The sequence below is a fragment of the Diceros bicornis genome, unplaced genomic scaffold (assembly GCF_020826845.1).
Source record: "Diceros bicornis minor isolate mBicDic1 unplaced genomic scaffold, mDicBic1.mat.cur scaffold_567_ctg1, whole genome shotgun sequence".
NCBI lineage: Eukaryota > Metazoa > Chordata > Mammalia > Perissodactyla > Rhinocerotidae > Diceros > Diceros bicornis.
The window spans coordinates 31098-101619 of NW_026691437.1; the positions used below are offsets into that span (position 1 = coordinate 31098).

At 48.6% G+C, this 70522-nt stretch overlaps 1 long non-coding RNA gene and 4 pseudogenes across 1 annotated transcript in view; 1 reads left to right on the forward strand and 4 right to left on the reverse strand.

Moving 5' to 3' along the window:
• Positions 1 to 1262, reverse strand: part of LOC131403210 (uncharacterized protein C2orf78-like) — a 6745-nt pseudogene extending 5483 nt beyond the window's left edge.
• Positions 1263 to 13771: 12509 nt separating this feature from the next.
• On the reverse strand, positions 13772 to 20516 carry LOC131403211 (uncharacterized protein C2orf78-like; annotated as a pseudogene).
• A 12508-nt stretch (positions 20517 to 33024) lies between these two features.
• Positions 33025 to 39770, reverse strand: LOC131403213 (uncharacterized protein C2orf78-like; annotated as a pseudogene).
• Positions 39771 to 52261: 12491 nt separating this feature from the next.
• LOC131403214 (uncharacterized protein C2orf78-like) lies at positions 52262 to 59007 on the reverse strand (annotated as a pseudogene).
• A 2318-nt stretch (positions 59008 to 61325) lies between these two features.
• Positions 61326 to 70522, forward strand: part of LOC131403216 (uncharacterized) — a 9645-nt gene continuing 448 nt past the window's right edge. The window contains exons 1-4 of the long non-coding RNA XR_009219295.1: positions 61326 to 63764; positions 66197 to 66329; positions 68911 to 69038; positions 69658 to 70522. The exon at positions 69658 to 70522 is cut by the window's right edge and continues 448 nt beyond it. This is a non-coding gene — a long non-coding RNA (uncharacterized LOC131403216). The remainder of the gene's footprint in view (positions 63765 to 66196; positions 66330 to 68910; positions 69039 to 69657) is intronic.

Sequence of the window (70522 nt, forward strand, 5' to 3'; positions counted from 1 at the left end):
TGCTTCTGATTCAAGTTAGGGGGTATCAGTTTTTAGCAAAGCTTCAATTTTCTTTTGAATAGGCAAAACATCTACATCGTTTAAAAATGAGAATGGAATCAAAACTGCAAATTCTCCTAGCCCCGGCCTCTGGACAGCCACTTTTATTAGTGTCTCGATGATAGGGAGCGTCATGTCTAAAAACATCTCTAAAATGTTCGTATTCAAAACTGACAAGTGCCATCGGTGTTCAGAGAGGCAGCAGAAACAAACGAACAAGTGAGGGGGACTCTTCTGAGAAGCTGCTTTTCCTAGCGATTCCCTGTTCTGCCCCTACTCTCCGTCCTAGTCTGTGAATGTAAGCGTCTGCTCTGCTCAACTGGGCTTTACCCTGCTCTGAGCAGACTTCAACTGTGTGCTCTTTCTGCTTTGATTTAAGATCGTGGGTTCCCTTCAACATTCCACGCCCAACTCCCTCGTTTTCCCTGCGAGCTCCTCGTCCTTCTGCCTCCCCTTTCTTCCAGTTTCTCCCCCTCTGGGTTCCTGTTGGCCTGTGCTGATGACAGCAGTCCTCAACCTCCTGACCTTTGAATACTTGCCTCCCCTATAGCCCAGTCCTCTCCATCCTCTCTCCCCGTTTTCTCTTTCCAGCTCGTTCAGGTAGAAAACTCCAAAACATGCGAACATTGCTTTTTGAACAGCCCTAAATGTAACATCGTACAGTCGAAGTGGCAGTGGAGGGAGACCATCAGAGGTGAAACCTCTCGGTATACATTGCTAGTTTTCTGCATCACCTAGGATTTCTCTCTGTTGCTGTGGAAACACTCTCCAGAGGTCTCTGATTGCATGCCTAGGTGGGTGCCCTTTAAGACTCAACATCAGAGAAGAAAGGGAGCAGAGGGGACAAGCGCTGTGATATCCTGATGTGACAGATGAGGAGAAAACAGCGTTTGTGAGAGAGCCAAGGACTTGCCCAAAGTCACACAGCTCGCAAGTGTCCAAGTCAAGACGGGAGTTACGTCCCCAGGTTCCTAGTTCACTACTTTCCCCCCATTATTCTCTGCCATTTTTGAATCTGCTAGTCAATATCGGGGCAAAAATACATAATGAAAACCATTTCCTGGTTTCTTTCCTTACCTGACATGGTCAGAGAAGAAGAGGAAGCATCAACTGCAGATCCAGGGGATGAGAGAGATGCTACTAGAGGACGTCTGAGTGGCTGCAGCCAAAGAGCGATGTGTCCAGTACGAAGGCCACTGGTCACACTGGTCACTTGCGAGGATTCAAATTTATTTACAGACAACTCCATGGAAACCCCAAGATTCTACCAGGTGGTGGTAGGTTTAGGGGGAGAATGATGTCACAAAGCAGGTAGGAGATAGCCAATAGGGAGGTCAGATTCCCCCCGAGAAGACGGGATTGGGTGGAGGGGGTGGTGGGAGAGCTCCAACAGCACCTCTGTGGCTGAGGTCTGGGGAGGTGCCATCCCACGAGACAGATGCGATCGTCTTGCTGCCCCGGGCTCTTCCGGCAGGAAATAGCTCAACGTTTCTTACAGATGTTCATTGGTAGAATGAATTCATAGTTGTTTGTCTTCTACACTTCCTACTTTTTCATGTATATTGTCCATTTGTTATTATATGTACAGTTAATTGATATCCTTAGAGAGGAGGGCAAGGGACATCTAGGTGGACCTGTTCCAGTTGTTCTGAAATCTTACGAGTGGATCTAAGTAGTGAACTTACTGCTGCTTTTAAGGAGCAAAGGAAGGGTGAATTCAGGAGCTCTTTGTGTAACTTGGGTCAAGAGTAGGGTGAGGTTTGTTGAGTGCCCCTTGTGGGGAATGATGTGGTTGAAGGCTCTTCTCTTTTAGTTCCTTCTCCTTGAATCCTGCCTTCCTTGGGGTGGGCCGGGCCGGGCCGGGCCGGGCCGGGCCAGGTTGGACTTGCATCTCTCTTCTGCTCTCCTTTTTTGTGTTCTTCGTTGTAGGCGTTGTCTCTGGCACCGGCCTTGATCTTGCATCTTACCCTCCTGGACGTTACTTCCTGTCCACCTCCAGCAGCAGGGGTCTTCTTTTCAGTGCCTGGTGCTTCTCAAAATGGACTCTGCCCATTCGAAGCAAATACCAGAGAGCTAGATGACACAGCTGATTGCAGGCCTTTCCTCTTGCAGCCTTTGGTTGCAATTCTCTTTCCCATCATTTGCTACCTCTGGCTCCTTGGGCCACAGAGGCCTGCTGCCATCTGGCTCTCGTATACGGGAGAGGCATGCGAGGTACTTTGGCCTTTCCTTCTCAGCGAAGCGTATCCAGTGTGGCAGTTACTGTAGCCTCCTCCCTCTCGGGAACAGGCACTGTAGAGTGTCGGGCCTCTGGGATTCTCTGTCGGCCGTGCTCGGGCGCAAGGCCGGGCAAAGTGAAGAGGAAAACAGTTCGAGAAGGAAGAGGAGATTCGTGGAGAGTAGGGAAGAGGCAAGGTGCAAGGTACAGGAAAAGAGAGGTGCCTGTGGAGTTTTCGGTTTCTTGAGAACTACCTTGCCACACGTGGGCCTCCTTTTGTAGTAGCAGAACAGAGAGTTCAATACGTATTTATTAACGTAGCTAGGGGATCCTGCAACTGCCGTGAATTCTGTACACGAAAGAGAATAACCCTCAATATCTTTTTCTCCCTTTGCTTGATGTCATGTGACGTCATTTACGTCGTGCATCGGTATGTTTGTTGAGCGGAGATTGTTTTCAGATTCAGATGCTCTGGTTCTGTCTCCATGTGTCTTTCCTGGTCGCGTTTTTAAGGAATCCAAAATTGGAAGACAGATTGCATGTTGTTCCCCTGACGATTGCGCGTTTTGAAGCATCGTGGGCTAACTTGACCTGATGGGTTTTGTGGAGAAACTTAGAAAGCGGTCGGTGAAAAGGCCCTGTGGTGAGTTACACTGTGCACCCACACCTGAGGAGCAGATGTCTGCAGTCCCCCCGACCTGGCCTGGGTGCCTCTGTATTTGTTCGCCTGGTCGGTATTGTTCTCACTGACCAGTCTTGTGACTGCGAGACAGTGAGTGAGGCCTGAGTGGTCGATGATTCGTATGTGCAGGCAGTGGTTTGGGGAGGAAATCCATGGGTTTCGTCGTTTCCTTGGAGGTAAGTGTTTAGTGTGCCTAGGTGGACCCGTCTGGGGAGTGTTCTTGTGTGAGTGAATTGGAGGTGTGTTCTACAAGTTGGCAAGAGCCCAAGGGAAGGTAGCTCCTCGATGGGACCTCCAAAGATATTTTATTAATCCCCTCGTTTTCCTATTGTGAGACATGAATTTTTTGAGTTATAGTGAGGGATGCTTGTCTGAGAAGAAATTGTGAAGGCTGTTGCAGTGTAGAGGTATGGCTTGAGCTCATAAATGTTCTTCAGGTCTTTTTCCCTAGGCGTCATACCTCAGATAGCCTACTTCCGTGACTTAGTATATAACACGAGGCTAAGAACATAGACTAGATATCTGCAAGCCAGACCGGTCTCTCTTTTCTCTACGTTCCCGTGGAAATCAAGGGAATCCAGAGCTACTGCAGGTTAGGGTGGGTGGTGTAAGATGGGGGGAAGTGTCGGAAGACAAATTCTGGTAGCAGTAAAATAATTGACATATGAAAACATTCAGTTGCAACGTTCAGTTCTATTTAGGCAAAGTCTTAGTTAGGCCTTCCCTGGTTCCCAGCCTCTGTAAGCACGTTCTCTCCATAGGTATAGCCATTGAACTTGAGCTTGCAGGCTCAGCATGATCCTAAGCTCTACAAGAATCTTAACTGTAGGAGGAAGAAGCTAAAGAGCTTTAGTCCAAGGCTCTGGAACTTAGCATCAAGCCCTACCCTGACCTAACGCCTTTTGTTTATAGATAGGGAATTGTCTTCTCCCAGAGACCCACTTCCTGCATTTTGTACCCGTGGGGATAACTGAGACTTGTCTTGCTGGCACATACCCCGTCCACCTAGCCCTGAGGCTCTTCCTTTCTCTCCCCGTTGTCACTTTTGGATTTAATTAAGGACTGGAATCCCTCAAAGCCTACGTGGTACGTGGGGCCCTCCCGGACACTGGTAGGTTTTGTTAGTGTCAACTATGTAGCTCTTGGGTGCTCCAGATATCCCTTGCTCCTGTATCTTGCATTCCAGTGTCCTGCATGCCTATCCAGGCATTCTTTTACCTCACGGTGGACTGACTCCACTCCAAGGGCCTACTCTTTGCTGGTTCCCCCTACTTTCTGGACACCCTGTTATGCCTGGGTCTGGATTTTCTTGTGGCATCTCCCTCTGAGTCTGTTTCCACCCCAAGCTTGAGTCTTTCGGCAAGTCGGAAGCACAGGACCAATAGAGCTTTTTGAGCTTCTGATAGATGTATGTCACATTTCGTATGTTGTCAACGTCTGCAGATGTTTGGACCCTTCCTGCTTGTCGGCCACTTCACGCCTATTGGATAATTTTTTTTTTTTTTTTTTTTTTTACATAGAGTCCAAAGGAATATCTTGTGACTTAGCACCAAGTCTGAATGTGCCTCATTGGAAGTTTGCAAACTGTGCTGTGCTGACTTATGTCCGTACTTTGTCCAAAGAGCAATTCACTAATATGGACCCGTTTTCAATTCTGCGGAGGTTTTCCGAATAGTAAATGTTTGTGGATTTGAACTTGGTTAGACACTGACTGTCCCAGAAATGTTAAAGCGAGTGATCTTTTTACCGCTTCGTTCATTCATTCACTCATTCATTCACTCACTGCAGACCTCGGACCTTTCTGACCCTCAGTTCACCCCGTTGTCAAATGGTTGTGAAGGTTACCGACAGCGTAGGTAAGATACTTTCAGAAATTAGAAACTAAAAACTAAAAATAACAGAAAGCACTCACTGTTCTGATCGCCTACGGTGTAATCTGGAATTGAGTGCCCTGTTCTGCCTTCAGACCTGCTGTAGAACATGCTGTCGTTTGCTGTTCGACTTGTAGCAGAGTTTAGAGTTTTTCTCACAGGTACAGCTCCCTGTGCTTGATTCTGTGTGGAAATCGTAGCTTTGAGCTGCACTCTTCTCTCTCTCGGTTCTCGTTTGGAGTTTTCTAAGAGGTAAATACATGCTGTCAAGCTCTAGCGTGATACCTGTCACAGGATAGGAAGCCAATCCAAGTTTCACTCTAAGTGGGGAGTGTAGGTTGCTACAGTGTGTTTGGAGGGTGATTCGACAGTACTTTTCCAGATTTTCAGTTTGCATATCCTTCTTTCCAGCAGTTCTACTTCTGGGACTTGCGATATAGTTGTCTACATGCATGAGGATGTTTACATTGCAGCCTGTCTGTTAACAGAGGACAAAGAAACTGAACACAACTAAAAGCCCCTGGACAGTGTCCTGGTTATGTAAATTATGGTACTTATAATCACTGGAATACTATGAAGCCATTAACAAGAATAGAACGGACGTATGCCTCAATTGACTGGGAAATGCACTGTCCGAGGTATATTGTAGACTAGGTATAGTACGCTGCTTTTCTGTAAAACAGAGGATATGCATAGAGGTAGAAAGAAGCGTTTGTATACAGTATACGATGTGTGAATGTGAGCTCTTGGAAGATATCTGGAAGAACCACACAAGGAACTGGGGGAGTGGGACTTGACTGTTCCTTCCCGGTCCTGGACTGCTGGAAATCTGCAGGCGATGGCGTACACGCCCCCGTCTGCATGAGCTGTGCTAGCGGCCTGCGGCGAGAGAGGGCGCCGTAGCCAGCAGAGTCCTGTTTCCTAGCGGAGCATCTCAGGCCTCCGGCGCGGTGACGTCCTGGGGACGGGCGGTGGCGCATGCGCGGTTGGAAGGCTGCTGGGCGCCGAGCGGGCTGCTGCGCGGGCGCTTGCGGGCCGGGCTGTTTTTCCGGCAGCGAGGGCGCTGGAGTGGCGGCTTTGGCGCTGTTGGCGTTGGGTGGTGGGCCTGTTGGGGCCCACGTGAGCCGATGGCATCACGCCCGCGGCGGCCGGGGCCAGGGGCGCGTCTTTTCCAGACTTGGCACGTCCAGGAGGCGGGGCGGAAACCACATCCCCGAAAGGTAATACGTCTTGTCCCCTGGGCCTGGCCCTGCCGGCTCTTGGCTCCTGGGCCTGGGCCTCGTCTCCTGTGGGCTCTGCCGGTCACTGTTGCCGCCGCCGCCGCGCGCTTGGCCCGTCGGCCCCTGGCTAGGAGGCATTGACCCTCCGGCTGCGCCGCCCGCTGTAGCTGAGTGGGCCGGTGTGTGATGTTCTGATTTCTCCCCATCCTTTTAAAAGCGAGGCTCTGGCCATCGCTGCCCGGGTAGAGTGCAGAGGGACTGCCGACTGTCAGTGTTGGGGACTCCCCTTGATTGCCCCAGTGGAGTCCCGCTCAGTCCCTCCAGCTGTGTTGTTTTGGCACGGAGCGTGTGAGTAATCAGCGCTAAGTCTGAGTGAGAAAACGCTCCAGCTCCAGCTCCAGCTCCAGCTCCAGCTCCAGCGTCGCAGAACTTGCCGCCAGAAACGTTGGTTATATTGTTTCCAGCAATCACAGAGGGCATCCGTTGCTTCCTAACAGGTCTCGAATGAAATGAGACGTCTTGCTCTACACGTTGAAATGATGCCTTGTGAGACTTTGCTCCTTTGTGCGGTGAAGGCTTTTTTATTCCTTGAGACCTTCCTTTTCCTCCGTCTCCTACCTCGTGAAGTCCCCTTCGTTTTTATCTCCTGAGTATCTTGGAATCTGTCACCTTCTTTCCCTCAAGCATGCTCATACAGAACTTGCCTGACCTTTTGCGTTTCGGGTCGTAACTAGTGTCCGTGTGTCTCCTCTCGTCTCCTTCCAATCCATTCTTCACACAGGAAATCTTTTTAATAGGCAAGTTGGAACGTTGCTCAGAAACATCACTCAGCAAGGTTGTTTTAAGAATGAAAACCCACTCTCGACCCTGGCCTTGAAGAGTCCGCGTGGTGGAGAATCCTCTCCGCTTCTCCAGCCCCATCTTGTGCCCCTCGTGCCCGCACTTTCCATGCTTCAGATACACTGAGTTAACCTCAGTTAATCCTACGTCATCCTAGAGAAGTCAGCTCAAATATTCCTTTTCCCTGGGACTCCTAGCATTAAGTGAAGTTCACAGGCCCTTTTCCATCAAGTGTCCTTTTAAAATTTGAACTGGAACTTCGGCACTGACTGCATTTGATGGCATCAGTTGTGTGAGGACGGAAACTAAACTGCGAAGTGAAAGAATTGAATTGAAACTACTTCAGTCAACGTGTACGTACCGATGACCCCTCAGCGTTCAGGACTGGGCTGGCTTATCAGGGATGCAGAAGTTCCGGCCACGTCTCGTTTCAGTTAGGCCTTGTTTGTGGAGACCTTTGCTCTGTTTTGCTGCCTTGTATGTGTTTTCAAGATGGGGAAACAGGCAGAAGGGGAGTGTAGGTGGTTAGTAGGTGGGGTTGAAGAAGGGGAGCGGCAAAATGCCCACACGGGGACCTGCTGTGTGGTCTGTGATTTCCATTTTCGAGGAGTCTTCTTTCTACGCGGGGAGACAGGCTCACACACAAAAAAATTGGGCTCCCAAGAAGCGTTTGAATAGGTGGCAAGACTGTGTCCCAGTTGGACAGCAGATGCCTGGGACTCGTTTCATTGCTTTCAGAGTTCCTTTGACAAAGGAAAGCAAAAGTTAATTCAGTCTTCTTTCGGAAATCTGCATTCACCCTGTGGAACTCTGGTCCTCAACCCTGTCTCGCTCCATTTTCCCATTTTATAGCAAATAGTTTGTGTGCTGTACCCCTTTACTCTCCTGCAGTGAAATTCGTAGATAGGTGCAACCTGCTTCCGTACGTAATTTTGAGAGCGAAAAGTCAACGTAATGCTCTAACTACAATAGAAAGAAGAAATGAAACAAAGTAGTTTAGAATAAAGTAATATGTATTTACATTTCCGTATGTGAGTATTTGGGCGTGACTTGAGTAACAATAAAGCAATAGGGGGTTACTTGTGCCGTGAACGCAAATACTGCGGACACAGACTGATCTAGGTGGGCTGTGTTGCCTCAGTGGTAGAGTTTCCGTGATAGGGAACGGCACTTAGTAGGTTTCCAAAGAGAACAAAGTACAGGTTGGTCCATGGGGTGATTACTATTCTGGAAAATTCAGTAGACCTGAAAACTGCAAAAACTGCATAAATCAATCAATCCTTTGTGTTTGTTTGTGAAATGGAGTTAGGTGCTAAGGCTTATATGACTGTGAACAGTTTTCTCGCCTATATCGACAGTCTGGTTAGGAGCCCCACGTGAAACAGACAGACACAGAAATAAATGTGTAGAAGGGAGCTTCTTTTCTTCCCTCTCATCTCTGGAAGAAAGGATTGTAATACAGCTTGTGATTTCCAGAAGAGTGGAAACTTCCTTTGAGTCTCATTGTATCTTAGCATCACAGGGCTTGAATCAATGGGAAACGTGAGGATGGGTTTCAAGCACACGTGTCTTCTTTCTTATTTCCTTCTCTCTGACAGAGTTTGGAAGGCAGTCTTGCTCCGGGAGAACTTTCCTTCTCCCTTGAATCTTTTTAGCAAAATCCAAGAACGGAGTGAAGAACTTGGACTGACGATTGTTTGAAGCTACACTCACCGCTGTTGTAAAGCAGAGGTAAATGGAACCCTGAGTTGAAAAGCCCCTTCTTCGTCCTAATAGTGTAATAATCATCGTAACTCAGTAGTCACGGTCCTGTCCTCCTTTCGTGGGTAATAGTGGAAAAAGGGAACCAAGTGGTGTCCTTCCTCACGCATTTCGAATCGCTGCCTCAAAATGAGATTAAAGACGTGAACTGAACTGTAGTATTTGGCAGGAGGCTCCGTATGTGCTTGAGAAATTCCATAAGCTTCCATGTTCTATCTTTTGAAAATAAAGTAAACTTTTAGTAAGAAAAGTAGTGGCCTAAAAGGAAAGAAAGGAATATCCGTTATGTCTTGAGCACTGATGTTGAGCAGTTGTCTGGGCGTGTGTCAACATCTTGGTAAAAGACAGTTCTCTAAGTTTGATGCTTTCTTTTCCTAATAATATCTCTTGATAGAATAGAGGAAGCCGTATGTTCTGTTGGCCCATGTGGCATATCGGTTGGAAAGCATTATCCTTCTTCTGACCAGTTCCACGGCCCTGGGAAACCATAAGACCCAATGTTTGTTAAGATCTGTACAGGCAGACCTCGGAGATATTGCGGGTTCTGTTCCAGACCACCGCGATAAAGCGAGTCACAGGATGTTTTGGGTTTCCCGGTGCATATAAAAGTTACGTTTCCACTAGACTGTAGTCTGGTAAGTGTGCCGTAGCATTATGTCTACAAAAACAGTGTACGTACCTTAATTAAAAAATAGTTTATTGCTCAAAACAGGTGACGGTCCTCTGAGCCTTCGGCGCGTTGTAGTTTTTTTGCTGATGGAGGGTCTTGTAAAAAATGCAAAAAAATCTGCGAGGCACAGTACAAGGAGGTATGCCTGCCTAGCAGCTTCCGGTTAAGACATGCTTTCACGTACACCAACCTAGTTGATCCTCACAAGAATCCTTTGCTGATGCTGTGGTAGTGGTACTCGTGTTTCCTCCTGGGTGCTTACCCTGCACTAAGCTCCGAGGATGGACGATTACAATTAATCATTTTATAGATGGTGAAACTGAGGCGCAGAGAAGGAGGAATTGAAATTTGAACTCACTTATTCCTCTTTTTTTTGATTGTGGTAAAGTACACATAAATGATATTGACCATTTTAACCATTCATGGGTGCACAGTTCAGTGGCATTAAGTGCATTCACGAGGTGGTGCAGCCATCTCCACTGTCTGGAACCAAAATCTTTTCATCGTCTTCAACAAAAGCCCTGTAAGCTTTAGACAATGACAGCGCCATCTCCCTTCCCCCAGCCTCTAGTCGCATCTATTCTACTTCCCGTCTCTCTGAATTTGTCTATTCTAGGTACCTCATATAAGCAGAATCATACAATATTTGTCCTGGTGTGTCTGGCTTATTTCACTGAACATAATGTTTTCAAGGTTCATCCGTGTTGTAGCATGCAGCAAAAAGTCAGTCCTGTTCATGGCTGAATAGCATTCCATCGTGTGCATGTACCACGTTTTATTTATCTGCTCGTCTGTGGCTGGACACTTGGGTTGCTTCCGGCTTTTGCCTGTTGTGACTCATGCTGCTGTGAATATTGTGTACAAATGTTTGTTCAGTTCCCTCCTTTCAGTTCTTTTAGATGTATAGGTAGGAGTGGAGTTGTTGGATCATACGGGAGTTCTATGTTTACCCTTGGCGAAAGCGCCAAAACGTTTTCCAGAGTGTCTTCTTGTTTTTAAACAATTCTCAGAGATTTTAAACATGCAGAAGCAGACACAATGCTGCGTTGTTCATCGTCCGCCCACGAACGCATCCGGCTTTAATGTCTATCAGCTCAGCTGATGGCTGTCGTGATTCTTCTGTACCCTTACCTGTTTCCCCCATTCCATAGCATTTTGAGGCACATCCTAGAAATCGTATAATTTCACCTGTACGTTTTTGGTAGGTATATTGAAAATATAAGACTTTTATTCCTTAAGATTAGTGACATTAAATATCCAGTCAGCCCTCAAATTCGCAGATGTCTCCTACGTGTCATAAACATTGTTTGTAAGGGTTTGAGTTAGATCTGAATTAGGTCCACGCTTTGCATTTGATTGTCAGGTCTCTGAAGGCTTACTTAATCTATAAGTTCTCCCTTCATGTCTGGTCTTGCTTTCTTTTTCTTTTTTTCTCTTGAATTTATCTTTTGAGGACGCCAGGTAGTTTGTCCCATCTGAAGACGACACTACAAATAATACCAGAGTGAACGAATGTAGTGGATGATGCCTTAAGGGAAAGAAGGAAAGGAGGAAATTTTTGAAACTGAGTAAGAGGATAAAAAGACTTCTAGAGAAATGGCAAATATTAAAGATAGGCAAAAAAGCCAGGCCAGTTCTGAAAAGAGTAATTCAAATACATAAAAGATTTTAGTATACCATAAAAGTGACACTTCCAATCGATGGGACAGATTAGTCAGTAAATTGTGCTACTTCCATGTTGGGGTGTAAGTAATTTCTCTGGAAGGATCCCCAGCGTGGCCAGAGTAGATGTCTCTAAGAGGAGGGAAATGGGTGACTGAAAACTCGGGGAAAAGGGTGACTATCCGTGGAATCCCCTTTTGTACCTTTCTCGTGTTGTAGCCTGTGAATCTTGTTACCTCTGCGGTCTGCCTGCCTGAGTTGAAACCCCGGCTCTCGCACTAGCGAGCTCTTCGTCTTGGGCAAATTCTTGACGCTCTCCAAGCCTGTCTCCTCATCTGTGAAATGGGGTGAGTGACTCCTCCTGGTGCTGCCTGGCGCAAAATCAACTCTCAAGACACGTGAATTACCGGTGGCAACACCCCGAATGTCCGTGAACTGAGGAATGGATAAACGAGTGTGGTAGATCCATCAATAGAATGTTATGCAGCCATAAAAAGGAATGAAGGACTGGCACACGCTACCACGTGGGTGAACTTGGATAACGTTATGCTGAGTGAAAGGAGCCAGGCACATAGGTCACATGTTGTACTAGTTCATGTGTATGAAATGTTGAGAAAAGGCAAATCCATAGAGACAGAAGGCAGATGAGTGGTTGCCAGGGGCTGGAGAGAGGAGGGAATGAGGAGCGATTGCCGATGGTTTAGGGGGCTTCTCTTTGGGGTGATGAAAATGCGATGGGTTAGATTAATGGTGGTGGTTGCACAATCTTGTGGATGTACTAAATGCCACTGAAGTTACATTTTCCAAAGGTGAATTTTATGGTATGTGAATCCTATCTCAAAAACTGATTTTAAAAATGTAAATTACCAGTTTTCCCATGGTAACTATATGCTCTCCCCATCTCTCCCCTCCCCACGCCCCGTTCCCTTTGATGCCCCCTCCGCTCTCCCCATTCCCTCCCTCCAGCTGCCCCACAAGGCCTAGCACGGAGCGCCTGTGGACCCCTGGGCGCCTGCGTCCTGCGCCGTTGGAGTGGCGACTCGGTGCACGTGTGTGTCCCCCGCTGTCACCCCGTGGGATGGACGCCTTCCAGCGGATTTTTCTCCTGCGGTTTGGGTGATGGCGATGTTTGGAGAAGGCAGCAACTGGCCGATTGGATGGAGGAGGACCTGGCGGGCCCCTCAAGTCATTATTTATGAAGAGACATATTTCTAACGAAGATATACAGGTGGGCGACAGGCACAGGAAAAGATGCTCAACGTCACTACTTATTAGGAAAATACAAATGAAAAGCACAATGAGATACCCACCTCAGGCCGGTCAGAAGGGCTAGTAGAAAAAGACAAGAATTAACAGGTCTTGGAAGTACGTGGTGCAAAGGGAACCCTAGTACCCTGCTGGTGGGAGTGTAAATTGGTACAGCCGCTGTGGAAAACCGTATGAAGATTTTTCAAAAAGTTAACAATAGAACTACCCCGTATGATCCAGCTATTCCACTTCTGGGTGTTCATCCAAAGCACACAAAAGCGCTAATTCAAAAAGATATATGAACCCCTGTGTTCATCGCAGCGTTATTCAGAACAGCCAAGACTTGGAAACAACCTAAGTGCCCATCGCCCGACAAATAGATAAAGAAGTTGTGGGAGATATACACAAGGGAATATAGTACTTAGCCGTAGAAAAGAGGAAATCTTGCCATTTGCGACAGCAGGGATGGACCTCGGGCGTATTACGCTAAGCGGGATGAGTCAGGTGGAGAAAGACAGATACCGTGTGACTTCACTCGTGTATGTGGAAGGTAAACAAGCAAACACATAGAGACAGAACAGACTGGTGGTTAGCAGAAGGAAAAGGGCGGGAGGAGGGGGAAGGGGGATAAGGGGCAGCTGTGTACGATGACGGATGGCAGTTAGAGCTGTGGCGGGGAACACGACGTAGTCTGTGCAGAAGGCGAACTATAATGATGCACATCGAAGAATAAAATCTAGGCCCCTTCCAGAAGTTGGATGCCGTCCACCAGTAAGCTCCGGATGCTGTGCTCTGAAAGCCGGGTGGGTCCCCAACAGGCGCTAGCCAGTACTGAGGACTGCCCTGGCGTAGAGGCCCCTCGGCTTGAGGCCTTGCTCCTTCGCGTGCAGTGTGAGCTGAGCCCACTGCTGACCCTCAGTGGTGAAGTGGCTCAGTGACCCTGGCCTTGCATGTGGTGGCAAAGGTTACGTGAGGTGGTGCGTTCGCGGGCCTGGTGCGCAGGTGTTGAGGAAATGGTGATTTCTATCCCAGCCCTGTTAGCTGGGTGGGCCTCCTGTTGCAGCACTTCCCTTGGGGAGGCCCCTGTTGTCAGCTGGCCCCAGGGTCGCTCTGAGCCCTGGCCCTTCCTCTGGTGGATTGCCCTATGATTTGTACTCACCGGCCCCAGCCATAATCCCACGTGGCTGAGGCGAGCCAAACCTTTTGGAGAGATCTCCGGAATCTCTTGTTTTCTAAACGACCTATGTGGTGGTGGTGAGACATAAGGCCAGCCTCCCTGAGAGACTTGTCACATTTCTCCTGGTCAACCTAGACTCATCTTCTGCCATCTTCAACTCTATGCCGGTTTTCTTCTTTTAACCCTCACGTCAGACCCTGCTTCTGACTTCTGCCATTTCCCCCACTCCTGCTGCTTTTTGTCAGCTGCTGAAACCCCCCCCCCCCCTTTGGCCTTCCTAGCCCTGGACCCAGTTGCTGCCTCTTTCCTCAGTTCGTATCCCTTTTCCTTCATCCTCCCGTCCAAGTTCACTTCTTTTTTCTCGTGAAGCCTTGGATCCCCACCACCACCAAAGAAGAACCACAGTTGACGGCATCTCCAAACTCAAAAGGCTTCTTTATTACTCATCTATCAATTCTAGTACTTTAACGTATTGATGTCTTAAGTTTTAAAATCTATCAAAGTAAATAGAGACATCTCTACCTATCTATCTATGGAGCAAAGACTGCTACCCAAAGTCGCACCACCAGTCCTAGCAGCCTTATCTTGCGTAGCCGTAGTAGTCAGCAATTTCCATTTCTCTTTCCCTCTCAATGAAATACTGCACTTTCCCCAAAGAGGTGTATTTGGCAGCCTGCTCACGCTCTTGTTGAGCCTGCCTCTTCATGGCCTCCCGCTCTGGCCTCTGTTCGGCTGTGATGGGCTCTGATATCACTGGCCCTGGGATGTCGGGTTTTCTCCATGGAATTCGTTGCGTGCTAAAGTCTTGGAGCAGATAGTGGGGTTGAGGCCTGGGCGGGTCCTGGAGCTTGGTCACAGGAGTGGGAACGGGCTCCCGCTGGAGAGAAGTGCAAGATGCTGTTTTGTGGGGTGCGGGCGTGGCAGCAGCAGACTGAGGGACGCTAGGCCGGGTGGGGTTGGTGGAAATTGGCCGAGCTGGTCTGGCAGGACCCGTCAAAGATGCAGGAGCTGGCTGGGCTGAATTGAGTGCAGTCGGTTGAGCTGAGTGGGTAGAACCAGGCCGGGCAGGGTCAGCCACAGCGGGCCGATGTGAGGCCAGAGCCGGCGGCCTCCGAGGAACAGGTCGAGCTTGAGGCCTGTCCACGGTCAGAAAAGGCAAAGGTACCAACTTGACCTTCCCAGGAGGTGGCAGCTCGGACTGGGATGGAGGTGGGCGCTCTTGTGCGACACTGCCCTCTGGTTCCTGGGCTTTGGCTTGAGTTTCCTCAGGGCCTTGGCCCTCACGTGGGGTATCCAGCCGTGGTTTGATAGCTGGGGCGGGCTGGGGGTCTTTGGGGTGGCTGCAGTTTGCCAGGGCCCGGGAGGAAGAGAGTCCAGTTTTCTTATCAGTCTTCCTGCCCAGAGCATGGAACACCTGCACCGACTCCAGCAAGTGCATGCCTAGGGAGGTTCGAGGCCTTTGGAAGGTCTCTCGGCTCAGCTCGGGTTGATTCCGCTTCCTCTTGGGCAGGGTTGGCTTCTCTTCTGCCTTGACTTTGTTCCCTGGCAGCTCACTCTCTTCAGCTTGCTTGGAGTTGTTTCCTCTGGTCCTCTTGGTCCTTTCCTGCCCACGGCTCTTAGTTTTGCTGCTCCTGCCGGATGCAGCCTTCTGAGGCTTGCTGTTAGAATGGCTGGCCGTGTCCACAGGAGCCCTGTCGCTGTCTGCAGCATTGCAAATAGCCACTTCTCCCCCTGACAGGCACTCCGGGTCCTTGGGCTGGATTCTGGCCTTGGGAGCACCGTCGATAGGCTCAGAGGCCTTACGTTTGTTCTTCCTGGCTTGATCGGAGGCAGCCTTTGTGACACTTGACTTTTCCTGCACCTGGATCCACTCGATGGCTCTGGTGTCTTTGGCTTGGATCACCTGGGGGCTTTTGGATGGATCAAGGTCTTCCAAGGAATTGAAGAGCTGGGGAAGGTGAATATCCCCCACCAGTGTAGCGATGTCTGCAAAGCCACCGCCAGGTTCAGTGCCATCTTCCAGTGTCCCTTGGCCCTCGAGACTCAGGCTGCTCTTTCCCAGATCAGCATTTTCAGAAGCAGGCTGGTCCTCTTGGCCGAGGGGATCGGTGCAGGCCAGGAGCTGGTACGTATCAGGAATTTCTGAAGGGAGTAGTGGAGGATCTTGGTTTTCCGTTGGGATCTGGTAGGCATCCGGAGGCTTTGCAAGCTTAGGTGTAAGCTCCTCCAACTTCTTGGGAGCTGGAGACAGTGCCAGGAGGTTACTGTTGGAACTCTGGTCTGGAGCCCTCATTGAAATGTCCCCAAGCTCAGGTGGTGGGTTCCCCTCCGGTAGCTGGGTCTTTCTGCTACTGCAGGATTTGGGGAATTCTGGGGTTTGTTGTAGACAAAATGTCTGGCTTGCGGGTTGCAATCCCAGGGAAGTCTCCAGGCCCAGGGAGGTTTCCATCGCTGCAAAGGAAGGAGGGAAGAGGTCAGTCCCTGGTAAGGGAGATGCTCCCCCTAGACACCAAGGCGGCAATCATGCACCTTCCCACAACGGACAGGGCACATTTTTACTCGCTCTTCTTAAGGGTCATGGACAGCGTCCTGTGCTGGGAATTAAGAGGCGAGTGTCCCGTTTCTTACTGGTGATCATTTGATGTCATTGTTCCTTGGTTTTCTTTGTATTGCATAGGGTTGTTATCGGACAAATAAAAAGTAGAGGAGATTTTCAAACTGTGAAGCATTTTACAAATGCTAGCATTCTCCTATAGAGAATTCTCTCCGCTTTCCTGAGAGAATAAGAACACTTCACATCATGGACTAGGAGAGGGAATGGAGCTCTTCCTGCTGAAATACATCAGCAAGGGCGCATTCTTAGCCTGTTTGCTTTGGACAGGATCTGGGAAGACGAGGTCTCAACTCCTGGTGTAAATGAAGGCGGTGAGCGAAAGGTACCCTGGCGCTATCACCAGTGCCTTCCCAGGAGACTACAGCCGTAGGTCGGGGAAGGGAGTCCATTTGAGCGTGGTATAGTGCAGGGGACTGAGCAGCTAGGGCAGTGAGGCTTCTGGTGTCGCTTGGTGTGCTCTTGGTGTTCTCACGCATGTAGCGTAGATGGCCGTTACAGTGTCCCCCCCTTCCCACCAGTAATGGGCGTTCTTATGTAGAGTCTGAAGTAGGGAGTAGTACTGAGCGCGGGTAGTGCTTATGAAAGCCTCCGGACTTCAATTCTCCCTGTCTGTGGACTCAGCACTTCCCAGCTGCCGAGTTGACCCTGTTTTGGAATGTGGACCTCATTCCTCTCCCTTCCTGCTGTCTGTACTCACCTTGAAATCTTGTTTCTGTGACGGGTTGAGCAGACGCAGCGTAGTAGATGCCAGAGGAGGAGGCTGGTGGTAGGACATTTGTGGGCTGAACCTGCTTTAGTACCATCACCATTTCTGGTTGAAGGGCGGAGGCCCCAGCTCCTGTGTAGGACACGGAGCCACAGGATGGCAGGCAGGGGCCGAGTTGGCCAGACAGTAGAGGCCCCAGGGTGCCGGGAGTATAGTAATACACCTGGCTTCCTTCCCGGTAGGGAAGCGCCAGGCTGTGTGCCTGATTTGGAATCTGAGGTGGTGTTCTCTGAACGAGCCTGGCAGAAAGTGATGGATACAGAGGGACCACGTTATTGGCATCAGGTGTTCTGTCATACCGGGCTGCCATGGACATGGAAGAAACAGCTGTGTCCTGGTCAGTGAGAGCCACAGTGAGGTCTCCGAGTGAAGAAGACTCCTTCTCAGTGCCTCCTGTGATATCCCACTGCCAGAGACCTGGATAGGAAGCAGCTGACGTGGAGATGTGGCTCTGGCCAGTCACTGCAGACAACATGGTTGTGCTAGAATGTTGGTAAAGGTAGGCACTCCCCATGAGTGGCTGGAAAGAGGTGGCCGAGGCTGATGGCAGCAGCCGTGCCGAACTGACGGCTGGAGCAGAGACTCTGGAGAAACTGCAGGCACTTCCCGTTAGGGAAGCTGCATTGCTCACCACAGGAAGAGAGAGCTGCAGCGAGTTGGGAGTTCCAAGGAAAGGTGGATTTTGGAAATTTTCTGTAGGGAACAAGAGGGTGATGAAAACATCAGTGGGGTTGATGACCTCTCACTATGCTAGAGGAACAGCATTATCTTAAGGTTCTTGCTATGAGACAGCCTCTCATATACCAATACTCACTGAGATACCCCAAATCCAACCGTTTATGGCGGTCGCACGTGCTGGAGCAGTTTGGTTCTCTTCTGTGTCACTGCCTGTGCTCCCGGGTTGGGCAGAGATGTGCAGAAGCCCCACGTGGTGCGGTTCACACCTTGTTCTCTAGGCTGGAAGGCACCTTCTCCCTGCCCATCTTTCCCTTGAGCCTGCGCTAGTCCCGACTCGTGTACTCTTTGCTCCAATGGAAGCATTTTGGGGCTTCTGTTCTAAGATTCTCATTGTACGAGTGAGGAAACTGAGGCTCAGAGAGGTCAGATCGAATCGTTCAAGTTCTCCCGTTTTGTTTAGCATCGTTACCAGGTTACAGAGCCTGAGTATCCTGACTTCCTTGCCAGGGCTCTGCTCTGACCATTCCACTACCGGAAACCGGGAGAAGTCGAACTTCTACTAGAGGCATTTTCTTTGTCCTTTGGAAGACAGAGCAGCTGTCACGTAACACTTTGACCTTGAGGGTCTCATTTTGCCTGTGCAGTTCAGACGTTACCTGGAGTTCACAGCTTACTGAGTCCAGGTGGTAGATGTCACGGGTCATTCTTACCCTCTTCAAGCCTGGTTTCTGTTCCTACCTCCAAATGACTGCCTGTGAGTGAGTGTCTCAAAAAGTGCTTTTTGAAAGAAAAAAGTGATTTAAACTCTCTGAACTTCAGCTTACTCTTCTGTAGAGCAGTTATAATAAGAAAAGCGATAATCATGAGGGTAATAATTCATACGTGAATAAAAGTGATATATTGCGTAAGTGTAATATGGAGGAAGATATGGTAAGTTCTGTAAAAACAAAGAGAAAAATCATGAAAAAGGTGTATCACAGGACTAAAAAGACATATACAGGTATGATGGAAAACCGAGGCATGTAGCAGGCATCAGAGCCTAAGAAGTTTACTAATAAATGAAGTTCTGTACCATCCATGCAGTATTATGAAAGTGAATATCGCCGGCTCTATTGTAGTGAATACTACTTGCCAAAACAACAGCCCACAGTAGAAGGTGATTTCGAATGAATTCCTAGGCAGCACATAGAGACAGAGAAGACATAACGAACGGTAAAAAATGGCTTAAAAAGGCAGCAAAGTGCTATAAAGGAGACCGTATAGGTAGCCACAATATACGTAGAGAGCTGTTTCGGTAAGAGCTGGTACAAAGCAGAGAGCAACATCCTAAGTGTAAAGGAATTCCATTATTGTGCTCATTCTTATTTCTCTGACTGTGACCCAGCAAGTACCAGCTACTAAGCCTAGCAGAAATAGACGTTTCAATTAAACGTATGTTTCTCGTGCTCCAACCGCATAGAAGCAGAAGAGGGTAGTTAAAAGGTGTCATGAAGGTTTTCATATTGCCCCTGCAAACCTCGATAAGAATCACCTTCAACATCCAGGAAGGTGTCATCCCCAAAGCCTAAAAACACCGTCATCCCTAGAATCCAATTAAAAAATTATTGAATGTAGGAAAACCCAAAGGACTCCACAAAACTGTTTTAGATAGTTGTGGGAGTTGACTTTTTCTTTTTCTTCTTCGGTAGCTAAGGTCTAGAAGCAGACGACGGCTGTTTCTCAGTGTGCTCTCCGTGTGAGGAAGAAAACAGCCGTCCAGATGAAAAGCAGCCTTGACTTGGAACCTGCTTGTCACACAAAGGAATTAATGCTTCTGATTCAAGTTAGGGGGTATCAGTTTTTAGCAAAGCTTCAATTTTCTTTTGAATAGGCAAAACATCTACATCGTTTAAAAATGAGAATGGAATCAAAACTGCAAATTCTCCTAGCCCCGGCCTCTGGACAGCCACTTTTATTAGTGTCTCGATGATAGGGAGCGTCATGTCTAAAAACATCTCTAAAATGTTCGTATTCAAAACTGACAAGTGCCATCGGTGTTCAGAGAGGCAGCAGAAACAAACGAACAAGTGAGGGGGACTCTTCTGAGAAGCTGCTTTTCCTAGCGATTCCCTGTTCTGCCCCTACTCTCCGTCCTAGTCTGTGAATGTAAGCGTCTGCTCTGCTCAACTGGGCTTTACCCTGCTCTGAGCAGACTTCAACTGTGTGCTCTTTCTGCTTTGATTTAAGATCGTGGGTTCCCTTCAACATTCCACGCCCAACTCCCTCGTTTTCCCTGCGAGCTCCTCGTCCTTCTGCCTCCCCTTTCTTCCAGTTTCTCCCCCTCTGGGTTCCTGTTGGCCTGTGCTGATGACAGCAGTCCTCAACCTCCTGACCTTTGAATACTTGCCTCCCCTATAGCCCAGTCCTCTCCATCCTCTCTCCCCGTTTTCTCTTTCCAGCTCGTTCAGGTAGAAAACTCCAAAACATGCGAACATTGCTTTTTGAACAGCCCTAAATGTAACATCGTACAGTCGAAGTGGCAGTGGAGGGAGACCATCAGAGGTGAAACCTCTCGGTATACATTGCTAGTTTTCTGCATCACCTAGGATTTCTCTCTGTTGCTGTGGAAACACTCTCCAGAGGTCTCTGATTGCATGCCTAGGTGGGTGCCCTTTAAGACTCAACATCAGAGAAGAAAGGGAGCAGAGGGGACAAGCGCTGTGATATCCTGATGTGACAGATGAGGAGAAAACAGCGTTTGTGAGAGAGCCAAGGACTTGCCCAAAGTCACACAGCTCGCAAGAGTCCAAGTCAAGGCGGGAGTTACGTCCCCAGGTTCCTAGTTCTCTACTTTCCCCCCATTATTCTCTGCCATTTTTGAATCTGCTAGTCAATATCGGGGCAAAAATACATAATGAAAACCATTTCCTGGTTTCTTTCCTTACCTGACATGGTCAGAGAAGAAGAGGAAGCATCAACTGCAGATCCAGGGGATGAGAGAGATGCTACTAGAGGACGTCTGAGTGGCTGCAGCCAAAGAGCGATGTGTCCAGTACGAAGGCCACTGGTCACACTGGTCACTTGCGAGGATTCAAATTTATTTACAGACAACTCCATGGAAACCCCAAGATTCTACCAGGTGGTGGTAGGTTTAGGGGGAGAATGATGTCACAAAGCAGGTAGGAGATAGCCAATAGGGAGGTCAGATTCCCCCCGAGAAGACGGGATTGGGTGGAGGGGGTGGTGGGAGAGCTCCAACAGCACCTCTGTGGCTGAGGTCTGGGGAGGTGCCATCCCACGAGACAGATGCGATCGTCTTGCTGCCCCGGGCTCTTCCGGCAGGAAATAGCTCAACGTTTCTTACAGATGTTCATTGGTAGAATGAATTCATAGTTGTTTGTCTTCTACACTTCCTACTTTTTCATGTATATTGTCCATTTGTTATTATATGTACAGTTAATTGATATCCTTAGAGAGGAGGGCAAGGGACATCTAGGTGGACCTGTTCCAGTTGTTCTGAAATCTTACGAGTGGATCTAAGTAGTGAACTTACTGCTGCTTTTAAGGAGCAAAGGAAGGGTGAATTCAGGAGCTCTTTGTGTAACTTGGGTCAAGAGTAGGGTGAGGTTTGTTGAGTGCCCCTTGTGGGGAATGATGTGGTTGAAGGCTCTTCTCTTTTAGTTCCTTCTCCTTGAATCCTGCCTTCCTTGGGGTGGGCCGGGCCGGGCCGGGCCGGGCCGGGCCAGGTTGGACTTGCATCTCTCTTCTGCTCTCCTTTTTTGTGTTCTTCGTTGTAGGCGTTGTCTCTGGCACCGGCCTTGATCTTGCATCTTACCCTCCTGGACGTTACTTCCTGTCCACCTCCAGCAGCAGGGGTCTTCTTTTCAGTGCCTGGTGCTTCTCAAAATGGACTCTGCCCATTCGAAGCAAATACCAGAGAGCTAGATGACACAGCTGATTGCAGGCCTTTCCTCTTGCAGCCTTTGGTTGCAATTCTCTTTCCCATCATTTGCTACCTCTGGCTCCTTGGGCCACAGAGGCCTGCTGCCATCTGGCTCTCGTATACGGGAGAGGCATGCGAGGTACTTTGGCCTTTCCTTCTCAGCGAAGCGTATCCAGTGTGGCAGTTACTGTAGCCTCCTCCCTCTCGGGAACAGGCACTGTAGAGTGTCGGGCCTCTGGGATTCTCTGTCGGCCGTGCTCGGGCGCAAGGCCGGGCAAAGTGAAGAGGAAAACAGTTCGAGAAGGAAGAGGAGATTCGTGGAGAGTAGGGAAGAGGCAAGGTGCAAGGTACAGGAAAAGAGAGGTGCCTGTGGAGTTTTCGGTTTCTTGAGAACTACCTTGCCACACGTGGGCCTCCTTTTGTAGTAGCAGAACAGAGAGTTCAATACGTATTTATTAACGTAGCTAGGGGATCCTGCAACTGCCGTGAATTCTGTACACGAAAGAGAATAACCCTCAATATCTTTTTCTCCCTTTGCTTGATGTCATGTGACGTCATTTACGTCGTGCATCGGTATGTTTGTTGAGCGGAGATTGTTTTCAGATTCAGATGCTCTGGTTCTGTCTCCATGTGTCTTTCCTGGTCGCGTTTTTAAGGAATCCAAAATTGGAAGACAGATTGCATGTTGTTCCCCTGACGATTGCGCGTTTTGAAGCATCGTGGGCTAACTTGACCTGATGGGTTTTGTGGAGAAACTTAGAAAGCGGTCGGTGAAAAGGCCCTGTGGTGAGTTACACTGTGCACCCACACCTGAGGAGCAGATGTCTGCAGTCCCCCCGACCTGGCCTGGGTGCCTCTGTATTTGTTCGCCTGGTCGGTATTGTTCTCACTGACCAGTCTTGTGACTGCGAGACAGTGAGTGAGGCCTGAGTGGTCGATGATTCGTATGTGCAGGCAGTGGTTTGGGGAGGAAATCCATGGGTTTCGTCGTTTCCTTGGAGGTAAGTGTTTAGTGTGCCTAGGTGGACCCGTCTGGGGAGTGTTCTTGTGTGAGTGAATTGGAGGTGTGTTCTACAAGTTGGCAAGAGCCCAAGGGAAGGTAGCTCCTCGATGGGACCTCCAAAGATATTTTATTAATCCCCTCGTTTTCCTATTGTGAGACATGAATTTTTTGAGTTATAGTGAGGGATGCTTGTCTGAGAAGAAATTGTGAAGGCTGTTGCAGTGTAGAGGTATGGCTTGAGCTCATAAATGTTCTTCAGGTCTTTTTCCCTAGGCGTCATACCTCAGATAGCCTACTTCCGTGACTTAGTATATAACACGAGGCTAAGAACATAGACTAGATATCTGCAAGCCAGACCGGTCTCTCTTTTCTCTACGTTCCCGTGGAAATCAAGGGAATCCAGAGCTACTGCAGGTTAGGGTGGGTGGTGTAAGATGGGGGGAAGTGTCGGAAGACAAATTCTGGTAGCAGTAAAATAATTGACATATGAAAACATTCAGTTGCAACGTTCAGTTCTATTTAGGCAAAGTCTTAGTTAGGCCTTCCCTGGTTCCCAGCCTCTGTAAGCACGTTCTCTCCATAGGTATAGCCATTGAACTTGAGCTTGCAGGCTCAGCATGATCCTAAGCTCTACAAGAATCTTAACTGTAGGAGGAAGAAGCTAAAGAGCTTTAGTCCAAGGCTCTGGAACTTAGCATCAAGCCCTACCCTGACCTAACGCCTTTTGTTTATAGATAGGGAATTGTCTTCTCCCAGAGACCCACTTCCTGCATTTTGTACCCGTGGGGATAACTGAGACTTGTCTTGCTGGCACATACCCCATCCACCTAGCCCTGAGGCTCTTCCTTTCTCTCCCCGTTGTCACTTTTGGATTTAATTAAGGACTGGAATCCCTCAAAGCCTACGTGGTACGTGGGGCCCTCCCGGACACTGGTAGGTTTTGTTAGTGTCAACTATGTAGCTCTTGGGTGCTCCAGATATCCCTTGCTCCTGTATCTTGCATTCCAGTGTCCTGCATGCCTATCCAGGCATTCTTTTACCTCACGGTGGACTGACTCCTCTCCAAGGGCCTACTCTTTGCTGGTTCCCCCTACTTTCTGGACACCCTGTTATGCCTGGGTCTGGATTTTCTTGTGGCATCTCCCTCTGAGTCTGTTTCCACCCCAAGCTTGAGTCTTTCGGCAAGTCGGAAGCACAGGACCAATAGAGCTTTTTGAGCTTCTGATAGATGTATGTCACATTTCGTATGTTGTCAACGTCTGCAGATGTTTGGACCCTTCCTGCTTGTCGGCCACTTCACGCCTATTGGATAATTTTTTTTTTTTTTTTTTTTTTTACATAGAGTCCAAAGGAATATCTTGTGACTTAGCACCAAGTCTGAATGTGCCTCATTGGAAGTTTGCAAACTGTGCTGTGCTGACTTATGTCCGTACTTTGTCCAAAGAGCAATTCACTAATATGGACCCGTTTTCAATTCTGCGGAGGTTTTCCGAATAGTAAATGTTTGTGGATTTGAACTTGGTTAGACACTGACTGTCCCAGAAATGTTAAAGCGAGTGATCTTTTTACCGCTTCGTTCATTCATTCACTCATTCATTCACTCACTGCAGACCTCGGACCTTTCTGACCCTCAGTTCACCCCGTTGTCAAATGGTTGTGAAGGTTACCGACAGCGTAGGTAAGATACTTTCAGAAATTAGAAACTAAAAACTAAAAATAACAGAAAGCACTCACTGTTCTGATCGCCTACGGTGTAATCTGGAATTGAGTGCCCTGTTCTGCCTTCAGACGTGCTGTAGAACATGCTGTCGTTTGCTGTTCGACTTGTAGCAGAGTTTAGAGTTTTTCTCACAGGTACAGCTCCCTGTGCTTGATTCTGTGTGGAAATCGTAGCTTTGAGCTGCACTCTTCTCTCTCTCGGTTCTCGTTTGGAGTTTTCTAAGAGGTAAATACATGCTGTCAAGCTCTAGCGTGATACCTGTCACAGGATAGGAAGCCAATCCAAGTTTCACTCTAAGTGGGGAGTGTAGGTTGCTACAGTGTGTTTGGAGGGTGATTCGACAGTACTTTTCCAGATTTTCAGTTTGCATATCCTTCTTTCCAGCAGTTCTACTTCTGGGACTTGCGATATAGTTGTCTACATGCATGAGGATGTTTACATTGCAGCCTGTCTGTTAACAGAGGACAAAGAAACTGAACACAACTAAAAGCCCCTGGACAGTGTCCTGGTTATGTAAATTATGGTACTTATAATCACTGGAATACTATGAAGCCATTAACAAGAATAGAACGGACGTATGCCTCAATTGACTGGGAAATGCACTGTCCGAGGTATATTGTAGACTAGGTATAGTACGCTGCTTTTCTGTAAAACAGAGGATATGCATAGAGGTAGAAAGAAGCGTTTGTATACAGTATACGATGTGTGAATGTGAGCTCTTGGAAGATATCTGGAAGAACCACACAAGGAACTGGGGGAGTGGGACTTGACTGTTCCTTCCCGGTCCTGGACTGCTGGAAATCTGCAGGCGATGGCGTACACGCCCCCGTCTGCATGAGCTGTGCTAGCGGCCTGCGGCGAGAGAGGGCGCCGTAGCCAGCAGAGTCCTGTTTCCTAGCGGAGCATCTCAGGCCTCCGGCGCGGTGACGTCCTGGGGACGGGCGGTGGCGCATGCGCGGTTGGAAGGCTGCTGGGCGCCGAGCGGGCTGCTGCGCGGGCGCTTGCGGGCCGGGCTGTTTTTCCGGCAGCGAGGGCGCTGGAGTGGCGGCTTTGGCGCTGTTGGCGTTGGGTGGTGGGCCTGTTGGGGCCCACGTGAGCCGATGGCATCACGCCCGCGGCGGCCGGGGCCAGGGGCGCGTCTTTTCCAGACTTGGCACGTCCAGGAGGCGGGGCGGAAACCACATCCCCGAAAGGTAATACGTCTTGTCCCCTGGGCCTGGCCCTGCCGGCTCTTGGCTCCTGGGCCTGGGCCTCGTCTCCTGTGGGCTCTGCCGGTCACTGTTGCCGCCGCCGCCGCGCGCTTGGCCCGTCGGCCCCTGGCTAGGAGGCATTGACCCTCCGGCTGCGCCGCCCGCTGTAGCTGAGTGGGCCGGTGTGTGATGTTCTGATTTCTCCCCATCCTTTTAAAAGCGAGGCTCTGGCCATCGCTGCCCGGGTAGAGTGCAGAGGGACTGCCGACTGTCAGTGTTGGGGACTCCCCTTGATTGCCCCAGTGGAGTCCCGCTCAGTCCCTCCAGCTGTGTTGTTTTGGCACGGAGCGTGTGAGTAATCAGCGCTAAGTCTGAGTGAGAAAACGCTCCAGCTCCAGCTCCAGCTCCAGCTCCAGCTCCAGCGTCGCAGAACTTGCCGCCAGAAACGTTGGTTATATTGTTTCCAGCAATCACAGAGGGCATCCGTTGCTTCCTAACAGGTCTCGAATGAAATGAGACGTCTTGCTCTACACGTTGAAATGATGCCTTGTGAGACTTTGCTCCTTTGTGCGGTGAAGGCTTTTTTATTCCTTGAGACCTTCCTTTTCCTCCGTCTCCTACCTCGTGAAGTCCCCTTCGTTTTTATCTCCTGAGTATCTTGGAATCTGTCACCTTCTTTCCCTCAAGCATGCTCATACAGAACTTGCCTGACCTTTTGCGTTTCGGGTCGTAACTAGTGTCCGTGTGTCTCCTCTCGTCTCCTTCCAATCCATTCTTCACACAGGAAATCTTTTTAATAGGCAAGTTGGAACGTTGCTCAGAAACATCACTCAGCAAGGTTGTTTTAAGAATGAAAACCCACTCTCGACCCTGGCCTTGAAGAGTCCGCGTGGTGGAGAATCCTCTCCGCTTCTCCAGCCCCATCTTGTGCCCCTCGTGCCCGCACTTTCCATGCTTCAGATACACTGAGTTAACCTCAGTTAATCCTACGTCATCCTAGAGAAGTCAGCTCAAATATTCCTTTTCCCTGGGACTCCTAGCATTAAGTGAAGTTCACAGGCCCTTTTCCATCAAGTGTCCTTTTAAAATTTGAACTGGAACTTCGGCACTGACTGCATTTGATGGCATCAGTTGTGTGAGGACGGAAACTAAACTGCGAAGTGAAAGAATTGAATTGAAACTACTTCAGTCAACGTGTACGTACCGATGACCCCTCAGCGTTCAGGACTGGGCTGGCTTATCAGGGATGCAGAAGTTCCGGCCACGTCTCGTTTCAGTTAGGCCTTGTTTGTGGAGACCTTTGCTCTGTTTTGCTGCCTTGTATGTGTTTTCAAGATGGGGAAACAGGCAGAAGGGGAGTGTAGGTGGTTAGTAGGTGGGGTTGAAGAAGGGGAGCGGCAAAATGCCCACACGGGGACCTGCTGTGTGGTCTGTGATTTCCATTTTCGAGGAGTCTTCTTTCTACGCGGGGAGACAGGCTCACACACAAAAAAATTGGGCTCCCAAGAAGCGTTTGAATAGGTGGCAAGACTGTGTCCCAGTTGGACAGCAGATGCCTGGGACTCGTTTCATTGCTTTCAGAGTTCCTTTGACAAAGGAAAGCAAAAGTTAATTCAGTCTTCTTTCGGAAATCTGCATTCACCCTGTGGAACTCTGGTCCTCAACCCTGTCTCGCTCCATTTTCCCATTTTATAGCAAATAGTTTGTGTGCTGTACCCCTTTACTCTCCTGCAGTGAAATTCGTAGATAGGTGCAACCTGCTTCCGTACGTAATTTTGAGAGCGAAAAGTCAACGTAATGCTCTAACTACAATAGAAAGAAGAAATGAAACAAAGTAGTTTAGAATAAAGTAATATGTATTTACATTTCCGTATGTGAGTATTTGGGCGTGACTTGAGTAACAATAAAGCAATAGGGGGTTACTTGTGCCGTGAACGCAAATACTGCGGACACAGACTGATCTAGGTGGGCTGTGTTGCCTCAGTGGTAGAGTTTCCGTGATAGGGAACGGCACTTAGTAGGTTTCCAAAGAGAACAAAGTACAGGTTGGTCCATGGGGTGATTACTATTCTGGAAAATTCAGTAGACCTGAAAACTGCAAAAACTGCATAAATCAATCAATCCTTTGTGTTTGTTTGTGAAATGGAGTTAGGTGCTAAGGCTTATATGACTGTGAACAGTTTTCTCGCCTATATCGACAGTCTGGTTAGGAGCCCCACGTGAAACAGACAGACACAGAAATAAATGTGTAGAAGGGAGCTTCTTTTCTTCCCTCTCATCTCTGGAAGAAAGGATTGTAATACAGCTTGTGATTTCCAGAAGAGTGGAAACTTCCTTTGAGTCTCATTGTATCTTAGCATCACAGGGCTTGAATCAATGGGAAACGTGAGGATGGGTTTCAAGCACACGTGTCTTCTTTCTTATTTCCTTCTCTCTGACAGAGTTTGGAAGGCAGTCTTGCTCCGGGAGAACTTTCCTTCTCCCTTGAATCTTTTTAGCAAAATCCAAGAACGGAGTGAAGAACTTGGACTGACGATTGTTTGAAGCTACACTCACCGCTGTTGTAAAGCAGAGGTAAATGGAACCCTGAGTTGAAAAGCCCCTTCTTCGTCCTAATAGTGTAATAATCATCGTAACTCAGTAGTCACGGTCCTGTCCTCCTTTCGTGGGTAATAGTGGAAAAAGGGAACCAAGTGGTGTCCTTCCTCACGCATTTCGAATCGCTGCCTCAAAATGAGATTAAAGACGTGAACTGAACTGTAGTATTTGGCAGGAGGCTCCGTATGTGCTTGAGAAATTCCATAAGCTTCCATGTTCTATCTTTTGAAAATAAAGTAAACTTTTAGTAAGAAAAGTAGTGGCCTAAAAGGAAAGAAAGGAATATCCGTTATGTCTTGAGCACTGATGTTGAGCAGTTGTCTGGGCGTGTGTCAACATCTTGGTAAAAGACAGTTCTCTAAGTTTGATGCTTTCTTTTCCTAATAATATCTCTTGATAGAATAGAGGAAGCCGTATGTTCTGTTGGCCCATGTGGCATATCGGTTGGAAAGCATTATCCTTCTTCTGACCAGTTCCACGGCCCTGGGAAACCATAAGACCCAATGTTTGTTAAGATCTGTACAGGCAGACCTCGGAGATATTGCGGGTTCTGTTCCAGACCACCGCGATAAAGCGAGTCACAGGATGTTTTGGGTTTCCCGGTGCATATAAAAGTTACGTTTCCACTAGACTGTAGTCTGGTAAGTGTGCCGTAGCATTATGTCTACAAAAACAGTGTACGTACCTTAATTAAAAAATAGTTTATTGCTCAAAACAGGTGACGGTCCTCTGAGCCTTCGGCGCGTTGTAGTTTTTTTGCTGATGGAGGGTCTTGTAAAAAATGCAAAAAAATCTGCGAGGCACAGTACAAGGAGGTATGCCTGCCTAGCAGCTTCCGGTTAAGACATGCTTTCACGTACACCAACCTAGTTGATCCTCACAAGAATCCTTTGCTGATGCTGTGGTAGTGGTACTCGTGTTTCCTCCTGGGTGCTTACCCTGCACTAAGCTCCGAGGATGGACGATTACAATTAATCATTTTATAGATGGTGAACCTGAGGCGCAGAGAAGGAGGAATTGAAATTTGAACTCACTTATTCCTCTTTTTTTTGATTGTGGTAAAGTACACATAAATGATATTGACCATTTTAACCATTCATGGGTGCCCAGTTCAGTGGCATTAAGTGCATTCACGAGGTGGTGCAGCCATCTCCACTGTCTGGAACCAAAATCTTTTCATCGTCTTCAACAAAAGCCCTGTAAGCTTTAGACAATGACAGCGCCATCTCCCTTCCCCCAGCCTCTAGTCGCATCTATTCTACTTCCCGTCTCTCTGAATTTGTCTATTCTAGGTACCTCATATAAGCAGAATCATACAATATTTGTCCTGGTGTGTCTGGCTTATTTCACTGAACATAATGTTTTCAAGGTTCATCCGTGTTGTAGCATGCAGCAAAAAGTCAGTCCTGTTCATGGCTGAATAGCATTCCATCGTGTGTATGTACCACGTTTTATTTATCTGCTCGTCTGTGGCTGGACACTTGGGTTGCTTCCGGCTTTTGCCTGTTGTGACTCATGCTGCTGTGAATATTGTGTACAAATGTTTGTTCAGTTCCCTCCTTTCAGTTCTTTTAGATGTATAGGTAGGAGTGGAGTTGTTGGATCATACGGGAGTTCTATGTTTACCCTTGGCGAAAGCGCCAAAACGTTTTCCAGAGTGTCTTCTTGTTTTTAAACAATTCTCAGAGATTTTAAACATGCAGAAGCAGACACAATGCTGCGTTGTTCATCGTCCGCCCACGAACGCATCCGGCTTTAATGTCTATCAGCTCAGCTGATGGCTGTCGTGATTCTTCTGTACCCTTACCTGTTTCCCCCATTCCATAGCATTTTGAGGCACATCCTAGAAATCGTATAATTTCACCTGTACGTTTTTGGTAGGTATATTGAAAATATAAGACTTTTATTCCTTAAGATTAGTGACATTAAATATCCAGTCAGCCCTCAAATTCGCAGATGTCTCCTACGTGTCATAAACATTGTTTGTAAGGGTTTGAGTTAGATCTGAATTAGGTCCACGCTTTGCATTTGATTGTCAGGTCTCTGAAGGCTTACTTAATCTATAAGTTCTCCCTTCATGTCTGGTCTTGCTTTCTTTTTCTTTTTTTCTCTTGAATTTATCTTTTGAGGACGCCAGGTAGTTTGTCCCATCTGAAGACGACACTACAAATAATACCAGAGTGAACGAATGTAGTGGATGATGCCTTAAGGGAAAGAAGGAAAGGAGGAAATTTTTGAAACTGAGTAAGAGGATAAAAAGACTTCTAGAGAAATGGCAAATATTAAAGATAGGCAAAAAAGCCAGGCCAGTTCTGAAAAGAGTAATTCAAATACATAAAAGATTTTAGTATACCATAAAAGTGACACTTCCAATCGATGGGACAGATTAGTCAGTAAATTGTGCTACTTCCATGTTGGGGTGTAAGTAATTTCTCTGGAAGGATCCCCAGCGTGGCCAGAGTAGATGTCTCTAAGAGGAGGGAAATGGGTGACTGAAAACTCGGGGAAAAGGGTGACTATCCGTGGAATCCCCTTTTGTACCTTTCTCGTGTTGTAGCCTGTGAATCTTGTTACCTCTGCGGTCTGCCTGCCTGAGTTGAAACCCCGGCTCTCGCACTAGCGAGCTCTTCGTCTTGGGCAAATTCTTGACGCTCTCCAAGCCTGTCTCCTCATCTGTGAAATGGGGTGAGTGACTCCTCCTGGTGCTGCCTGGCGCAAAATCAACTCTCAAGACACGTGAATTACCGGTGGCAACACCCCGAATGTCCGTGAACTGAGGAATGGATAAACGAGTGTGGTAGATCCATCAATAGAATGTTATGCAGCCATAAAAAGGAATGAAGGACTGGCACACGCTACCACGTGGGTGAACTTGGATAACGTTATGCTGAGTGAAAGGAGCCAGGCACATAGGTCACATGTTGTACTAGTTCATGTGTATGAAATGTTGAGAAAAGGCAAATCCATAGAGACAGAAGGCAGATGAGTGGTTGCCAGGGGCTGGAGAGAGGAGGGAATGAGGAGCGATTGCCGATGGTTTAGGGGGCTTCTCTTTGGGGTGATGAAAATGCGATGGGTTAGATTAATGGTGGTGGTTGCACAATCTTGTGGATGTACTAAATGCCACTGAAGTTACATTTTCCAAAGGTGAATTTTATGGTATGTGAATCCTATCTCAAAAACTGATTTTAAAAATGTAAATTACCAGTTTTCCCATGGTAACTATATGCTCTCCCCATCTCTCCCCTCCCCACGCCCCGTTCCCTTTGATGCCCCCTCCGCTCTCCCCATTCCCTCCCTCCAGCTGCCCCACAAGGCCTAGCACGGAGCGCCTGTGGACCCCTGGGCGCCTGCGTCCTGCGCCGTTGGAGTGGCGACTCGGTGCACGTGTGTGTCCCCCGCTGTCACCCCGTGGGATGGACGCCTTCCAGCGGATTTTTCTCCTGCGGTTTGGGTGATGGCGATGTTTGGAGAAGGCAGCAACTGGCCGATTGGATGGAGGAGGACCTGGCGGGCCCCTCAAGTCATTATTTATGAAGAGACATATTTCTAACGAAGATATACAGGTGGGCGACAGGCACAGGAAAAGATGCTCAACGTCACTACTTATTAGGAAAATACAAATGAAAAGCACAATGAGATACCCACCTCAGGCCGGTCAGAAGGGCTAGTAGAAAAAGACAAGAATTAACAGGTCTTGGAAGTACGTGGTGCAAAGGGAACCCTAGTACCCTGCTGGTGGGAGTGTAAATTGGTACAGCCGCTGTGGAAAACCGTATGAAGATTTTTCAAAAAGTTAACAATAGAACTACCCCGTATGATCCAGCTATTCCACTTCTGGGTGTTCATCCAAAGCACACAAAAGCGCTAATTCAAAAAGATATATGAACCCCTGTGTTCATCGCAGCGTTATTCAGAACAGCCAAGACTTGGAAACAACCTAAGTGCCCATCGCCCGACAAATAGATAAAGAAGTTGTGGGAGATATACACAAGGGAATATAGTACTTAGCCGTAGAAAAGAGGAAATCTTGCCATTTGCGACAGCAGGGATGGACCTCGGGCGTATTACGCTAAGCGGGATGAGTCAGTTGGAGAAAGACAGATACCGTGTGACTTCACTCGTGTATGTGGAAGGTAAACAAGCAAACACATAGAGACAGAACAGACTGGTGGTTAGCAGAAGGAAAAGGGCGGGAGGAGGGGGAAGGGGGATAAGGGGCAGCTGTGTACGATGACGGATGGCAGTTAGAGCTGTGGCGGGGAACACGACGTAGTCTGTGCAGAAGGCGAACTATAATGATGCACATCGAAGAATAAAATCTAGGCCCCTTCCAGAAGTTGGATGCCGTCCACCAGTAAGCTCCGGATGCTGTGCTCTGAAAGCCGGGTGGGTCCCCAACAGGCGCTAGCCAGTACTGAGGACTGCCCTGGCGTAGAGGCCCCTCGGCTTGAGGCCTTGCTCCTTCGCGTGCAGTGTGAGCTGAGCCCACTGCTGACCCTCAGTGGTGAAGTGGCTCAGTGACCCTGGCCTTGCATGTGGTGGCAAAGGTTACGTGAGGTGGTGCGTTCGCGGGCCTGGTGCGCAGGTGTTGAGGAAATGGTGATTTCTATCCCAGCCCTGTTAGCTGGGTGGGCCTCCTGTTGCAGCACTTCCCTTGGGGAGGCCCCTGTTGTCAGCTGGCCCCAGGGTCGCTCTGAGCCCTGGCCCTTCCTCTGGTGGATTGCCCTATGATTTGTACTCACCGGCCCCAGCCATAATCCCACGTGGCTGAGGCGAGCCAAACCTTTTGGAGAGATCTCCGGAATCTCTTGTTTTCTAAACGACCTATGTGGTGGTGGTGAGACATAAGGCCAGCCTCCCTGAGAGACTTGTCACATTTCTCCTGGTCAACCTAGACTCATCTTCTGCCATCTTCAACTCTATGCCGGTTTTCTTCTTTTAACCCTCACGTCAGACCCTGCTTCTGACTTCTGCCATTTCCCCCACTCCTGCTGCTTTTTGTCAGCTGCTGAAACCCCCCCCCCCCTTTGGCCTTCCTAGCCCTGGACCCAGTTGCTGCCTCTTTCCTCAGTTCGTATCCCTTTTCCTTCATCCTCCCGTCCAAGTTCACTTCTTTTTTCTCGTGAAGCCTTGGATCCCCACCACCACCAAAGAAGAACCACAGTTGACGGCATCTCCAAACTCAAAAGGCTTCTTTATTACTCATCTATCAATTCTAGTACTTTAACGTATTGATGTCTTAAGTTTTAAAATCTATCAAAGTAAATAGAGACATCTCTACCTATCTATCTATGGAGCAAAGACTGCTACCCAAAGTCGCACCACCAGTCCTAGCAGCCTTATCTTGCGTAGCCGTAGTAGTCAGCAATTTCCATTTCTCTTTCCCTCTCAATGAAATACTGCACTTTCCCCAAAGAGGTGTATTTGGCAGCCTGCTCACGCTCTTGTTGAGCCTGCCTCTTCATGGCCTCCCGCTCTGGCCTCTGTTCGGCTGTGATGGGCTCTGATATCACTGGCCCTGGGATGTCGGGTTTTCTCCATGGAATTCGTTGCGTGCTAAAGTCTTGGAGCAGATAGTGGGGTTGAGGCCTGGGCGGGTCCTGGAGCTTGGTCACAGGAGTGGGAACGGGCTCCCGCTGGAGAGAAGTGCAAGATGCTGTTTTGTGGGGTGCGGGCGTGGCAGCAGCAGACTGAGGGACGCTAGGCCGGGTGGGGTTGGTGGAAATTGGCCGAGCTGGTCTGGCAGGACCCGTCAAAGATGCAGGAGCTGGCTGGGCTGAATTGAGTGCAGTCGGTTGAGCTGAGTGGGTAGAACCAGGCCGGGCAGGGTCAGCCACAGCGGGCCGATGTGAGGCCAGAGCCGGCGGCCTCCGAGGAACAGGTCGAGCTTGAGGCCTGTCCACGGTCAGAAAAGGCAAAGGTACCAACTTGACCTTCCCAGGAGGTGGCAGCTCGGACTGGGATGGAGGTGGGCGCTCTTGTGCGACACTGCCCTCTGGTTCCTGGGCTTTGGCTTGAGTTTCCTCAGGGCCTTGGCCCTCACGTGGGGTATCCAGCCGTGGTTTGATAGCTGGGGCGGGCTGGGGGTCTTTGGGGTGGCTGCAGTTTGCCAGGGCCCGGGAGGAAGAGAGTCCAGTTTTCTTATCAGTCTTCCTGCCCAGAGCATGGAACACCTGCACCGACTCCAGCAAGTGCATGCCTAGGGAGGTTCGAGGCCTTTGGAAGGTCTCTCGGCTCAGCTCGGGTTGATTCCGCTTCCTCTTGGGCAGGGTTGGCTTCTCTTCTGCCTTGACTTTGTTCCCTGGCAGCTCACTCTCTTCAGCTTGCTTGGAGTTGTTTCCTCTGGTCCTCTTGGTCCTTTCCTGCCCACGGCTCTTAGTTTTGCTGCTCCTGCCGGATGCAGCCTTCTGAGGCTTGCTGTTAGAATGGCTGGCCGTGTCCACAGGAGCCCTGTCGCTGTCTGCAGCATTGCAAATAGCCACTTCTCCCCCTGACAGGCACTCTGGGTCCTTGGGCTGGATTCTGGCCTTGGGAGCACCGTCGATAGGCTCAGAGGCCTTACGTTTGTTCTTCCTGGCTTGATCGGAGGCAGCCTTTGTGACACTTGACTTTTCCTGCACCTGGATCCACTCGATGGCTCTGGTGTCTTTGGCTTGGATCACCTGGGGGCTTTTGGATGGATCAAGGTCTTCCAAGGAATTGAAGAGCTGGGGAAGGTGAATATCCCCCACCAGTGTAGCGATGTCTGCAAAGCCACCGCCAGGTTCAGTGCCATCTTCCAGTGTCCCTTGGCCCTCGAGACTCAGGCTGCTCTTTCCCAGATCAGCATTTTCAGAAGCAGGCTGGTCCTCTTGGCCGAGGGGATCGGTGCAGGCCAGGAGCTGGTACGTATCAGGAATTTCTGAAGGGAGTAGTGGGGGATCTTGGTTTTCCGTTGGGATCTGGTAGGCATCCGGAGGCTTTGCAAGCTTAGGTGTAAGCTCCTCCAACTTCTTGGGAGCTGGAGACAGTGCCAGGAGGTTACTGTTGGAACTCTGGTCTGGAGCCCTCATTGAAATGTCCCCAAGCTCAGGTGGTGGGTTCCCCTCCGGTAGCTGGGTCTTTCTGCTACTGCAGGATTTGGGGAATTCTGGGGTTTGTTGTAGACAAAATGTCTGGCTTGCGGGTTGCAATCCCAGGGAAGTCTCCAGGCCCAGGGAGGTTTCCATCGCTGCAAAGGAAGGAGGGAAGAGGTCAGTCCCTGGTAAGGGAGATGCTCCCCCTAGACACCAAGGCGGCAATCATGCACCTTCCCACAACGGACAGGGCACATTTTTACTCGCTCTTCTTAAGGGTCATGGACAGCGTCCTGTGCTGGGAATTAAGAGGCGAGTGTCCCGTTTCTTACTGGTGATCATTTGATGTCATTGTTCCTTGGTTTTCTTTGTATTGCATAGGGTTGTTATCGGACAAATAAAAAGTAGAGGAGATTTTCAAACTGTGAAGCATTTTACAAATGCTAGCATTCTCCTATAGAGAATTCTCTCCGCTTTCCTGAGAGAATAAGAACACTTCACATCATGGACTAGGAGAGGGAATGGAGCTCTTCCTGCTGAAATACATCAGCAAGGGCGCATTCTTAGCCTGTTTGCTTTGGACAGGATCTGGGAAGACGAGGTCTCAACTCCTGGTGTAAATGAAGGCGGTGAGCGAAAGGTACCCCGGCGCTATCACCAGTGCCTTCCCAGGAGACTACAGCCGTAGGTCGGGGAAGGGAGTCCATTTGAGCGTGGTATAGTGCAGGGGACTGAGCAGCTAGTGCAGTGAGGCTTCTGGTGTCGCTTGGTGTGCTCTTGGTGTTCTCAACGCATGTAGCGTAGATGGCCGTTACAGTGTCCCCCCCTTCCCACCAGTAATGGGCGTTCTTATGTAGAGTCTGAAGTAGGGAGTAGTACTGAGCGCGGGTAGTGCTTATGAAAGCCTCCGGACTTCAATTCTCCCTGTCTGTGGACTCAGCACTTCCCAGCTGCCGAGTTGACCCTGTTTTGGAATGTGGACCTCATTCCTCTCCCTTCCTGCTGTCTGTACTCACCTTGAAATCTTGTTTCTGTGACGGGTTGAGCAGACGCAGCGTAGTAGATGCCAGAGGAGGAGGCTGGTGGTAGGACATTTGTGGGCTGAACCTGCTTTAGTACCATCACCATTTCTGGTTGAGGGGCGGAGGCCCCAGCTCCTGTGTAGGACACGGAGCCACAGGATGGCAGGCAGGGGCCGAGTTGGCCAGACAGTAGAGGCCCCAGGGTGCCGGGAGTATAGTAATACACCTGGCTTCCTTCCCGGTAGGGAAGCGCCAGGCTGTGTGCCTGATTTGGAATCTGAGGTGGTGTTCTCTGAACGAGCCTGGCAGAAAGTGATGGATACAGAGGGACCACGTTATTGGCATCAGGTGTTCTGTCATACCGGGCTGCCATGGACATGGAAGAAACAGCTGTGTCCTGGTCAGTGAGAGCCACAGTGAGGTCTCCGAGTGAAGAAGACTCCTTCTCAGTGCCTCCTGTGATATCCCACTGCCAGAGACCTGGATAGGAAGCAGCTGACGTGGAGATGTGGCTCTGGCCAGTCACTGCAGACAACATGGTTGTGCTAGAATGTTGGTAAAGGTAGGCACTCCCCATGAGTGGCTGGAAAGAGGTGGCCGAGGCTGATGGCAGCAGCCGTGCCGAACTGACGGCTGGAGCAGAGACTCTGGAGAAACTGCAGGCACTTCCCGTTAGGGAAGCTGCATTGCTCACCACAGGAAGAGAGAGCTGCAGCGAGTTGGGAGTTCCAAGGAAAGGTGGATTTTGGAAATTTTCTGTAGGGAACAAGAGGGTGATGAAAACATCAGTGGGGTTGATGACCTCTCACTATGCTAGAGGAACAGCATTATCTTAAGGTTCTTGCTATGAGACAGCCTCTCATATACCAATACTCACTGAGATACCCCAAATCCAACCGTTTATGGCGGTCGCACGTGCTGGAGCAGTTTGGTTCTATTCTGTGTCACTGCCTGTGCTCCCGGGTTGGGCAGAGATGTGCAGAAGCCCCACGTGGTGCGGTTCACACCTTGTTCTCTAGGCTGGAAGGCACCTTCTCCCTGCCCATCTTTCCCTTGAGCCTGCGCTAGTCCCGACTCGTGTACTCTTTGCTCCAATGGAAGCATTTTGGGGCTTCTGTTCTAAGATTCTCATTGTACGAGTGAGGAAACTGAGGCTCAGAGAGGTCAGATCGAATCGTTCAAGTTCTCCCGTTTTGTTTAGCATCGTTACCAGGTTACAGAGCCTGAGTATCCTGACTTCCTTGCCAGGGCTCTGCTCTGACCATTCCACTACCGGAAACCGGGAGAAGTCGAACTTCTACTAGAGGCATTTTCTTTGTCCTTTGGAAGACAGAGCAGCTGTCACGTAACACTTTGACCTTGAGGGTCTCATTTTGCCTGTGCAGTTCAGACGTTACCTGGAGTTCACAGCTTACTGAGTCCAGGTGGTAGATGTCACGGGTCATTCTTACCCTCTTCAAGCCTGGTTTCTGTTCCTACCTCCAAATGACTGCCTGTGAGTGAGTGTCTCAAAAAGTGCTTTTTGAAAGAAAAAAGTGATTTAAACTCTCTGAACTTCAGCTTACTCTTCTGTAGAGCAGTTATAATAAGAAAAGCGATAATCATGAGGGTAATAATTCATACGTGAATAAAAGTGATATATTGCGTAAGTGTAATATGGAGGAAGATATGGTAAGTTCTGTAAAAACAAAGAGAAAAATCATGAAAAAGGTGTATCACAGGACTAAAAAGACATATACAGGTATGATGGAAAACCGAGGCATGTAGCAGGCATCAGAGCCTAAGAAGTTTACTAATAAATGAAGTTCTGTACCATCCATGCAGTATTATGAAAGTGAATATCGCCGGCTCTATTGTAGTGAATACTACTTGCCAAAACAACAGCCCACAGTAGAAGGTGATTTCGAATGAATTCCTAGGCAGCACATAGAGACAGAGAAGACATAACGAACGGTAAAAAATGGCTTAAAAAGGCAGCAAAGTGCTATAAAGGAGACCGTATAGGTAGCCACAATATACGTAGAGAGCTGTTTCGGTAAGAGCTGGTACAAAGCAGAGAGCAACATCCTAAGTGTAAAGGAATTCCATTATTGTGCTCATTCTTATTTCTCTGACTGTGACCCAGCAAGTACCAGCTACTAAGCCTAGCAGAAATAGACGTTTCAATTAAACGTATGTTTCTCGTGCTCCAACCGCATAGAAGCAGAAGAGGGTAGTTAAAAGGTGTCATGAAGGTTTTCATATTGCCCCTGCAAACCTCGATAAGAATCACCTTCAACATCCAGGAAGGTGTCATCCCCAAAGCCTAAAAACACCGTCATCCCTAGAATCCAATTAAAAAATTATTGAATGTAGGAAAACCCAAAGGACTCCACAAAACTGTTTTAGATAGTTGTGGGAGTTGACTTTTTCTTTTTCTTCTTCGGTAGCTAAGGTCTAGAAGCAGACGACGGCTGTTTCTCAGTGTGCTCTCCGTGTGAGGAAGAAAACAGCCGTCCAGATGAAAAGCAGCCTTGACTTGGAACCTGCTTGTCACACAAAGGAATTAATGCTTCTGATTCAAGTTAGGGGGTATCAGTTTTTAGCAAAGCTTCAATTTTCTTTTGAATAGGCAAAACATCTACATCGTTTAAAAATGAGAATGGAATCAAAACTGCAAATTCTCCTAGCCCCGGCCTCTGGACAGCCACTTTTATTAGTGTCTCGATGATAGGGAGCGTCATGTCTAAAAACATCTCTAAAATGTTCGTATTCAAAACTGACAAGTGCCATCGGTGTTCAGAGAGGCAGCAGAAACAAACGAACAAGTGAGGGGGACTCTTCTGAGAAGCTGCTTTTCCTAGCGATTCCCTGTTCTGCCCCTACTCTCCGTCCTAGTCTGTGAATGTAAGCGTCTGCTCTGCTCAACTGGGCTTTACCCTGCTCTGAGCAGACTTCAACTGTGTGCTCTTTCTGCTTTGATTTAAGATCGTGGGTTCCCTTCAACATTCCACGCCCAACTCCCTCGTTTTCCCTGCGAGCTCCTCGTCCTTCTGCCTCCCCTTTCTTCCAGTTTCTCCCCCTCTGGGTTCCTGTTGGCCTGTGCTGATGACAGCAGTCCTCAACCTCCTGACCTTTGAATACTTGCCTCCCCTATAGCCCAGTCCTCTCCATCCTCTCTCCCCGTTTTCTCTTTCCAGCTCGTTCAGGTAGAAAACTCCAAAACATGCGAACATTGCTTTTTGAACAGCCCTAAATGTAACATCGTACAGTCGAAGTGGCAGTGGAGGGAGACCATCAGAGGTGAAACCTCTCGGTATACATTGCTAGTTTTCTGCATCACCTAGGATTTCTCTCTGTTGCTGTGGAAACACTCTCCAGAGGTCTCTGATTGCATGCCTAGGTGGGTGCCCTTTAAGACTCAACATCAGAGAAGAAAGGGAGCAGAGGGGACAAGCGCTGTGATATCCTGATGTGACAGATGAGGAGAAAACAGCGTTTGTGAGAGAGCCAAGGACTTGCCCAAAGTCACACAGCTCGCAAGTGTCCAAGTCAAGACGGGAGTTACGTCCCCAGGTTCCTAGTTCACTACTTTCCCCCCATTATTCTCTGCCATTTTTGAATCTGCTAGTCAATATCGGGGCAAAAATACATAATGAAAACCATTTCCTGGTTTCTTTCCTTACCTGACATGGTCAGAGAAGAAGAGGAAGCATCAACTGCAGATCCAGGGGATGAGAGAGATGCTACTAGAGGACGTCTGAGTGGCTGCAGCCAAAGAGCGATGTGTCCAGTACGAAGGCCACTGGTCACACTGGTCACTTGCGAGGATTCAAATTTATTTACAGACAACTCCATGGAAACCCCAAGATTCTACCAGGTGGTGGTAGGTTTAGGGGGAGAATGATGTCACAAAGCAGGTAGGAGATAGCCAATAGGGAGGTCAGATTCCCCCCGAGAAGACGGGATTGGGTGGAGGGGGTGGTGGGAGAGCTCCAACAGCACCTCTGTGGCTGAGGTCTGGGGAGGTGCCATCCCACGAGACAGATGCGATCGTCTTGCTGCCCCGGGCTCTTCCGGCAGGAAATAGCTCAACGTTTCTTACAGATGTTCATTGGTAGAATGAATTCATAGTTGTTTGTCTTCTACACTTCCTACTTTTTCATGTATATTGTCCATTTGTTATTATATGTACAGTTAATTGATATCCTTAGAGAGGAGGGCAAGGGACATCTAGGTGGACCTGTTCCAGTTGTTCTGAAATCTTACGAGTGGATCTAAGTAGTGAACTTACTGCTGCTTTTAAGGAGCAAAGGAAGGGTGAATTCAGGAGCTCTTTGTGTAACTTGGGTCAAGAGTAGGGTGAGGTTTGTTGAGTGCCCCTTGTGGGGAATGATGTGGTTGAAGGCTCTTCTCTTTTAGTTCCTTCTCCTTGAATCCTGCCTTCCTTGGGGTGGGCCGGGCCGGGCCGGGCCAGGTTGGACTTGCATCTCTCTTCTGCTCTCCTTTTTTGTGTTCTTCGTTGTAGGCGTTGTCTCTGGCACCGGCCTTGATCTTGCATCTTACCCTCCTGGACGTTACTTCCTGTCCACCTCCAGCAGCAGGGGTCTTCTTTTCAGTGCCTGGTGCTTCTCAAAATGGACTCTGCCCATTCGAAGCAAATACCAGAGAGCTAGATGACACAGCTGATTGCAGGCCTTTCCTCTTGCAGCCTTTGGTTGCAATTCTCTTTCCCATCATTTGCTACCTCTGGCTCCTTGGGCCACAGAGGCCTGCTGCCATCTGGCTCTCGTATACGGGAGAGGCATGCGAGGTACTTTGGCCTTTCCTTCTCAGCGAAGCGTATCCAGTGTGGCAGTTACTGTAGCCTCCTCCCTCTCGGGAACAGGCACTGTAGAGTGTCGGGCCTCTGGGATTCTCTGTCGGCCGTGCTCGGGCGCAAGGCCGGGCAAAGTGAAGAGGAAAACAGTTCGAGAAGGAAGAGGAGATTCGTGGAGAGTAGGGAAGAGGCAAGGTGCAAGGTACAGGAAAAGAGAGGTGCCTGTGGAGTTTTCGGTTTCTTGAGAACTACCTTGCCACACGTGGGCCTCCTTTTGTAGTAGCAGAACAGAGAGTTCAATACGTATTTATTAACGTAGCTAGGGGATCCTGCAACTGCCGTGAATTCTGTACACGAAAGAGAATAACCCTCAATATCTTTTTCTCCCTTTGCTTGATGTCATGTGACGTCATTTACGTCGTGCATCGGTATGTTTGTTGAGCGGAGATTGTTTTCAGATTCAGATGCTCTGGTTCTGTCTCCATGTGTCTTTCCTGGTCGCGTTTTTAAGGAATCCAAAATTGGAAGACAGATTGCATGTTGTTCCCCTGACGATTGCGCGTTTTGAAGCATCGTGGGCTAACTTGACCTGATGGGTTTTGTGGAGAAACTTAGAAAGCGGTCGGTGAAAAGGCCCTGTGGTGAGTTACACTGTGCACCCACACCTGAGGAGCAGATGTCTGCAGTCCCCCCGACCTGGCCTGGGTGCCTCTGTATTTGTTCGCCTGGTCGGTATTGTTCTCACTGACCAGTCTTGTGACTGCGAGACAGTGAGTGAGGCCTGAGTGGTCGATGATTCGTATGTGCAGGCAGTGGTTTGGGGAGGAAATCCATGGGTTTCGTCGTTTCCTTGGAGGTAAGTGTTTAGTGTGCCTAGGTGGACCCGTCTGGGGAGTGTTCTTGTGTGAGTGAATTGGAGGTGTGTTCTACAAGTTGGCAAGAGCCCAAGGGAAGGTAGCTCCTCGATGGGACCTCCAAAGATATTTTATTAATCCCCTCGTTTTCCTATTGTGAGACATGAATTTTTTGAGTTATAGTGAGGGATGCTTGTCTGAGAAGAAATTGTGAAGGCTGTTGCAGTGTAGAGGTATGGCTTGAGCTCATAAATGTTCTTCAGGTCTTTTTCCCTAGGCGTCATACCTCAGATAGCCTACTTCCGTGACTTAGTATATAACACGAGGCTAAGAACATAGACTAGATATCTGCAAGCCAGACCGGTCTCTCTTTTCTCTACGTTCCCGTGGAAATCAAGGGAATCCAGAGCTACTGCAGGTTAGGGTGGGTGGTGTAAGATGGGGGGAAGTGTCGGAAGACAAATTCTGGTAGTAGTAAAATAATTGACATATGAAAACATTCAGTTGCAACGTTCAGTTCTATTTAGGCAAAGTCTTAGTTAGGCCTTCCCTGGTTCCCAGCCTCTGTAAGCACGTTCTCTCCATAGGTATAGCCATTGAACTTGAGCTTGCAGGCTCAGCATGATCCTAAGCTCTACAAGAATCTTAACTGTAGGAGGAAGAAGCTAAAGAGCTTTAGTCCAAGGCTCTGGAACTTAGCATCAAGCCCTACCCTGACCTAACGCCTTTTGTTTATAGATAGGGAATTGTCTTCTCCCAGAGACCCACTTCCTGCATTTTGTACCCGTGGGGATAACTGAGACTTGTCTTGCTGGCACATACCCCGTCCACCTAGCCCTGAGGCTCTTCCTTTCTCTCCCCGTTGTCACTTTTGGATTTAATTAAGGACTGGAATCCCTCAAAGCCTACGTGGTACGTGGGGCCCTCCCGGACACTGGTAGGTTTTGTTAGTGTCAACTATGTAGCTCTTGGGTGCTCCAGATATCCCTTGCTCCTGTATCTTGCATTCCAGTGTCCTGCATGCCTATCCAGGCATTCTTTTACCTCACGGTGGACTGACTCCACTCCAAGGGCCTACTCTTTGCTGGTTCCCCCTACTTTCTGGACACCCTGTTATGCCTGGGTCTGGATTTTCTTGTGGCATCTCCCTCTGAGTCTGTTTCCACCCCAAGCTTGAGTCTTTCGGCAAGTCGGAAGCACAGGACCAATAGAGCTTTTTGAGCTTCTGATAGATGTATGTCACATTTCGTATGTTGTCAACGTCTGCAGATGTTTGGACCCTTCCTGCTTGTCGGCCACTTCACGCCTATTGGATAATTTTTTTTTTTTTTTTTTTTTTACATAGAGTCCAAAGGAATATCTTGTGACTTAGCACCAAGTCTGAATGTGCCTCATTGGAAGTTTGCAAACTGTGCTGTGCTGACTTATGTCCGTACTTTGTCCAAAGAGCAATTCACTAATATGGACCCGTTTTCAATTCTGCGGAGGTTTTCCGAATAGTAAATGTTTGTGGATTTGAACTTGGTTAGACACTGACTGTCCCAGAAATGTTAAAGCGAGTGATCTTTTTACCGCTTCGTTCATTCATTCACTCATTCATTCACTCACTGCAGACCGCGGACCTTTCTGACCCTCAGTTCACCCCGTTGTCAAATGGTTGTGAAGGTTACCGACAGCGTAGGTAAGATACTTTCAGAAATTAGAAACTAAAAACTAAAAATAACAGAAAGCACTCACTGTTCTGATCGCCTACGGTGTAATCTGGAATTGAGTGCCCTGTTCTGCCTTCAGACCTGCTGTAGAACATGCTGTCGTTTGCTGTTCGACTTGTAGCAGAGTTTAGAGTTTTTCTCACAGGTACAGCTCCCTGTGCTTGATTCTGTGTGGAAATCGTAGCTTTGAGCTGCACTCTTCTCTCTCTCGGTTCTCGTTTGGAGTTTTCTAAGAGGTAAATACATGCTGTCAAGCTCTAGCGTGATACCTGTCACAGGATAGGAAGCCAATCCAAGTTTCACTCTAAGTGGGGAGTGTAGGTTGCTACAGTGTGTTTGGAGGGTGATTCGACAGTACTTTTCCAGATTTTCAGTTTGCATATCCTTCTTTCCAGCAGTTCTACTTCTGGGACTTGCGATATAGTTGTCTACATGCATGAGGATGTTTACATTGCAGCCTGTCTGTTAACAGAGGACAAAGAAACTGAACACAACTAAAAGCCCCTGGACAGTGTCCTGGTTATGTAAATTATGGTACTTATAATCACTGGAATACTATGAAGCCATTAACAAGAATAGAACGGACGTATGCCTCAATTGACTGGGAAATGCACTGTCCGAGGTATATTGTAGACTAGGTATAGTACGCTGCTTTTCTGTAAAACAGAGGATATGCATAGAGGTAGAAAGAAGCGTTTGTATACAGTATACGATGTGTGAATGTGAGCTCTTGGAAGATATCTGGAAGAACCACACAAGGAACTGGGGGAGTGGGACTTGACTGTTCCTTCCCGGTCCTGGACTGCTGGAAATCTGCAGGCGATGGCGTACACGCCCCCGTCTGCATGAGCTGTGCTAGCGGCCTGCGGCGAGAGAGGGCGCCGTAGCCAGCAGAGTCCTGTTTCCTAGCGGAGCATCTCAGGCCTCCGGCGCGGTGACGTCCTGGGGACGGGCGGTGGCGCATGCGCGGTTGGAAGGCTGCTGGGCGCCGAGCGGGCTGCTGCGCGGGCGCTTGCGGGCCGGGCTGTTTTTCCGGCAGCGAGGGCGCTGGAGTGGCGGCTTTGGCGCTGTTGGCGTTGGGTGGTGGGCCTGTTGGGGCCCACGTGAGCCGATGGCATCACGCCCGCGGCGGCCGGGGCCAGGGGCGCGTCTTTTCCAGACTTGGCACGTCCAGGAGGCGGGGCGGAAACCACATCCCCGAAAGGTAATACGTCTTGTCCCCTGGGCCTGGCCCTGCCGGCTCTTGGCTCCTGGGCCTGGGCCTCGTCTCCTGTGGGCTCTGCCGGTCACTGTTGCCGCCGCCGCCGCGCGCTTGGCCCGTCGGCCCCTGGCTAGGAGGCATTGACCCTCCGGCTGCGCCGCCCGCTGTAGCTGAGTGGGCCGGTGTGTGATGTTCTGATTTCTCCCCATCCTTTTAAAAGCGAGGCTCTGGCCATCGCTGCCCGGGTAGAGTGCAGAGGGACTGCCGACTGTCAGTGTTGGGGACTCCCCTTGATTGCCCCAGTGGAGTCCCGCTCAGTCCCTCCAGCTGTGTTGTTTTGGCACGGAGCGTGTGAGTAATCAGCGCTAAGTCTGAGTGAGAAAACGCTCCAGCTCCAGCTCCAGCTCCAGCTCCAGCGTCGCAGAACTTGCCGCCAGAAACGTTGGTTATATTGTTTCCAGCAATCACAGAGGGCATCCGTTGCTTCCTAACAGGTCTCGAATGAAATGAGACGTCTTGCTCTACACGTTGAAATGATGCCTTGTGAGACTTTGCTCCTTTGTGCGGTGAAGGCTTTTTTATTCCTTGAGACCTTCCTTTTCCTCCGTCTCCTACCTCGTGAAGTCCCCTTCGTTTTTATCTCCTGAGTATCTTGGAATCTGTCACCTTCTTTCCCTCAAGCATGCTCATACAGAACTTGCCTGACCTTTTGCGTTTCGGGTCGTAACTAGTGTCCGTGTGTCTCCTCTCGTCTCCTTCCAATCCATTCTTCACACAGGAAATCTTTTTAATAGGCAAGTTGGAACGTTGCTCAGAAACATCACTCAGCAAGGTTGTTTTAAGAATGAAAACCCACTCTCGACCCTGGCCTTGAAGAGTCCGCGTGGTGGAGAATCCTCTCCGCTTCTCCAGCCCCATCTTGTGCCCCTCGTGCCCGCACTTTCCATGCTTCAGATACACTGAGTTAACCTCAGTTAATCCTACGTCATCCTAGAGAAGTCAGCTCAAATATTCCTTTTCCCTGGGACTCCTAGCATTAAGTGAAGTTCACAGGCCCTTTTCCATCAAGTGTCCTTTTAAAATTTGAACTGGAACTTCGGCACTGACTGCATTTGATGGCATCAGTTGTGTGAGGACGGAAACTAAACTGCGAAGTGAAAGAATTGAATTGAAACTACTTCAGTCAACGTGTACGTACCGATGACCCCTCAGCGTTCAGGACTGGGCTGGCTTATCAGGGATGCAGAAGTTCCGGCCACGTCTCGTTTCAGTTAGGCCTTGTTTGTGGAGACCTTTGCTCTGTTTTGCTGCCTTGTATGTGTTTTCAAGATGGGGAAACAGGCAGAAGGGGAGTGTAGGTGGTTAGTAGGTGGGGTTGAAGAAGGGGAGCGGCAAAATGCCCACACGGGGACCTGCTGTGTGGTCTGTGATTTCCATTTTCGAGGAGTCTTCTTTCTACGCGGGGAGACAGGCTCACACACAAAAAAATTGGGCTCCCAAGAAGCGTTTGAATAGGTGGCAAGACTGTGTCCCAGTTGGACAGCAGATGCCTGGGACTCGTTTCATTGCTTTCAGAGTTCCTTTGACAAAGGAAAGCAAAAGTTAATTCAGTCTTCTTTCGGAAATCTGCATTCACCCTGTGGAACTCTGGTCCTCAACCCTGTCTCGCTCCATTTTCCCATTTTATAGCAAATAGTTTGTGTGCTGTACCCCTTTACTCTCCTGCAGTGAAATTCGTAGATAGGTGCAACCTGCTTCCGTACGTAATTTTGAGAGCGAAAAGTCAACGTAATGCTCTAACTACAATAGAAAGAAGAAATGAAACAAAGTAGTTTAGAATAAAGTAATATGTATTTACATTTCCGTATGTGAGTATTTGGGCGTGACTTGAGTAACAATAAAGCAATAGGGGGTTACTTGTGCCGTGAACGCAAATACTGCGGACACAGACTGATCTAGGTGGGCTGTGTTGCCTCAGTGGTAGAGTTTCCGTGATAGGGAACGGCACTTAGTAGGTTTCCAAAGAGAACAAAGTACAGGTTGGTCCATGGGGTGATTACTATTCTGGAAAATTCAGTAGACCTGAAAACTGCAAAAACTGCATAAATCAATCAATCCTTTGTGTTTGTTTGTGAAATGGAGTTAGGTGCTAAGGCTTATATGACTGTGAACAGTTTTCTCGCCTATATCGACAGTCTGGTTAGGAGCCCCACGTGAAACAGACAGACACAGAAATAAATGTGTAGAAGGGAGCTTCTTTTCTTCCCTCTCATCTCTGGAAGAAAGGATTGTAATACAGCTTGTGATTTCCAGAAGAGTGGAAACTTCCTTTGAGTCTCATTGTATCTTAGCATCACAGGGCTTGAATCAATGGGAAACGTGAGGATGGGTTTCAAGCACACGTGTCTTCTTTCTTATTTCCTTCTCTCTGACAGAGTTTGGAAGGCAGTCTTGCTCCGGGAGAACTTTCCTTCTCCCTTGAATCTTTTTAGCAAAATCCAAGAACGGAGTGAAGAACTTGGACTGACGATTGTTTGAAGCTACACTCACCGCTGTTGTAAAGCAGAGGTAAATGGAACCCTGAGTTGAAAAGCCCCTTCTTCGTCCTAATAGTGTAATAATCATCGTAACTCAGTAGTCACGGTCCTGTCCTCCTTTCGTGGGTAATAGTGGAAAAAGGGAACCAAGTGGTGTCCTTCCTCACGCATTTCGAATCGCTGCCTCAAAATGAGATTAAAGACGTGAACTGAACTGTAGTATTTGGCAGGAGGCTCCGTATGTGCTTGAGAAATTCCATAAGCTTCCATGTTCTATCTTTTGAAAATAAAGTAAACTTTTAGTAAGAAAAGTAGTGGCCTAAAAGGAAAGAAAGGAATATCCGTTATGTCTTGAGCACTGATGTTGAGCAGTTGTCTGGGCGTGTGTCAACATCTTGGTAAAAGACAGTTCTCTAAGTTTGATGCTTTCTTTTCCTAATAATATCTCTTGATAGAATAGAGGAAGCCGTATGTTCTGTTGGCCCATGTGGCATATCGGTTGGAAAGCATTATCCTTCTTCTGACCAGTTCCACGGCCCTGGGAAACCATAAGACCCAATGTTTGTTAAGATCTGTACAGGCAGACCTCGGAGATATTGCGGGTTCTGTTCCAGACCACCGCGATAAAGCGAGTCACAGGATGTTTTGGGTTTCCCGGTGCATATAAAAGTTACGTTTCCACTAGACTGTAGTCTGGTAAGTGTGCCGTAGCATTATGTCTACAAAAACAGTGTACGTACCTTAATTAAAAAATAGTTTATTGCTCAAAACAGGTGACGGTCCTCTGAGCCTTCGGCGCGTTGTAGTTTTTTTGCTGATGGAGGGTCTTGTAAAAAATGCAAAAAAATCTGCGAGGCACAGTACAAGGAGGTATGCCTGCCTAGCAGCTTCCGGTTAAGACATGCTTTCACGTACACCAACCTAGTTGATCCTCACAAGAATCCTTTGCTGATGCTGTGGTAGTGGTACTCGTGTTTCCTCCTGGGTGCTTACCCTGCACTAAGCTCCGAGGATGGACGATTACAATTAATCATTTTATAGATGGTGAAACTGAGGCGCAGAGAAGGAGGAATTGAAATTTGAACTCACTTATTCCTCTTTTTTTTGATTGTGGTAAAGTACACATAAATGATATTGACCATTTTAACCATTCATGGGTGCCCAGTTCAGTGGCATTAAGTGCATTCACGAGGTGGTGCAGCCATCTCCACTGTCTGGAACCAAAATCTTTTCATCGTCTTCAACAAAAGCCCTGTAAGCTTTAGACAATGACAGCGCCATCTCCCTTCCCCCAGCCTCTAGTCGCATCTATTCTACTTCCCGTCTCTCTGAATTTGTCTATTCTAGGTACCTCATATAAGCAGAATCATACAATATTTGTCCTGGTGTGTCTGGCTTATTTCACTGAACATAATGTTTTCAAGGTTCATCCGTGTTGTAGCATGCAGCAAAAAGTCAGTCCTGTTCATGGCTGAATAGCATTCCATCGTGTGTATGTACCACGTTTTATTTATCTGCTCGTCTGTGGCTGGACACTTGGGTTGCTTCCGGCTTTTGCCTGTTGTGACTCATGCTGCTGTGAATATTGTGTACAAATGTTTGTTCAGTTCCCTCCTTTCAGTTCTTTTAGATGTATAGGTAGGAGTGGAGTTGTTGGATCATACGGGAGTTCTATGTTTACCCTTGGCGAAAGCGCCAAAACGTTTTCCAGAGTGTCTTCTTGTTTTTAAACAATTCTCAGAGATTTTAAACATGCAGAAGCAGACACAATGCTGCGTTGTTCATCGTCCGCCCACGAACGCATCCGGCTTTAATGTCTATCAGCTCAGCTGATGGCTGTCGTGATTCTTCTGTACCCTTACCTGTTTCCCCCATTCCATAGCATTTTGAGGCACATCCTAGAAATCGTATAATTTCACCTGTACGTTTTTGGTAGGTATATTGAAAATATAAGACTTTTATTCCTTAAGATTAGTGACATTAAATATCCAGTCAGCCCTCAAATTCGCAGATGTCTCCTACGTGTCATAAACATTGTTTGTAAGGGTTTGAGTTAGATCTGAATTAGGTCCACGCTTTGCATTTGATTGTCAGGTCTCTGAAGGCTTACTTAATCTATAAGTTCTCCCTTCATGTCTGGTCTTGCTTTCTTTTTCTTTTTTTCTCTTGAATTTATCTTTTGAGGACGCCAGGTAGTTTGTCCCATCTGAAGACGACACTACAAATAATACCAGAGTGAACGAATGTAGTGGATGATGCCTTAAGGGAAAGAAGGAAAGGAGGAAATTTTTGAAACTGAGTAAGAGGATAAAAAGACTTCTAGAGAAATGGCAAATATTAAAGATAGGCAAAAAAGCCAGGCCAGTTCTGAAAAGAGTAATTCAAATACATAAAAGATTTTAGTATACCATAAAAGTGACACTTCCAATCGATGGGACAGATTAGTCAGTAAATTGTGCTACTTCCATGTTGGGGTGTAAGTAATTTCTCTGGAAGGATCCCCAGCGTGGCCAGAGTAGATGTCTCTAAGAGGAGGGAAATGGGTGACTGAAAACTCGGGGAAAAGGGTGACTATCCGTGGAATCCCCTTTTGTACCTTTCTCGTGTTGTAGCCTGTGAATCTTGTTACCTCTGCGGTCTGCCTGCCTGAGTTGAAACCCCGGCTCTCGCACTAGCGAGCTCTTCGTCTTGGGCAAATTCTTGACGCTCTCCAAGCCTGTCTCCTCATCTGTGAAATGGGGTGAGTGACTCCTCCTGGTGCTGCCTGGCGCAAAATCAACTCTCAAGACACGTGAATTACCGGTGGCAACACCCCGAATGTCCGTGAACTGAGGAATGGATAAACGAGTGTGGTAGATCCATCAATAGAATGTTATGCAGCCATAAAAAGGAATGAAGGACTGGCACACGCTACCACGTGGGTGAACTTGGATAACGTTATGCTGAGTGAAAGGAGCCAGGCACATAGGTCACATGTTGTACTAGTTCATGTGTATGAAATGTTGAGAAAAGGCAAATCCATAGAGACAGAAGGCAGATGAGTGGTTGCCAGGGGCTGGAGAGAGGAGGGAATGAGGAGCGATTGCCGATGGTTTAGGGGGCTTCTCTTTGGGGTGATGAAAATGCGATGGGTTAGATTAATGGTGGTGGTTGCACAATCTTGTGGATGTACTAAATGCCACTGAAGTTACATTTTCCAAAGGTGAATTTTATGGTATGTGAATCCTATCTCAAAAACTGATTTTAAAAATGTAAATTACCAGTTTTCCCATGGTAACTATATGCTCTCCCCATCTCTCCCCTCCCCACGCCCCGTTCCCTTTGATGCCCCCTCCGCTCTCCCCATTCCCTCCCTCCAGCTGCCCCACAAGGCCTAGCACGGAGCGCCTGTGGACCCCTGGGCGCCTGCGTCCTGCGCCGTTGGAGTGGCGACTCGGTGCACGTGTGTGTCCCCCGCTGTCACCCCGTGGGATGGACGCCTTCCAGCGGATTTTTCTCCTGCGGTTTGGGTGATGGCGATGTTTGGAGAAGGCAGCAACTGGCCGATTGGATGGAGGAGGACCTGGCGGGCCCCTCAAGTCATTATTTATGAAGAGACATATTTCTAACGAAGATATACAGGTGGGCGACAGGCACAGGAAAAGATGCTCAACGTCACTACTTATTAGGAAAATACAAATGAAAAGCACAATGAGATACCCACCTCAGGCCGGTCAGAAGGGCTAGTAGAAAAAGACAAGAATTAACAGGTCTTGGAAGTACGTGGTGCAAAGGGAACCCTAGTACCCTGCTGGTGGGAGTGTAAATTGGTACAGCCGCTGTGGAAAACCGTATGAAGATTTTTCAAAAAGTTAACAATAGAACTACCCCGTATGATCCAGCTATTCCACTTCTGGGTGTTCATCCAAAGCACACAAAAGCGCTAATTCAAAAAGATATATGAACCCCTGTGTTCATCGCAGCGTTATTCAGAACAGCCAAGACTTGGAAACAACCTAAGTGCCCATCGCCCGACAAATAGATAAAGAAGTTGTGGGAGATATACACAAGGGAATATAGTACTTAGCCGTAGAAAAGAGGAAATCTTGCCATTTGCGACAGCAGGGATGGACCTCGGGCGTATTACGCTAAGCGGGATGAGTCAGTTGGAGAAAGACAGATACCGTGTGACTTCACTCGTGTATGTGGAAGGTAAACAAGCAAACACATAGAGACAGAACAGACTGGTGGTTAGCAGAAGGAAAAGGGCGGGAGGAGGGGGAAGGGGGATAAGGGGCAGCTGTGTACGATGACGGATGGCAGTTAGAGCTGTGGCGGGGAACACGACGTAGTCTGTGCAGAAGGCGAACTATAATGATGCACATCGAAGAATAAAATCTAGGCCCCTTCCAGAAGTTGGATGCCGTCCACCAGTAAGCTCCGGATGCTGTGCTCTGAAAGCCGGGTGGGTCCCCAACAGGCGCTAGCCAGTACTGAGGACTGCCCTGGCGTAGAGGCCCCTCGGCTTGAGGCCTTGCTCCTTCGCGTGCAGTGTGAGCTGAGCCCACTGCTGACCCTCAGTGGTGAAGTGGCTCAGTGACCCTGGCCTTGCATGTGGTGGCAAAGGTTACGTGAGGTGGTGCGTTCGCGGGCCTGGTGCGCAGGTGTTGAGGAAATGGTGATTTCTATCCCAGCCCTGTTAGCTGGGTGGGCCTCCTGTTGCAGCACTTCCCTTGGGGAGGCCCCTGTTGTCAGCTGGCCCCAGGGTCGCTCTGAGCCCTGGCCCTTCCTCTGGTGGATTGCCCTATGATTTGTACTCACCGGCCCCAGCCATAATCCCACGTGGCTGAGGCGAGCCAAACCTTTTGGAGAGATCTCCGGAATCTCTTGTTTTCTAAACGACCTATGTGGTGGTGGTGAGACATAAGGCCAGCCTCCCTGAGAGACTTGTCACATTTCTCCTGGTCAACCTAGACTCATCTTCTGCCATCTTCAACTCTATGCCGGTTTTCTTCTTTTAACCCTCACGTCAGACCCTGCTTCTGACTTCTGCCATTTCCCCCACTCCTGCTGCTTTTTGTCAGCTGCTGAAACCCCCCCCCCCCTTTGGCCTTCCTAGCCCTGGACCCAGTTGCTGCCTCTTTCCTCAGTTCGTATCCCTTTTCCTTCATCCTCCCGTCCAAGTTCACTTCTTTTTTCTCGTGAAGCCTTGGATCCCCACCACCACCAAAGAAGAACCACAGTTGACGGCATCTCCAAACTCAAAAGGCTTCTTTATTACTCATCTATCAATTCTAGTACTTTAACGTATTGATGTCTTAAGTTTTAAAATCTATCAAAGTAAATAGAGACATCTCTACCTATCTATCTATGGAGCAAAGACTGCTACCCAAAGTCGCACCACCAGTCCTAGCAGCCTTATCTTGCGTAGCCGTAGTAGTCAGCAATTTCCATTTCTCTTTCCCTCTCAATGAAATACTGCACTTTCCCCAAAGAGGTGTATTTGGCAGCCTGCTCACGCTCTTGTTGAGCCTGCCTCTTCATGGCCTCCCGCTCTGGCCTCTGTTCGGCTGTGATGGGCTCTGATATCACTGGCCCTGGGATGTCGGGTTTTCTCCATGGAATTCGTTGCGTGCTAAAGTCTTGGAGCAGATAGTGGGGTTGAGGCCTGGGCGGGTCCTGGAGCTTGGTCACAGGAGTGGGAACGGGCTCCCGCTGGAGAGAAGTGCAAGATGCTGTTTTGTGGGGTGCGGGCGTGGCAGCAGCAGACTGAGGGACGCTAGGCCGGGTGGGGTTGGTGGAAATTGGCCGAGCTGGTCTGGCAGGACCCGTCAAAGATGCAGGAGCTGGCTGGGCTGAATTGAGTGCAGTCGGTTGAGCTGAGTGGGTAGAACCAGGCCGGGCAGGGTCAGCCACAGCGGGCCGATGTGAGGCCAGAGCCGGCGGCCTCCGAGGAACAGGTCGAGCTTGAGGCCTGTCCACGGTCAGAAAAGGCAAAGGTACCAACTTGACCTTCCCAGGAGGTGGCAGCTCGGACTGGGATGGAGGTGGGCGCTCTTGTGCGACACTGCCCTCTGGTTCCTGGGCTTTGGCTTGAGTTTCCTCAGGGCCTTGGCCCTCACGTGGGGTATCCAGCCGTGGTTTGATAGCTGGGGCGGGCTGGGGGTCTTTGGGGTGGCTGCAGTTTGCCAGGGCCCGGGAGGAAGAGAGTCCAGTTTTCTTATCAGTCTTCCTGCCCAGAGCATGGAACACCTGCACCGACTCCAGCAAGTGCATGCCTAGGGAGGTTCGAGGCCTTTGGAAGGTCTCTCGGCTCAGCTCGGGTTGATTCCGCTTCCTCTTGGGCAGGGTTGGCTTCTCTTCTGCCTTGACTTTGTTCCCTGGCAGCTCACTCTCTTCAGCTTGCTTGGAGTTGTTTCCTCTGGTCCTCTTGGTCCTTTCCTGCCCACGGCTCTTAGTTTTGCTGCTCCTGCCGGATGCAGCCTTCTGAGGCTTGCTGTTAGAATGGCTGGCCGTGTCCACAGGAGCCCTGTCGCTGTCTGCAGCATTGCAAATAGCCACTTCTCCCCCTGACAGGCACTCTGGGTCCTTGGGCTGGATTCTGGCCTTGGGAGCACCGTCGATAGGCTCAGAGGCCTTACGTTTGTTCTTCCTGGCTTGATCGGAGGCAGCCTTTGTGACACTTGACTTTTCCTGCACCTGGATCCACTCGATGGCTCTGGTGTCTTTGGCTTGGATCACCTGGGGGCTTTTGGATGGATCAAGGTCTTCCAAGGAATTGAAGAGCTGGGGAAGGTGAATATCCCCCACCAGTGTAGCGATGTCTGCAAAGCCACCGCCAGGTTCAGTGCCATCTTCCAGTGTCCCTTGGCCCTCGAGACTCAGGCTGCTCTTTCCCAGATCAGCATTTTCAGAAGCAGGCTGGTCCTCTTGGCCGAGGGGATCGGTGCAGGCCAGGAGCTGGTACGTATCAGGAATTTCTGAAGGGAGTAGTGGGGGATCTTGGTTTTCCGTTGGGATCTGGTAGGCATCCGGAGGCTTTGCAAGCTTAGGTGTAAGCTCCTCCAACTTCTTGGGAGCTGGAGACAGTGCCAGGAGGTTACTGTTGGAACTCTGGTCTGGAGCCCTCATTGAAATGTCCCCAAGCTCAGGTGGTGGGTTCCCCTCCGGTAGCTGGGTCTTTCTGCTACTGCAGGATTTGGGGAATTCTGGGGTTTGTTGTAGACAAAATGTCTGGCTTGCGGGTTGCAATCCCAGGGAAGTCTCCAGGCCCAGGGAGGTTTCCATCGCTGCAAAGGAAGGAGGGAAGAGGTCAGTCCCTGGTAAGGGAGATGCTCCCCCTAGACACCAAGGCGGCAATCATGCACCTTCCCACAACGGACAGGGCACATTTTTACTCGCTCTTCTTAAGGGTCATGGACAGCGTCCTGTGCTGGGAATTAAGAGGCGAGTGTCCCGTTTCTTACTGGTGATCATTTGATGTCATTGTTCCTTGGTTTTCTTTGTATTGCATAGGGTTGTTATCGGACAAATAAAAAGTAGAGGAGATTTTCAAACTGTGAAGCATTTTACAAATGCTAGCATTCTCCTATAGAGAATTCTCTCCGCTTTCCTGAGAGAATAAGAACACTTCACATCATGGACTAGGAGAGGGAATGGAGCTCTTCCTGCTGAAATACATCAGCAAGGGCGCATTCTTAGCCTGTTTGCTTTGGACAGGATCTGGGAAGACGAGGTCTCAACTCCTGGTGTAAATGAAGGCGGTGAGCGAAAGGTACCCCGGCGCTATCACCAGTGCCTTCCCAGGAGACTACAGCCGTAGGTCGGGGAAGGGAGTCCATTTGAGCGTGGTATAGTGCAGGGGACTGAGCAGCTAGTGCAGTGAGGCTTCTGGTGTCGCTTGGTGTGCTCTTGGTGTTCTCAACGCATGTAGCGTAGATGGCCGTTACAGTGTCCCCCCCTTCCCACCAGTAATGGGCGTTCTTATGTAGAGTCTGAAGTAGGGAGTAGTACTGAGCGCGGGTAGTGCTTATGAAAGCCTCCGGACTTCAATTCTCCCTGTCTGTGGACTCAGCACTTCCCAGCTGCCGAGTTGACCCTGTTTTGGAATGTGGACCTCATTCCTCTCCCTTCCTGCTGTCTGTACTCACCTTGAAATCTTGTTTCTGTGACGGGTTGAGCAGACGCAGCGTAGTAGATGCCAGAGGAGGAGGCTGGTGGTAGGACATTTGTGGGCTGAACCTGCTTTAGTACCATCACCATTTCTGGTTGAGGGGCGGAGGCCCCAGCTCCTGTGTAGGACACGGAGCCACAGGATGGCAGGCAGGGGCCGAGTTGGCCAGACAGTAGAGGCCCCAGGGTGCCGGGAGTATAGTAATACACCTGGCTTCCTTCCCGGTAGGGAAGCGCCAGGCTGTGTGCCTGATTTGGAATCTGAGGTGGTGTTCTCTGAACGAGCCTGGCAGAAAGTGATGGATACAGAGGGACCACGTTATTGGCATCAGGTGTTCTGTCATACCGGGCTGCCATGGACATGGAAGAAACAGCTGTGTCCTGGTCAGTGAGAGCCACAGTGAGGTCTCCGAGTGAAGAAGACTCCTTCTCAGTGCCTCCTGTGATATCCCACTGCCAGAGACCTGGATAGGAAGCAGCTGACGTGGAGATGTGGCTCTGGCCAGTCACTGCAGACAACATGGTTGTGCTAGAATGTTGGTAAAGGTAGGCACTCCCCATGAGTGGCTGGAAAGAGGTGGCCGAGGCTGATGGCAGCAGCCGTGCCGAACTGACGGCTGGAGCAGAGACTCTGGAGAAACTGCAGGCACTTCCCGTTAGGGAAGCTGCATTGCTCACCACAGGAAGAGAGAGCTGCAGCGAGTTGGGAGTTCCAAGGAAAGGTGGATTTTGGAAATTTTCTGTAGGGAACAAGAGGGTGATGAAAACATCAGTGGGGTTGATGACCTCTCACTATGCTAGAGGAACAGCATTATCTTAAGGTTCTTGCTATGAGACAGCCTCTCATATACCAATACTCACTGAGATACCCCAAATCCAACCGTTTATGGCGGTCGCACGTGCTGGAGCAGTTTGGTTCTCTTCTGTGTCACTGCCTGTGCTCCCGGGTTGGGCAGAGATGTGCAGAAGCCCCACGTGGTGCGGTTCACACCTTGTTCTCTAGGCTGGAAGGCACCTTCTCCCTGCCCATCTTTCCCTTGAGCCTGCGCTAGTCCCGACTCGTGTACTCTTTGCTCCAATGGAAGCATTTTGGGGCTTCTGTTCTAAGATTCTCATTGTACGAGTGAGGAAACTGAGGCTCAGAGAGGTCAGATCGAATCGTTCAAGTTCTCCCGTTTTGTTTAGCATCGTTACCAGGTTACAGAGCCTGAGTATCCTGACTTCCTTGCCAGGGCTCTGCTCTGACCATTCCACTACCGGAAACCGGGAGAAGTCGAACTTCTACTAGAGGCATTTTCTTTGTCCTTTGGAAGACAGAGCAGCTGTCACGTAACACTTTGACCTTGAGGGTCTCATTTTGCCTGTGCAGTTCAGACGTTACCTGGAGTTCACAGCTTACTGAGTCCAGGTGGTAGATGTCACGGGTCATTCTTACCCTCTTCAAGCCTGGTTTCTGTTCCTACCTCCAAATGACTGCCTGTGAGTGAGTGTCTCAAAAAGTGCTTTTTGAAAGAAAAAAGTGATTTAAACTCTCTGAACTTCAGCTTACTCTTCTGTAGAGCAGTTATAATAAGAAAAGCGATAATCATGAGGGTAATAATTCATACGTGAATAAAAGTGATATATTGCGTAAGTGTAATATGGAGGAAGATATGGTAAGTTCTGTAAAAACAAAGAGAAAAATCATGAAAAAGGTGTATCACAGGACTAAAAAGACATATACAGGTATGATGGAAAACCGAGGCATGTAGCAGGCATCAGAGCCTAAGAAGTTTACTAATAAATGAAGTTCTGTACCATCCATGCAGTATTATGAAAGTGAATATCGCCGGCTCTATTGTAGTGAATACTACTTGCCAAAACAACAGCCCACAGTAGAAGGTGATTTCGAATGAATTCCTAGGCAGCACATAGAGACAGAGAAGACATAACGAACGGTAAAAAATGGCTTAAAAAGGCAGCAAAGTGCTATAAAGGAGACCGTATAGGTAGCCACAATATACGTAGAGAGCTGTTTCGGTAAGAGCTGGTACAAAGCAGAGAGCAACATCCTAAGTGTAAAGGAATTCCATTATTGTGCTCATTCTTATTTCTCTGACTGTGACCCAGCAAGTACCAGCTACTAAGCCTAGCAGAAATAGACGTTTCAATTAAACGTATGTTTCTCGTGCTCCAACCGCATAGAAGCAGAAGAGGGTAGTTAAAAGGTGTCATGAAGGTTTTCATATTGCCCCTGCAAACCTCGATAAGAATCACCTTCAACATCCAGGAAGGTGTCATCCCCAAAGCCTAAAAACACCGTCATCCCTAGAATCCAATTAAAAAATTATTGAATGTAGGAAAACCCAAAGGACTCCACAAAACTGTTTTAGATAGTTGTGGGAGTTGACTTTTTCTTTTTCTTCTTCGGTAGCTAAGGTCTAGAAGCAGACGACGGCTGTTTCTCAGTGTGCTCTCCGTGTGAGGAAGAAAACAGCCGTCCAGATGAAAAGCAGCCTTGACTTGGAACCTGCTTGTCACACAAAGGAATTAATGCTTCTGATTCAAGTTAGGGGGTATCAGTTTTTAGCAAAGCTTCAATTTTCTTTTGAATAGGCAAAACATCTACATCGTTTAAAAATGAGAATGGAATCAAAACTGCAAATTCTCCTAGCCCCGGCCTCTGGACAGCCACTTTTATTAGTGTCTCGATGATAGGGAGCGTCATGTCTAAAAACATCTCTAAAATGTTCGTATTCAAAACTGACAAGTGCCATCGGTGTTCAGAGAGGCAGCAGAAACAAACGAACAAGTGAGGGGGACTCTTCTGAGAAGCTGCTTTTCCTAGCGATTCCCTGTTCTGCCCCTACTCTCCGTCCTAGTCTGTGAATGTAAGCGTCTGCTCTGCTCAACTGGGCTTTACCCTGCTCTGAGCAGACTTCAACTGTGTGCTCTTTCTGCTTTGATTTAAGATCGTGGGTTCCCTTCAACATTCCACGCCCAACTCCCTCGTTTTCCCTGCGAGCTCCTCGTCCTTCTGCCTCCCCTTTCTTCCAGTTTCTCCCCCTCTGGGTTCCTGTTGGCCTGTGCTGATGACAGCAGTCCTCAACCTCCTGACCTTTGAATACTTGCCTCCCCTATAGCCCAGTCCTCTCCATCCTCTCTCCCCGTTTTCTCTTTCCAGCTCGTTCAGGTAGAAAACTCCAAAACATGCGAACATTGCTTTTTGAACAGCCCTAAATGTAACATCGTACAGTCGAAGTGGCAGTGGAGGGAGACCATCAGAGGTGAAACCTCTCGGTATACATTGCTAGTTTTCTGCATCACCTAGGATTTCTCTCTGTTGCTGTGGAAACACTCTCCAGAGGTCTCTGATTGCATGCCTAGGTGGGTGCCCTTTAAGACTCAACATCAGAGAAGAAAGGGAGCAGAGGGGACAAGCGCTGTGATATCCTGATGTGACAGATGAGGAGAAAACAGCGTTTGTGAGAGAGCCAAGGACTTGCCCAAAGTCACACAGCTCGCAAGTGTCCAAGTCAAGACGGGAGTTACGTCCCCAGGTTCCTAGTTCACTACTTTCCCCCCATTATTCTCTGCCATTTTTGAATCTGCTAGTCAATATCGGGGCAAAAATACATAATGAAAACCATTTCCTGGTTTCTTTCCTTACCTGACATGGTCAGAGAAGAAGAGGAAGCATCAACTGCAGATCCAGGGGATGAGAGAGATGCTACTAGAGGACGTCTGAGTGGCTGCAGCCAAAGAGCGATGTGTCCAGTACGAAGGCCACTGGTCACACTGGTCACTTGCGAGGATTCAAATTTATTTACAGACAACTCCATGGAAACCCCAAGATTCTACCAGGTGGTGGTAGGTTTAGGGGGAGAATGATGTCACAAAGCAGGTAGGAGATAGCCAATAGGGAGGTCAGATTCCCCCCGAGAAGACGGGATTGGGTGGAGGGGGTGGTGGGAGAGCTCCAACAGCACCTCTGTGGCTGAGGTCTGGGGAGGTGCCATCCCACGAGACAGATGCGATCGTCTTGCTGCCCCGGGCTCTTCCGGCAGGAAATAGCTCAACGTTTCTTACAGATGTTCATTGGTAGAATGAATTCATAGTTGTTTGTCTTCTACACTTCCTACTTTTTCATGTATATTGTCCATTTGTTATTATATGTACAGTTAATTGATATCCTTAGAGAGGAGGGCAAGGGACATCTAGGTGGACCTGTTCCAGTTGTTCTGAAATCTTACGAGTGGATCTAAGTAGTGAACTTACTGCTGCTTTTAAGGAGCAAAGGAAGGGTGAATTCAGGAGCTCTTTGTGTAACTTGGGTCAAGAGTAGGGTGAGGTTTGTTGAGTGCCCCTTGTGGGGAATGATGTGGTTGAAGGCTCTTCTCTTTTAGTTCCTTCTCCTTGAATCCTGCCTTCCTTGGGGTGGGCCGGGCCGGGCCGGGCCAGGTTGGACTTGCATCTCTCTTCTGCTCTCCTTTTTTGTGTTCTTCGTTGTAGGCGTTGTCTCTGGCACCGGCCTTGATCTTGCATCTTACCCTCCTGGACGTTACTTCCTGTCCACCTCCAGCAGCAGGGGTCTTCTTTTCAGTGCCTGGTGCTTCTCAAAATGGACTCTGCCCATTCGAAGCAAATACCAGAGAGCTAGATGACACAGCTGATTGCAGGCCTTTCCTCTTGCAGCCTTTGGTTGCAATTCTCTTTCCCATCATTTGCTACCTCTGGCTCCTTGGGCCACAGAGGCCTGCTGCCATCTGGCTCTCGTATACGGGAGAGGCATGCGAGGTACTTTGGCCTTTCCTTCTCAGCGAAGCGTATCCAGTGTGGCAGTTACTGTAGCCTCCTCCCTCTCGGGAACAGGCACTGTAGAGTGTCGGGCCTCTGGGATTCTCTGTCGGCCGTGCTCGGGCGCAAGGCCGGGCAAAGTGAAGAGGAAAACAGTTCGAGAAGGAAGAGGAGATTCGTGGAGAGTAGGGAAGAGGCAAGGTGCAAGGTACAGGAAAAGAGAGGTGCCTGTGGAGTTTTCGGTTTCTTGAGAACTACCTTGCCACACGTGGGCCTCCTTTTGTAGTAGCAGAACAGAGAGTTCAATACGTATTTATTAACGTAGCTAGGGGATCCTGCAACTGCCGTGAATTCTGTACACGAAAGAGAATAACCCTCAATATCTTTTTCTCCCTTTGCTTGATGTCATGTGACGTCATTTACGTCGTGCATCGGTATGTTTGTTGAGCGGAGATTGTTTTCAGATTCAGATGCTCTGGTTCTGTCTCCATGTGTCTTTCCTGGTCGCGTTTTTAAGGAATCCAAAATTGGAAGACAGATTGCATGTTGTTCCCCTGACGATTGCGCGTTTTGAAGCATCGTGGGCTAACTTGACCTGATGGGTTTTGTGGAGAAACTTAGAAAGCGGTCGGTGAAAAGGCCCTGTGGTGAGTTACACTGTGCACCCACACCTGAGGAGCAGATGTCTGCAGTCCCCCCGACCTGGCCTGGGTGCCTCTGTATTTGTTCGCCTGGTCGGTATTGTTCTCACTGACCAGTCTTGTGACTGCGAGACAGTGAGTGAGGCCTGAGTGGTCGATGATTCGTATGTGCAGGCAGTGGTTTGGGGAGGAAATCCATGGGTTTCGTCGTTTCCTTGGAGGTAAGTGTTTAGTGTGCCTAGGTGGACCCGTCTGGGGAGTGTTCTTGTGTGAGTGAATTGGAGGTGTGTTCTACAAGTTGGCAAGAGCCCAAGGGAAGGTAGCTCCTCGATGGGACCTCCAAAGATATTTTATTAATCCCCTCGTTTTCCTATTGTGAGACATGAATTTTTTGAGTTATAGTGAGGGATGCTTGTCTGAGAAGAAATTGTGAAGGCTGTTGCAGTGTAGAGGTATGGCTTGAGCTCATAAATGTTCTTCAGGTCTTTTTCCCTAGGCGTCATACCTCAGATAGCCTACTTCCGTGACTTAGTATATAACACGAGGCTAAGAACATAGACTAGATATCTGCAAGCCAGACCGGTCTCTCTTTTCTCTACGTTCCCGTGGAAATCAAGGGAATCCAGAGCTACTGCAGGTTAGGGTGGGTGGTGTAAGATGGGGGGAAGTGTCGGAAGACAAATTCTGGTAGTAGTAAAATAATTGACATATGAAAACATTCAGTTGCAACGTTCAGTTCTATTTAGGCAAAGTCTTAGTTAGGCCTTCCCTGGTTCCCAGCCTCTGTAAGCACGTTCTCTCCATAGGTATAGCCATTGAACTTGAGCTTGCAGGCTCAGCATGATCCTAAGCTCTACAAGAATCTTAACTGTAGGAGGAAGAAGCTAAAGAGCTTTAGTCCAAGGCTCTGGAACTTAGCATCAAGCCCTACCCTGACCTAACGCCTTTTGTTTATAGATAGGGAATTGTCTTCTCCCAGAGACCCACTTCCTGCATTTTGTACCCGTGGGGATAACTGAGACTTGTCTTGCTGGCACATACCCCGTCCACCTAGCCCTGAGGCTCTTCCTTTCTCTCCCCGTTGTCACTTTTGGATTTAATTAAGGACTGGAATCCCTCAAAGCCTACGTGGTACGTGGGGCCCTCCCGGACACTGGTAGGTTTTGTTAGTGTCAACTATGTAGCTCTTGGGTGCTCCAGATATCCCTTGCTCCTGTATCTTGCATTCCAGTGTCCTGCATGCCTATCCAGGCATTCTTTTACCTCACGGTGGACTGACTCCACTCCAAGGGCCTACTCTTTGCTGGTTCCCCCTACTTTCTGGACACCCTGTTATGCCTGGGTCTGGATTTTCTTGTGGCATCTCCCTCTGAGTCTGTTTCCACCCCAAGCTTGAGTCTTTCGGCAAGTCGGAAGCACAGGACCAATAGAGCTTTTTGAGCTTCTGATAGATGTATGTCACATTTCGTATGTTGTCAACGTCTGCAGATGTTTGGACCCTTCCTGCTTGTCGGCCACTTCACGCCTATTGGATAATTTTTTTTTTTTTTTTTTTTTTACATAGAGTCCAAAGGAATATCTTGTGACTTAGCACCAAGTCTGAATGTGCCTCATTGGAAGTTTGCAAACTGTGCTGTGCTGACTTATGTCCGTACTTTGTCCAAAGAGCAATTCACTAATATGGACCCGTTTTCAATTCTGCGGAGGTTTTCCGAATAGTAAATGTTTGTGGATTTGAACTTGGTTAGACACTGACTGTCCCAGAAATGTTAAAGCGAGTGATCTTTTTACCGCTTCGTTCATTCATTCACTCATTCATTCACTCACTGCAGACCGCGGACCTTTCTGACCCTCAGTTCACCCCGTTGTCAAATGGTTGTGAAGGTTACCGACAGCGTAGGTAAGATACTTTCAGAAATTAGAAACTAAAAACTAAAAATAACAGAAAGCACTCACTGTTCTGATCGCCTACGGTGTAATCTGGAATTGAGTGCCCTGTTCTGCCTTCAGACCTGCTGTAGAACATGCTGTCGTTTGCTGTTCGACTTGTAGCAGAGTTTAGAGTTTTTCTCACAGGTACAGCTCCCTGTGCTTGATTCTGTGTGGAAATCGTAGCTTTGAGCTGCACTCTTCTCTCTCTCGGTTCTCGTTTGGAGTTTTCTAAGAGGTAAATACATGCTGTCAAGCTCTAGCGTGATACCTGTCACAGGATAGGAAGCCAATCCAAGTTTCACTCTAAGTGGGGAGTGTAGGTTGCTACAGTGTGTTTGGAGGGTGATTCGACAGTACTTTTCCAGATTTTCAGTTTGCATATCCTTCTTTCCAGCAGTTCTACTTCTGGGACTTGCGATATAGTTGTCTACATGCATGAGGATGTTTACATTGCAGCCTGTCTGTTAACAGAGGACAAAGAAACTGAACACAACTAAAAGCCCCTGGACAGTGTCCTGGTTATGTAAATTATGGTACTTATAATCACTGGAATACTATGAAGCCATTAACAAGAATAGAACGGACGTATGCCTCAATTGACTGGGAAATGCACTGTCCGAGGTATATTGTAGACTAGGTATAGTACGCTGCTTTTCTGTAAAACAGAGGATATGCATAGAGGTAGAAAGAAGCGTTTGTATACAGTATACGATGTGTGAATGTGAGCTCTTGGAAGATATCTGGAAGAACCACACAAGGAACTGGGGGAGTGGGACTTGACTGTTCCTTCCCGGTCCTGGACTGCTGGAAATCTGCAGGCGATGGCGTACACGCCCCCGTCTGCATGAGCTGTGCTAGCGGCCTGCGGCGAGAGAGGGCGCCGTAGCCAGCAGAGTCCTGTTTCCTAGCGGAGCATCTCAGGCCTCCGGCGCGGTGACGTCCTGGGGACGGGCGGTGGCGCATGCGCGGTTGGAAGGCTGCTGGGCGCCGAGCGGGCTGCTGCGCGGGCGCTTGCGGGCCGGGCTGTTTTTCCGGCAGCGAGGGCGCTGGAGTGGCGGCTTTGGCGCTGTTGGCGTTGGGTGGTGGGCCTGTTGGGGCCCACGTGAGCCGATGGCATCACGCCCGCGGCGGCCGGGGCCAGGGGCGCGTCTTTTCCAGACTTGGCACGTCCAGGAGGCGGGGCGGAAACCACATCCCCGAAAGGTAATACGTCTTGTCCCCTGGGCCTGGCCCTGCCGGCTCTTGGCTCCTGGGCCTGGGCCTCGTCTCCTGTGGGCTCTGCCGGTCACTGTTGCCGCCGCCGCCGCGCGCTTGGCCCGTCGGCCCCTGGCTAGGAGGCATTGACCCTCCGGCTGCGCCGCCCGCTGTAGCTGAGTGGGCCGGTGTGTGATGTTCTGATTTCTCCCCATCCTTTTAAAAGCGAGGCTCTGGCCATCGCTGCCCGGGTAGAGTGCAGAGGGACTGCCGACTGTCAGTGTTGGGGACTCCCCTTGATTGCCCCAGTGGAGTCCCGCTCAGTCCCTCCAGCTGTGTTGTTTTGGCACGGAGCGTGTGAGTAATCAGCGCTAAGTCTGAGTGAGAAAACGCTCCAGCTCCAGCTCCAGCTCCAGCTCCAGCGTCGCAGAACTTGCCGCCAGAAACGTTGGTTATATTGTTTCCAGCAATCACAGAGGGCATCCGTTGCTTCCTAACAGGTCTCGAATGAAATGAGACGTCTTGCTCTACACGTTGAAATGATGCCTTGTGAGACTTTGCTCCTTTGTGCGGTGAAGGCTTTTTTATTCCTTGAGACCTTCCTTTTCCTCCGTCTCCTACCTCGTGAAGTCCCCTTCGTTTTTATCTCCTGAGTATCTTGGAATCTGTCACCTTCTTTCCCTCAAGCATGCTCATACAGAACTTGCCTGACCTTTTGCGTTTCGGGTCGTAACTAGTGTCCGTGTGTCTCCTCTCGTCTCCTTCCAATCCATTCTTCACACAGGAAATCTTTTTAATAGGCAAGTTGGAACGTTGCTCAGAAACATCACTCAGCAAGGTTGTTTTAAGAATGAAAACCCACTCTCGACCCTGGCCTTGAAGAGTCCGCGTGGTGGAGAATCCTCTCCGCTTCTCCAGCCCCATCTTGTGCCCCTCGTGCCCGCACTTTCCATGCTTCAGATACACTGAGTTAACCTCAGTTAATCCTACGTCATCCTAGAGAAGTCAGCTCAAATATTCCTTTTCCCTGGGACTCCTAGCATTAAGTGAAGTTCACAGGCCCTTTTCCATCAAGTGTCCTTTTAAAATTTGAACTGGAACTTCGGCACTGACTGCATTTGATGGCATCAGTTGTGTGAGGACGGAAACTAAACTGCGAAGTGAAAGAATTGAATTGAAACTACTTCAGTCAACGTGTACGTACCGATGACCCCTCAGCGTTCAGGACTGGGCTGGCTTATCAGGGATGCAGAAGTTCCGGCCACGTCTCGTTTCAGTTAGGCCTTGTTTGTGGAGACCTTTGCTCTGTTTTGCTGCCTTGTATGTGTTTTCAAGATGGGGAAACAGGCAGAAGGGGAGTGTAGGTGGTTAGTAGGTGGGGTTGAAGAAGGGGAGCGGCAAAATGCCCACACGGGGACCTGCTGTGTGGTCTGTGATTTCCATTTTCGAGGAGTCTTCTTTCTACGCGGGGAGACAGGCTCACACACAAAAAAATTGGGCTCCCAAGAAGCGTTTGAATAGGTGGCAAGACTGTGTCCCAGTTGGACAGCAGATGCCTGGGACTCGTTTCATTGCTTTCAGAGTTCCTTTGACAAAGGAAAGCAAAAGTTAATTCAGTCTTCTTTCGGAAATCTGCATTCACCCTGTGGAACTCTGGTCCTCAACCCTGTCTCGCTCCATTTTCCCATTTTATAGCAAATAGTTTGTGTGCTGTACCCCTTTACTCTCCTGCAGTGAAATTCGTAGATAGGTGCAACCTGCTTCCGTACGTAATTTTGAGAGCGAAAAGTCAACGTAATGCTCTAACTACAATAGAAAGAAGAAATGAAACAAAGTAGTTTAGAATAAAGTAATATGTATTTACATTTCCGTATGTGAGTATTTGGGCGTGACTTGAGTAACAATAAAGCAATAGGGGGTTACTTGTGCCGTGAACGCAAATACTGCGGACACAGACTGATCTAGGTGGGCTGTGTTGCCTCAGTGGTAGAGTTTCCGTGATAGGGAACGGCACTTAGTAGGTTTCCAAAGAGAACAAAGTACAGGTTGGTCCATGGGGTGATTACTATTCTGGAAAATTCAGTAGACCTGAAAACTGCAAAAACTGCATAAATCAATCAATCCTTTGTGTTTGTTTGTGAAATGGAGTTAGGTGCTAAGGCTTATATGACTGTGAACAGTTTTCTCGCCTATATCGACAGTCTGGTTAGGAGCCCCACGTGAAACAGACAGACACAGAAATAAATGTGTAGAAGGGAGCTTCTTTTCTTCCCTCTCATCTCTGGAAGAAAGGATTGTAATACAGCTTGTGATTTCCAGAAGAGTGGAAACTTCCTTTGAGTCTCATTGTATCTTAGCATCACAGGGCTTGAATCAATGGGAAACGTGAGGATGGGTTTCAAGCACACGTGTCTTCTTTCTTATTTCCTTCTCTCTGACAGAGTTTGGAAGGCAGTCTTGCTCCGGGAGAACTTTCCTTCTCCCTTGAATCTTTTTAGCAAAATCCAAGAACGGAGTGAAGAACTTGGACTGACGATTGTTTGAAGCTACACTCACCGCTGTTGTAAAGCAGAGGTAAATGGAACCCTGAGTTGAAAAGCCCCTTCTTCGTCCTAATAGTGTAATAATCATCGTAACTCAGTAGTCACGGTCCTGTCCTCCTTTCGTGGGTAATAGTGGAAAAAGGGAACCAAGTGGTGTCCTTCCTCACGCATTTCGAATCGCTGCCTCAAAATGAGATTAAAGACGTGAACTGAACTGTAGTATTTGGCAGGAGGCTCCGTATGTGCTTGAGAAATTCCATAAGCTTCCATGTTCTATCTTTTGAAAATAAAGTAAACTTTTAGTAAGAAAAGTAGTGGCCTAAAAGGAAAGAAAGGAATATCCGTTATGTCTTGAGCACTGATGTTGAGCAGTTGTCTGGGCGTGTGTCAACATCTTGGTAAAAGACAGTTCTCTAAGTTTGATGCTTTCTTTTCCTAATAATATCTCTTGATAGAATAGAGGAAGCCGTATGTTCTGTTGGCCCATGTGGCATATCGGTTGGAAAGCATTATCCTTCTTCTGACCAGTTCCACGGCCCTGGGAAACCATAAGACCCAATGTTTGTTAAGATCTGTACAGGCAGACCTCGGAGATATTGCGGGTTCTGTTCCAGACCACCGCGATAAAGCGAGTCACAGGATGTTTTGGGTTTCCCGGTGCATATAAAAGTTACGTTTCCACTAGACTGTAGTCTGGTAAGTGTGCCGTAGCATTATGTCTACAAAAACAGTGTACGTACCTTAATTAAAAAATAGTTTATTGCTCAAAACAGGTGACGGTCCTCTGAGCCTTCGGCGCGTTGTAGTTTTTTTGCTGATGGAGGGTCTTGTAAAAAATGCAAAAAAATCTGCGAGGCACAGTACAAGGAGGTATGCCTGCCTAGCAGCTTCCGGTTAAGACATGCTTTCACGTACACCAACCTAGTTGATCCTCACAAGAATCCTTTGCTGATGCTGTGGTAGTGGTACTCGTGTTTCCTCCTGGGTGCTTACCCTGCACTAAGCTCCGAGGATGGACGATTACAATTAATCATTTTATAGATGGTGAAACTGAGGCGCAGAGAAGGAGGAATTGAAATTTGAACTCACTTATTCCTCTTTTTTTTGATTGTGGTAAAGTACACATAAATGATATTGACCATTTTAACCATTCATGGGTGCACAGTTCAGTGGCATTAAGTGCATTCACGAGGTGGTGCAGCCATCTCCACTGTCTGGAACCAAAATCTTTTCATCGTCTTCAACAAAAGCCCTGTAAGCTTTAGACAATGACAGCGCCATCTCCCTTCCCCCAGCCTCTAGTCGCATCTATTCTACTTCCCGTCTCTCTGAATTTGTCTATTCTAGGTACCTCATATAAGCAGAATCATACAATATTTGTCCTGGTGTGTCTGGCTTATTTCACTGAACATAATGTTTTCAAGGTTCATCCGTGTTGTAGCATGCAGCAAAAAGTCAGTCCTGTTCATGGCTGAATAGCATTCCATCGTGTGTATGTACCACGTTTTATTTATCTGCTCGTCTGTGGCTGGACACTTGGGTTGCTTCCGGCTTTTGCCTGTTGTGACTCATGCTGCTGTGAATATTGTGTACAAATGTTTGTTCAGTTCCCTCCTTTCAGTTCTTTTAGATGTATAGGTAGGAGTGGAGTTGTTGGATCATACGGGAGTTCTATGTTTACCCTTGGCGAAAGCGCCAAAACGTTTTCCAGAGTGTCTTCTTGTTTTTAAACAATTCTCAGAGATTTTAAACATGCAGAAGCAGACACAATGCTGCGTTGTTCATCGTCCGCCCACGAACGCATCCGGCTTTAATGTCTATCAGCTCAGCTGATGGCTGTCGTGATTCTTCTGTACCCTTACCTGTTTCCCCCATTCCATAGCATTTTGAGGCACATCCTAGAAATCGTATAATTTCACCTGTACGTTTTTGGTAGGTATATTGAAAATATAAGACTTTTATTCCTTAAGATTAGTGACATTAAATATCCAGTCAGCCCTCAAATTCGCAGATGTCTCCTACGTGTCATAAACATTGTTTGTAAGGGTTTGAGTTAGATCTGAATTAGGTCCACGCTTTGCATTTGATTGTCAGGTCTCTGAAGGCTTACTTAATCTATAAGTTCTCCCTTCATGTCTGGTCTTGCTTTCTTTTTCTTTTTTTCTCTTGAATTTATCTTTTGAGGACGCCAGGTAGTTTGTCCCATCTGAAGACGACACTACAAATAATACCAGAGTGAACGAATGTAGTGGATGATGCCTTAAGGGAAAGAAGGAAAGGAGGAAATTTTTGAAACTGAGTAAGAGGATAAAAAGACTTCTAGAGAAATGGCAAATATTAAAGATAGGCAAAAAAGCCAGGCCAGTTCTGAAAAGAGTAATTCAAATACATAAAAGATTTTAGTATACCATAAAAGTGACACTTCCAATCGATGGGACAGATTAGTCAGTAAATTGTGCTACTTCCATGTTGGGGTGTAAGTAATTTCTCTGGAAGGATCCCCAGCGTGGCCAGAGTAGATGTCTCTAAGAGGAGGGAAATGGGTGACTGAAAACTCGGGGAAAAGGGTGACTATCCGTGGAATCCCCTTTTGTACCTTTCTCGTGTTGTAGCCTGTGAATCTTGTTACCTCTGCGGTCTGCCTGCCTGAGTTGAAACCCCGGCTCTCGCACTAGCGAGCTCTTCGTCTTGGGCAAATTCTTGACGCTCTCCAAGCCTGTCTCCTCATCTGTGAAATGGGGTGAGTGACTCCTCCTGGTGCTGCCTGGCGCAAAATCAACTCTCAAGACACGTGAATTACCGGTGGCAACACCCCGAATGTCCGTGAACTGAGGAATGGATAAACGAGTGTGGTAGATCCATCAATAGAATGTTATGCAGCCATAAAAAGGAATGAAGGACTGGCACACGCTACCACGTGGGTGAACTTGGATAACGTTATGCTGAGTGAAAGGAGCCAGGCACATAGGTCACATGTTGTACTAGTTCATGTGTATGAAATGTTGAGAAAAGGCAAATCCATAGAGACAGAAGGCAGATGAGTGGTTGCCAGGGGCTGGAGAGAGGAGGGAATGAGGAGCGATTGCCGATGGTTTAGGGGGCTTCTCTTTGGGGTGATGAAAATGCGATGGGTTAGATTAATGGTGGTGGTTGCACAATCTTGTGGATGTACTAAATGCCACTGAAGTTACATTTTCCAAAGGTGAATTTTATGGTATGTGAATCCTATCTCAAAAACTGATTTTAAAAATGTAAATTACCAGTTTTCCCATGGTAACTATATGCTCTCCCCATCTCTCCCCTCCCCACGCCCCGTTCCCTTTGATGCCCCCTCCGCTCTCCCCATTCCCTCCCTCCAGCTGCCCCACAAGGCCTAGCACGGAGCGCCTGTGGACCCCTGGGCGCCTGCGTCCTGCGCCGTTGGAGTGGCGACTCGGTGCACGTGTGTGTCCCCCGCTGTCACCCCGTGGGATGGACGCCTTCCAGCGGATTTTTCTCCTGCGGTTTGGGTGATGGCGATGTTTGGAGAAGACAGCAACTGGCCGATTGGATGGAGGAGGACCTGGCGGGCCCCTCAAGTCATTATTTATGAAGAGACATATTTCTAACGAAGATATACAGGTGGGCGACAGGCACAGGAAAAGATGCTCAACGTCACTACTTATTAGGAAAATACAAATGAAAAGCACAATGAGATACCCACCTCAGGCCGGTCAGAAGGGCTAGTAGAAAAAGACAAGAATTAACAGGTCTTGGAAGTACGTGGTGCAAAGGGAACCCTAGTACCCTGCTGGTGGGAGTGTAAATTGGTACAGCCGCTGTGGAAAACCGTATGAAGATTTTTCAAAAAGTTAACAATAGAACTACCCCGTATGATCCAGCTATTCCACTTCTGGGTGTTCATCCAAAGCACACAAAAGCGCTAATTCAAAAAGATATATGAACCCCTGTGTTCATCGCAGCGTTATTCAGAACAGCCAAGACTTGGAAACAACCTAAGTGCCCATCGCCCGACAAATAGATAAAGAAGTTGTGGGAGATATACACAAGGGAATATAGTACTTAGCCGTAGAAAAGAGGAAATCTTGCCATTTGCGACAGCAGGGATGGACCTCGGGCGTATTACGCTAAGCGGGATGAGTCAGGTGGAGAAAGACAGATACCGTGTGACTTCACTCGTGTATGTGGAAGGTAAACAAGCAAACACATAGAGACAGAACAGAC